Source organism: Cricetulus griseus, assembly GCF_003668045.3.
Source record: "Cricetulus griseus strain 17A/GY chromosome 1 unlocalized genomic scaffold, alternate assembly CriGri-PICRH-1.0 chr1_0, whole genome shotgun sequence".
In the NCBI taxonomy this organism is placed as follows: domain Eukaryota; kingdom Metazoa; phylum Chordata; class Mammalia; order Rodentia; family Cricetidae; genus Cricetulus; species Cricetulus griseus.
Genome location: NW_023276806.1, coordinates 9,825,943 through 9,898,031, shown reverse-complemented (window position 1 = coordinate 9,898,031; position 72,089 = coordinate 9,825,943).

The following is a 72,089-nucleotide window of genomic DNA, read 5'->3' as shown; positions in this document are numbered from 1 at the left end:
GATGTGTCTTAGTTGGTAGTATACTTTTGTAGCATGAAGAATGCCTTGGGTTCAGTCCTCCAGCATTTAATAAATCAGGGTATGGAGCACATGCCTATAAGTCCAATACTCAGGAAACAGACACAGGAGAATCAAATGTTTAAGGTCAACATTGGCTACATAGCCACTTGGAAGCCAATCTGGGCTACAGCAGACTCTGGCTTAAAAAAAATCACCATGATCAGACCATCATCATCATCACACCACACACACACACACACACACACACACACACACACACACACGCGCGCACACACGCACGCACGCACGCACGCACACAAGCACGCACGCAAGCACGCACGCACGCACCAAACCTAACGTGTAAGATATATAAAGAGATTGAAGACTTTTGGAAGGAGAAATATAACATTTATGTTAACAAATAAAATTCATGGTCTACATCTGAATTTAAGGCCTTTGGAATTATTGTCAAATTCTTTTTTTAAAAGATTTTATTTACTTATTATGTATACAACATTCTGCTTCCATGTATATCTGCACACCAGAAGAGGGCACCAGATCTCATAACGGATGGTTGTGAGCTACTATGTGGTTGCTGGGAATTGAATTCAGGACTTCTGGAAAAGCATTCAGTGCTCTTAACCTCTGAGGCATCGCTCCAGCCCCTATTGTCAAATTCTTAAAAAAAAAAAAAAAAAAAAAAAAAAAAAAAAAAAAAAAAAAAAAGAGTACAGGCTATGCCTCTTTCCTCATAAATTTTTTGTTAACATTGTAACATCTGTAAATTAGGATTTACAAGAATAGGAAGATGATGATGAATTCTCCCTGTAATTACAAGCCTGTTAGACGACAACTGTTACCTAGTTATGTTGGTATCTAATCGCCTGGCTGCATACAGTGTACCGAAAGCAGATTTCCCTTTCTGACAAGAGAATCCTAAAAGGCAGAGGAGACCACAGGGCCAGATGTTTTCACTGTGGGCAATGTACTTGAAGGTGAGTCTAAAGGGATTAGACTTCTATCTGTTGCAGCATCTTTCATCCTTTTTTTTTTATTTTTAAAACAATCTTAGTTTACATATCAATCCCAGCTCCGTCTTCCTCCCATCCTCATACTCCTTCCACACTCCTCACCCCACCCCCTCAGAGAGGGTGAGGCCTCCCACATAGAATCATCAAAGTCTGTCACATCATTTGGGGCAGGACCAAGACCCTCTCCACTGTATCTAGGTTGAGCAATGTATCACACCACAGGGAATGGGCTCCAAAAATCCAGTTCATGCACTAGGGATTATTACTGGGTCCACTGCCAGGAATCCCATAAGCCTCCCAAGCTCCCCAGCTGTCACCCACAATTGGGGTCCAGGAAGGTTCAGTAGGGGGAAGGACAGGGAGAGCAAGGAAAGAGATACCTTGATAGAGGGAGCCATTATGGGTTAATGAGAAACCTAACATCTTTCATTATTATAACTAGGACCAGACTTTTCCTCCAATGGTTTCTTAAATTTTATTATTATATTTTAAAGACTAGCTTTGTTCATAGTTCAACAAACATTTACTTCTGTGCATAATAGAAATTACTAAACGGATGGTAGTTTTATTTATCTATTTTTGGTATTGGGGTTTGAACACAGGTACCTCTTGGATGTACAACTCCAATGCTATCTGTATTTTTATTTTGAAGTATCAGTAAATTGTCCAATCTGGCCTCCAACTCACTCAGTAGCCATAGAAAGTAGCCTTGACTGTGTGATCCGCTGGCTTCCTATCTGCTCTAAAAATATTAATGTGATTTCTAAAGTTTGATGATGTTTAGTAGTTTGGACTCACTATTTGGCAAAACATATATAACTGATACAATGTTTATAGCTATTCCATTATGATATGATATGTGAAAATACAAAGCCTTTCTCCATGAGATGACTGAATGAAGAAAGTGTGTGCTTATAGGGCTTTGCCTCACATACCTGTATTCTCACTACATAGGAGGTAGAGACAGAAGGACCAGGAGTTCAAGGTCATCCTTGACTACATACTAAGCACCAGTTCAGCTTGGGCTACATGAGAACCTGTCTCAAGGAAACAAAACCAGGTGAAACTAAAGAGTGTAATGTGCTCCGACTTAACACTAGGCAATTGACAGGAAGCTGTTCAGACAGTTTGTGACATTTAGTTTTCCTTCCTGGCTGGCCACAGGGCTAGGGCATGTGTAGTTGGACTCTCAGCTTCATTTCCACTTAGGAAGAAGCCTTCTAAGTGTTTCCTTATTTACAGCAACTAGCAAATTTTCATGTGGGCAAATGAATGTGTTGGTATGGAGAACTGAGCCAGAATGATCATGATTCCATTAGAAAACATATGATCAAAGTGTACATTCCATTTTAACACACATCTGTCCATGTGAGCTGCTGCAAATTGAAGATCAAGTGTTCACGCACCAGCTCAACAAGTTAGAAAATTTGATTTGGGAATCTTTCCCAAGCTCCTTCCTTAAGTCTAAATACTGACAGGTATTTTATATGATTTTTTTTTATTCCCCTGTTTGCTGAGTTCCAAGATTTATAGGAGCTCTAATTTGAAGCATGGCAGAAATGTCACTGAGCAGACAGCAGGGGTTTCCCCAACAAAATTTTATTATAATTGTTTCCAGGCCCAAGGGCAAATTATTATGGGGAAGTATATATTTAAAAAAAATGCTTGCATTCTTTTTCCTTTTAAAACTTTGAGAGTAAATTCCATTGCTTTGGCTTGTTTCTGAGAAAGCAGATGTCCTAGTTGGTTTTCTTCTGAGCAGCCTTAGCACATGTATGTGGATTACACAGTCAGGAACAAATTCAGTTTTTCCTTAGCTACACTGAATGTGGTAGAGCACCTCAAAGAAAGTGGACATTTCACAATTCACTGTTGCTGTGATTTGTGTCCATAGAAGCCTCTTAAGGTATGTACCTGTCATATGGTACAAAATGAAAATCAAAATATAAAATGGCATGTCTGGGAAAGGATGTACATGGATAGATCTGTGTCTGATGAGAAGTGCTACTTGGGGGTTGATGGCAACTGGAATTTTCCATTGTGGTTAGAGGATGTCTGACTTTGTAAATACCTGATTGCAGGATAGCAGTATTCAAGGTCAAAAAGATTAAAAACAGATTAAATCTCTTTAAAGAAATGATCTAGCAACAATGGAGACAAGGAACCCATGGGTGAATTACCAAGGAACATTTCTAGGGGGAAATAATGAATCTAATAAAACTCAGGTGGAGACATAGCTTCTCTCTCTACCCTGAGTGCGATGACACTCTAAGGCAGAGAGAGCTGTGATGTCTCTTCTAGTCTGTCATATCTGTATATCTGTGGCTAACAGAATGTACAACAAAAGACAGGTCAACAAGAGAAAGGCTTATTTTCTCCCACCTTCCTTTCCCTTTTGTACTCCCTCCTTCCTTCTCCCTTCCCTCTCCCCCCCCCCCCATCCTGTCTCCCCCTCCCGTCCTTTCCCCACCTATTTTTGTGGTAAGGTCTTGTCAGTAACCTTCTTGGTACAGCTTCCTGAGGACTGGCACAAAAATGTATTTCATAGGTTTCATGTGGCACAAAAACCTTCAGAATTGAGGAATAAATGACAATGACAAGGCTGTATTTTAAGCTTGAGTTTAAGGAAGAATGGTGCCTTGTTCAGAACTGTGATAGCCAAAAGCTGTTATCTAATGCAATAGATTGAAATGGGAAACCTTGCAAGGCTGGTTTTTCTGGATTCTTCTGGATTCACTGTGTTTCTTCTGTGTCTTACGTGTTTCTGAAGAAAAGGCAGGGATTGGGGCAGAGGGGAAGTGCTAGAGGAATACTTCTGTAGTGTCTTTGCCTTCTAGTTGCTGTGACTCCCCTTGGGGAAGAGAGACCCTGACAAAGTCAGAGAGAGGCTGCTTTTGAGATGCTTCCAAAACCTCAGTTGAAGGATCTTCATACGCCAAGTCACAAGCCTTGTAGGTATCTTTCCCCCAGTCCCAGAAGCATGATGCCATCAAGGCCCTGTATTGTATTATTATTTGTATAAGGGGAATAATCCAGAAATCAAGGAGCAGACACCACTGATGAGGAAGGATATGAGGTTTTACTTGAGAAGTTACAGAAAAACTCATATGGGAATCTGGCAACAAACAAGTATCCATGGGAATTTTGAATACAATTTTATAAAGTAATAGGCTAATGAGTCCATGAATTATCCATAATGACATATCCATAATGACTTGCTAATTTAGAAGAGGGTGTTCTTGAACTCCTAGCCCTCCTGTCTCATCCTCCCCAGTGCTGTGATTACACCTGGACCTGCAATATACTCTGAAATATCTCTATTTTTAATTGTATTCAGTAACCGTCAGTTATTTCTACTCCTTTTAGAAAGATTTTTAAAAGTCACCGTATCCCTCACAGCTCACAACCGACTTTGCTGCAATTATAAAGTGTAGTTTGGAACGTTTAAGTTGTACTTTATAGGAAAAGAATAATGGGCTAAGGAAGGTGCTTGTTGTTCCTAGAGTACAGTTTGGCGTGGAAAGAAAAACTCTTTAACTCTTAAGGCTGCGGCTCCTTCAGCAGCTTCCAAAGACAACTTGCCTAAGAATCACCTGAGAAACTTGTTAGAAATGTGCACATTCCTGGGATCCAGGCCAGATCTATTGAGTCTGTTCCAGAGGGATTACACCCAGAACCAGTTTTACCACACACACCCTTGCAGATGCTGTGTAAGCATGGGCGACTTTGAGGGCTCCCTTCAGGAACTCTTTAGCTTATGTATTAATTCACAAGTGCTGTCCCGAAATAATAAACAGGGTTAGTTGCCTGAACGTGTGGAACAGAGAAAGGCTGATGATGCCCTGCATGGAGCTGCACTTTGTGAATTATTTTGAACAGGCTAGGCATTCAACCAAGATAAGGCTACGGCAGTAGATGAGTGCAATTTTCTCAATTACAAGACTATGAGGAATATTATTTGGATGAAAAACGTGCATCTTATCTCTCTTTCCTCATCAGAGGGCCATAATTAGCCGGACACAACTTGGAATATACAAAGGAAATTGACTATTTTGTGTATGTCATATATTCAATAATATTTATATCCTGTGAAGATAGATACTTTAAACCTAGCTACAGGGAATAGTTAGTGAGGGACAAACCCCAGTAAAACTGTAACTCTTTAACAAGGAATACAGATGTTGGGTTTGCCAACCATTAATCCTTCCCCCCTTTCCTTTAATTTTTATTAAAAATGTTTAGTGTGTGCTAAATGCTGTGTTTGTCTTTCGGGATAAACTTATTATCCTTGAAAGTGCAGAAAGTGCTGAAAGTGAAATTACTTGTATTTTAGCAAAGAGAAAAAACAAGCTGCTAATGTTCACATTTATCCGTTTATTTCATCATCCAGCCAACAGTCATTGATGACTTACTCTGTGCATAACTAAATAAGATGGGGTCTCTGGCCTTGGGAAGCTCAGCTCTTAAAGTCTTGAGAGGAGTGGAGAAACGACATGACAAAGGGCTAGAAAATGGACAAGGCCGACTTAACACGGCCTCCACTTCTCCTTTTTAGACCCTTGGCTTGAGTCTCAGCAAAGACAACATGATTAAACAGCTAAATGGGGTCCTATGGAACAGAGTTCAAGGGTTGGCTGCAGGAAGGCAGTCTTCATTGACATTTCAGGAGGAACTCAGAAGGAATCACCCCTGATTTTTATCACAGATGGTTGCCCACTCAGTTCCTGAGGTTCCGATTTGGGTCACACATTCTGGGAGTATTTGGAAGCAAAGTCATTAGCATTTGCATCTCATTCTTCCTTCGTTGAACCCAGCTGCCACAGGCTTAATAAACAAGCAGGGAGAGTTTACAGACCGTCCTTGTGATCTGTTCTGTCACTTCCGCCTCTCCTTACAGTATCTTTTGTCAGTCCTTCCACACCATTGTTCAGAAGGGTGTGTCGACATCCTGTCTCTTTATGTAATTATCTTTTTAGGACCTGGGACAGTTTTTTTTTCTACTAAACTGACTACCCTGTTAAACTGACTAACCAAGGCTGCTGTTTCAGGGGTTTAACAAAGAGATTATGCAAACAAGGGCACTGCTGACTCTCAACTAAGAAGGTCATGAGCTGAAGGTGTTTAGCAATTGTTGAAACCAGCCAGTCATTTAAAATTTTTCTGTGATACTAAATTTTTTTTTGTGTGATATCCTTCTGATAGCAGCATACAAACAGAAAAAAAATGTGAGTTAGACTCTATGTAAAGTGTATTAACCTTGTTTTTTCTGGCTAAACCACTTTATTTCTCGCTTTTTAGTACAGTTGGACAAAACGAAAAGCTCTTGTCTCCAGTGCTTGGCTGACCAGCTTTATGCTCCCTTTTCTATGAAATGTTTGCTTTTGGTTGGAGATGTGTAGTGTAGGAGAAATCATAGGTTTGCAGGTGCCCTGTGAATAGCTAGATAGGAAATGGAGATGATCAAACTTCCTTCTAGACCCTATGAGTCAAATAGGAGGGGCACCATTTTTTTTCCTTTAAAACAATGGGGAGCATGTGTCAATTTTCAAGTTTTGTATACAAATGACTGCATTCCCTGCATGAGATGCCTTCTTCAAGGCAGAGCCTGCTTCCTAGAGCGAGCCTTCTACATCACACAATAAAGCTGGAGTCTGCCATTAGACTCTGGAGCTGTTTACCGGAGCCAGAGACACTAAGGGACATTTCCTTCAAGTAAGATAATACTCTCCAAGGAGCAGCCTCCGCATTTGGTCAACCTGACTCAGTGGGAAGAGTGCCACCTATTGACTGGCCACAGAGTGACGGCACCCGGTCACCCTTCCAGCTTGCCCCCACCCCCACCCTGTTTCCCCAGGGAGCTGAGGATAATAACCTTCTGAGGTGGTCTGAAGTTCACCTAAGTGTTTTCATATCACGCCTTATAATTTGAGGCCAACACACGAATTTAAATCAGTTTTTCAAACAACCAGGCCTCTCTTCTCATTTACTAGAATGGAGGAAAAAAAATCAGTTTTATTACCTTAAAGATGCCAAACAGTGCCATTTTATTACTGTGGGAAGCTGGAAGCCATTTCCGAACTCTTTTGGCAAGTGTGCTATGTAGAGCGAGCGTCCAATTCAGCCCTTTAAGTGTCTTCTGAGAACCACCACACAGACTGTGATTTACTGTCTCCAGGACTTAAAGAGACCCTTTCTACCCTGAGACGGAGGAAGGAAAGGTGAACTGTGTTTACCAAGCATCCCAATGAGACTGGAAAGACTAGGGTAGAACTCAGAGCAGGGAGCGGGAGGTAGAGACGCTATGAGAACAAAGGTTTGGTTTTGTTTGTTTGTTTTCCCAACATTTGATTCTGACGTTGGTACAAAAGATTATGTTGAAAGTTTTTTCAAAGTCATGGAAGTTTGTGTGTATTGACAGATGGATCTTCTGGCAAACCACTGACGTGTCACACTGGTGACTGTGGCCCTTTGGCACTCCCTCCTCTCTCACTGTAGTCCAAACAGGCTTCAGCACACTTCCATAGCAAATAAAAGGTTGTAGATAAAAATATGTAAAGAGAAGCAGGCATAGCGGTGCGTGCACACCTGCGATCACAACGCTGAAATGTGGGGGCAGGAGGATTGGGAATTCAAAGCCAGCCTCTGCTACCTAGGAAGGCGCAGGTCAACCTGGGCGACTTGTGGACTTGTGAGTTTCTCTCTAGACATGCCTGCATACATACATACATGCATACATACATACATACATACACCTATACATAAACACATGTATACATGTATGCACACAACTTTCAAACAACAAAAACTTGAAAAGTAAATAGCATATATGTATAAAATCAATGGGTTGTTTATGTACATGCATATTATATATACACACACATACACAGGTGCATACTCTACACATACATACATACATACATACATACATACATACGTATATATGTATACACACATGATGTGAAGGTACCAAAGTTGTATAAGCACATATTCAATGGACTAAACACAATTGAATGAGAGTCAAAAAGACTTTTGCGTATTTCCTAATTTGCAACCAGGAGATGGAGAGACTTCAGTCAGCCTTCTTGCCATTCACTAGTAACAAACAAGGATTTCAATTTCTGTGCTCTCAGCCGACTCAGGTCTCTAGCGGCTGATTCCATGTAATCTCAAAGACACTATCATTGCTGTTAATTAAAACATGTTCACACACATGTTACTTTGAGTGGGGGTTTGGTTTGACTGGCTTTTCTCTTCATGTTGCCCATAGTCACAAGTATCAGGTCCCGGGAGTAAAAACACAGAGACAAACAGGGTATTTAACCAGACAACATAGCTATACATTTGATCAAAGAGTGTATTACACTGGGTAACTAGCCCAGTATTTGGCACACAGTGGACTCTGTTTAATTATCTGAAAAGATATCATCAAAAAAAAAAAAAAAAAGGTAAGCTGCACAATCATGAAAATAATTGTCCCAAAATCTCTTCTTGACGAAGCTGGGAGCCAGAGCCGTCAAGGAGAAAGGGTAATCTTTATTTACCTCTCTATCTTTCCGCTTTGATGATTACTGTCAAGAGCAGCTCTCTGAGTGCGATGTGGTTTCCTTCACATTGTAAACAGCTCAAAATCTTTCATGGGGCCATGCCTCTCCAACAATGGCATGTTTTCCTCTTTCTGTTTATCTCACTAAGGAAGCAACCCATCAATTAATTGTTGTGGCATTGTGGAATAAGCCTATGGCCTTGGGCACGCTAAGCAAGAAAGTGCCCTACTGCTGTGTTACATTCCTAGCCCTTAGCAGAGTATTGCGTCCATAAACTATATAATGAAGCCATCTGTAAGGGCAGCCTGTAGTTTTCACATATGTTTCTGTTAGGTGAAATTATTTTTTATGAGGATGTGGCTATTAATGAGGAAATTATCCTTTTATTTAATTTATTTTGGTCCTGCCAGGCAGGTTCTGTCATTTGGAGTAGACATAATTTACCCGGAGTTTCGTGCACTCTGTTTCTGGTCATCCAGATGAAGCATCCATCCTACAGTAGATCTACACCCAGCAGGCTTAGGATGCCGTTCTGCTTTCAGTGAGGGATTGGGTAAGGGTCACAGAGGTCAAATCCTCCAGTAGCATCTGTCAGGTCAGTGGCTCAAAGACCAGAAGGGCTCAATCCAGAGAGCACACATGGAAGGCAAACTGTTCTTTGCAGTGGTGATTAGGGAAAGTGTGTAGATGAGCTTAAAGGTTCTGATGCCTACACAAGGGAAAAGGTGCTCTCTAGGAGCAAACATAACCATCACTCTCTGAATTAGCACCAATGGCTACTCCAAAGGAACAACAGAAAACAGAATTATGTTTTCTGACAGGTTAAAATACTCGTAAAAGACATGTTTGTGTCATCCATTTCCTGTATTTTTATACCGTTTGCTTTGATATTCCCCTCTATCCATCCAGCATTGGATCAACTATCTCAACCAAAACTTATGTCATTTTATTGTTTCATCTCTTCAGAAATGTCACCTATTTGAGGTCTGTGCTTCATGGCTCTCGCACACACTATTAGCTAATGGCAGAAAGACACGGAAGTGGGAATCTCCACTCTCAAGTTGCTTAGGGCCCCATGGGACTGAGGAAGTGAGGAATGCCCGCACAGTAGAGGCGTACAGGAGATGATGACGCTCTTCACTGAAGACTGAAAAGCTTGTAAATCACACCACTGGTTCTGGAAAGTCTGTCACAAAAGTTCAATTGTAAGAGGCAAATGGTAAGAATTAGAGGGTGGTCATGAGTAAGGTCATTCAAGACACTGTATCTACTGGATGTCAAATGTCATCACTAGGGTTCATTTCTGGTGAAAAAGCGATGATTTAAAGGAACTAGCTCCTTGATGTGTGATGTGAAGTAATGATTCAGTTAGCAGTGACTTGAGGAGGTGATGATGTAATAGTTATGTGCTCTCTGTGTCTGGGGCCAGACTCTCCGGGTCTGAGTTTTGGCTCGTACTCGCTCATTCTTGAAGATAACTTGGGGTAAGTCAGTTGCCTTCTTCCGTTTCCTTTTCCCTTCTTGGAAATTTGAGAACATGGGTGAGGACTAAATGAATTTAAACATGAAAAAGTCATACATATGTGGCTCAGAAGAATATCTTAATACACATGTGATGTTTACTTTTCAATTAGAGTGAGAGACATAGGAAGTTCGTGAAGCATGTCCCTGGTGTATCAGAGAGGGTGAGAACTGCTCCGTTCGTTCAGTAGGCTGCAGACCAGGACACATAAACAAGAAGAGGGAAATGTAGGGAGAAACCCTGATTACAGGTACCGCTGACCACACCCGCTTGGACGTGGTCACAGGTAGGTAGCAGGGGTTTAAGAGCCAGAGAGCCCAGCACTCAGCTCTCTCCCTAGGCTGAGCCAACTGGGAAGCATTTCTGGGTCCGTCCTGCTCAGGTGCAAACCTGGTCACTGGTTCCCTTACATTATTTTCCCCTAATAAATTGCCGGTTATTAACCTATCTCTGACTACGCCTTGTATTCATCTATAGGGAAGCCATTAGCATAGGCCTTCACTCTGCGGCACAGCCTCCCAGGTCCAACCTGAGCTCCTTTGTGCTGCCATGGCTTCCCTGCCATGTTGACCTGAAACCTCTGAGACAGCCTAGTCAGTCTTTTCTTCCTTCAGTTACCTTCTTCAGGTGTTTGCTAGAGCCAAGGGAAGAACCACACATATATGCAGCAGCAGATTTTTTCTTGGGTTACAGTTGTATTATTGGTGAATGATTATTGAAAACAACACGATCATCTTTTGAGGGTTGTCACAAAGCTACCACAAAGTGGCGTTCACCTCAACAACCAGAGACCTCAGACTCCCTAAAACTTAAAACTTGTACAAGATGGGGGAAAATTACTGGAAATAATTCAGGAGCCTTGCACCCAAATTCAAATTTTCTTGGCTATCTTCAAATTGGGGCCCTAGAGCAAGATATCTAATGTCTGCACTTGTCTTGCAGGGTAGTACAAACAGCACCAGTATGTGTCTTATGGGCTGTTCTGAACATCAAATACAATGGGTGCATACGACTAACCTCACCCAAGGTTCTGTTCCTGTTGTTATTTTGTTTCAGTTTAAAAATTAGAAGGGGCGTGATGGAACCGACGTGATAGAACACGAACCACAGAGCGTACATTAATCATAGAGTTAATTCCCGGCAGGAGAGGGAGAGACCGAGAGAGGGGAAGAGTCAGATCAGAGAGCAAAGAGGAACAGGAAGGTAAGAGAGTGTAAGTGTTTTTAAAGGGGTCCTTTACACCGGTGTGCAGACTTAGTTCCCATGGAATCCTGGGCTGACCAGGGTACTGCCTGAGTGGGTTCTGCCAGGTAACCGGGGCAGGCCAGCATAATGCCTGAACCTTTCAGTTTCCTCATGCAAGAAACCTTTAAAAGGTGAAGAAAATGCATAATGGCTAATCTAAGCATTCTAAGAAAAATATCTTTCCCAAAATACACTCTGAAGTTTGGGAGATCACATATAAATAGTCACATCTTCGTGTGCCAGCTCTGGAAAACACTCTCGAATGTTACTGCTGACTTTGATAGCCTGCCTTGGCATGTCTGCCAGGACTTGCTCTCTGCTGCGGCTATTCATAGCACACCCTTGGATAATGCTGTAGGTGAAATGTGGATGGCTCGTCCAACTGTGCCGGATGCAGTAATAATACTGACTAAAACAGTCACCTGGAAAATGAACTAAGTCTCTAATATGCATATGATATATATCACGTATATGTTATATATATACATATATATATAGTATATGTCATTATATACAATCCCTATAGTAACCCAAAAGAAGATAGCACAATACTAATTAAGTAAAAAACATTGAACATACTAACCTATTTGCTGGATATAGATCACAAGTGCTATAAAAGATCACTGATCTCTTATTCGATAGAAATTCAAAATGAATAAAAGAAAACCTAAATTACATAAGAAAACAGATACCATACCATATCTTTTTCTGGAATTATTTTTTAATTGCAAATATTGTTTAAGTCTCAGAAGCCAGTCAGTTCAAGCCATGTATGCAGACTGGCTTTAAATAAATTCTGCAGAGTGCCATGTTGCTAACGCTGTTAAAATCCTTGGTCTCTCCAACATCTTCGCTGTTTCTTTCTGACATACCAATTACTTAATACTGTTACATCTGAAGCCAGGGTTCGTTAGTCTGCCTGAAAGAGCGCAGAGGTTCTGAGCTGGCCTAGCTTCTATTTTATTAATTTTTCCCCCTTGCCTGCAACCTGATTTCTTCTGGGTCTGACCTAATTCCTTTGATGCCTGGGGCTCTGAGGCCAGGGCTAATCTGGAGGAAAGGTGAGACAAGTGACAGAAGAACAGAGCAACACGTGGGAGCCGTGCTCTTCAAAGCTCCAGAGAGCAGTGGCAAAGCCAAGCCTGTTCTACCCTGGTTTGTTCAGAACTCGGGCACTGTTTCTCCTCTATCTTGATTCTTCACTTCTTTTAGTGAGCTAATCAACAACTTTACATCTAGGGCAAAGTGTTGTGGAGGACACGGGGTGGGGGCGGGGTAATAAATAGTAAATGCCGTCTGCTTACAGAGAAGCCTTCGGGGCTGTGGAAGCGGTCACACGGAGAAAAGGTTTGCAGGGACTTTTACAATGTTCACATGATGCTCTCACTGGCTCCTAAGCTCTGGAACGTGCTGTGATTCAGACTTTCCTAGACCTGTCCGTTTATTTATTGTGCCCCTGAGTCTGTTCCCAGGTTCCCTTTCCCTTTGGGAAGCAAAATCTTCTTACTGCTCAAATACGCCTCGGACATCTTGTAGTCATTAAAGCGCCATAGGCAGGGCCAAAGGGGCAAATTTTCCTAGTGTCTTCGCTCATCTTGATTGTGGACTGAGTCCCGAGAGTGGGGAAGTGACATTGACCCTGCCTTGCTTACAAATGTCACACTCCTTTTATGATGTGTGGAGAAGTCACGGTTATGCGTTGAAAAGGTGTGGTGGCGGCGTCCGCTCGTGGTCTGATGGATGAAGACTCACAAAGCCACATTACACCTGCTGCCATCGGCAGAGGGGCATCATGAAAGCAAGGAAGTGATCAGCCGCAGTGTGGGTTCTCAGCACAGCAGCCTGCCTCGCTTTGGGGAGATTTTCATCCCGGTATTTGTTTGGCATCCTAGCCGCGTGAACAGCCTGTCTACCCTTCGAAGACAGGATCCACTGAGTTTCGGGGGCTGCACTCTGGCCTGCCTTCTGTGTCTAATCGATGTAGCTTCCCGTTTCAGCACTAGATCAATTAATCTATGGGCTATTTAGAGTGCTATTTGGTACACACGTTGCTCTTTGTGTTTTCCCAGGGATGGTATGTTTGTGTTTATATTTCCCATTCGTGTTTGCTTCCATTTTAATAATATATGCGCCAGTGAATGGGCGCAGGGCAAGGAAACTGTTTCCTCTAAGGGAGGATGGAAGCAGGGAGGGAGGGGCTAAGAGAGGAAGAGGGGAGAGGGAGAGAAAGGAGAGAAGAGAGGAGTGGAGAGCCTTAGAACCAGACAACACAGTGTGGAAAACTAACACCTATAATTAGCTATAGCTAGAATACTGGCGTAAGTCAGTAGGCATATGCAGGGCTGTGTATTGTTTAGCACGAGTCCACAGAATCAACGTTTTTCACAGTGATGGAAAATGTTGGCAGTATGACCTAACATTGTTTCTGGAAGAACTGGAAAGGCCACCTTAAAAATGGGATGCAGAGGCAGGCGGATCTCTGTGAGTTCCAGGCCAGCCTGGTCTACAGAGCGAGTTCCAGGACAGGCTCCAAAGCAACACAGAGAAACCCTGTCTCAAAAAAAAACAAAAAAAAAAAAAAAAAAAAAAAAAAAACCAAAACCAAAACCAAAACCAAAACCTCCCTCCCAAAAAACCCAACAATACAACAACAACAACAACAAAACCCAAACCCCCCTTGTTCTCTGTGTCATCTCCTTTTCGATACAAAGAAATAGGATTTATTAGAGTGAGTGTGTGCAGCTTTATGGCCTTGCCCGCTCCCCCCATAGACTAAGGAGTGCCACCTTCAATGCAGAGCCCAGCCCATGTCTTCCAGTGTTCCTTTGGCAGGGATAACTGAAACCATCCCACAGTTAGTAGTTTACACTCCTTAGCTTTGAGATCCATTACAGCTCCTAGTTGGGCAGGTAAAAGATTCATTTGTGTCTGTAAGCATGCACGCCCTTGGGGGCGGTTGTATTTTATGCACAGGTGAACCAGGGTCTCTTAGCAGCAAACCTATGAAGTTGACATTTTTATGCCTCTCATTTTTTTTCTTTTAATATTTTCTTTTAAGCAGAAATCTAAGCACAAGAACAGCCAATTCCCAATATTAAGCTGTTTGTTGAATTCATCTTCTGGTTTATGTTATAATTTGTGTGGTTCATAAACAAATATTAGGTACAAACTTAATGTGAATATACGTACATTTATTTTCCTAAGACAGCAACATTTTTATTACTAAGTACAGTAAAGAAATAATTTATTTCTATCTTATTAATATAACCACCCATTCATAAAGGACTCCAATTATACTAAAATAGGAAGACTTTTTTTTTTTTTTTAAATGAGCATGGTCTGCTTATAGAACATCCAGAAGAGATTGTTTCTATTCTTGCTGTGTTTTTTTTTTTTTCAAAATTATGAGACTCATTCTATAGAATGGCTCTACATAAGCTTTGCTCTGCAAAATTCCCCTGCACACAATTTTATTTTTACAGAATTCTGATGAGCTGCGTGTGGTGCTGTGGAATTCTTCAAGCGAGCTAGACCTAATGCTTATGATAATGATCACAGCAATTACAAACACAATAGATGCCCATTGCCTCTGATGAGTTTTGAATCCCCTAAGAAAAGAGGGCTGGGTCCCTTTCTTCCTGACAGTTCTGATGTCACAGCCTCATTGCTGATAACTAATAGGCAAAAATGCAAGGAGGCAGTGCTACGAAGCCACAGGGAGATGAAAGTGAAATTGCTCTTCCTTCCTCTTGCTCTGCTAACCCCTTTCTCAGATGATCTTGGCAGTTTTACCTTTCCACCTCACTCTCCCCCCATCACGGATAGCAAAGCCAGCCCCCCTCCCCCCACTCCTCTCTCCCGCTGTCTCATTACATTTTCTTATGTGCATACCATCAAGTCCTCTTGGACACATAATAAGATTTGTGCCAGACTATGTTTCTTGGCTTTAATGGTTAGTTAGCTTTCCAGAATACACACGCAGCTTTATACATGTTTTTATTACTGACATCATGAGAACGCATCGCCCCTATGTTTACAGTCGGGTGTTCACCCTTAAATAAAAGCCAGGAGACCCAGTTGTTTAAGGGGATCTTTGCAAAGCAGAATAAGAACGGCTGTTATCTGCTCGAACTATTTCATTTGCTTTCAGGACCTGCATGGTAATGGTGGCGTGTAGCAGTGGGCAGTCTCCTGTGCTCATTATCCACCAAACATCACAGCCTCCTTCAGGTCAGAATTGGGACTCCGTCCCAGAGGTCCACTTCTAACAGGTGCTGGTGTTTGGGGGTGGCAGACGAGGGAGCATAAAACACCTATGCTTGCTCCCCACTGACCTCTGGATTCGGGAGGCTGGATTGCATTGGCAGGGTGGGTTTGAGAGCAAAGCCAGGTCTTTTCTGAAATCTCACTCAGCAGGAACACATTGAACGTATGCCCTTTCCAAACAAATGAACAATGGCGTGGTCCTTAGTAACCAAAGCCTGGCTAAACCAAGTGCAGATGGGAGGGAACAATGGACTTTTCCCCATAAAGATTTCTAGAGAGAAGGGGAAATGTCCATCACTCTCCTTCAAGACACAGTGGTCCAGAAAGGATCTCAAACCAAATTTAACCCAAACACAAATAACAAACAAAAAAATTTAAACCTCATTATTGTTAGGATCCAGCCCAGAGAGAGGGCTGATGACACTTGCTGCCAGTCAACACTCCGACACCCCAAACTGTTTCTGAGAATTCAGTGACATCTGCTGGAGACCTACCTGCAAGCTTAAATTAGCTTGAATACCCCAAGTCTTCTTCTCGTATAACAGATGTTGCTGATATGGGAGCAGAGTATTGCTTTGCCCCAAGTCAGTGGCTTTGACGTATCTGTAGCATCTACTATTGAGAGTAGAGCTCATCCCTGACAGAAACGCTGTTTGTTATCTTTAATTAGTACACACACACACAGAGAGAGAGAGAGAGAGAGAGAGAGAGAGAGAGAGGAAAGGGAGGAGGGAGGGGAGGGAGGGAGGGAGGGAGGGGGAGGGAGCTTAGTAAAATCAACCCCACTTCTCCCTCAAGACTACAAGGCATTATGTTGCCTTATAGTTCAGGCATGACTGGGAGATGCTGAGATGCTACTAATATCTTGTAAGTCTTAAAACAATGTTAAACCCAAATCGTATTTGGAAGGTTGGAGATTCTTTTGTGAAGCCCTCAAGGCAGAGGGTATATGACTTCCACTGATAAAAGACCCCAGTGATCTGAAGACTACTGGAGCCCAGCACTTCTTCCCTTCATAAGGAACATTCTTTTTCCTTGTTCTCAGTGAAGAACCATCAACAGCATAGATTGACAAGTGAGTGGCTGAAGATTTTAAAAGGTTCTTCCCAAACTTTTGCAAGATAATTAGAGTCCAGATGGGAAATTTTTCTACTAATAGATTAAATATGTGTGAAACCTCAGATTAATATAAATATCTTTTTTTCAGGAGGACGACAATATTACAGTTTTTTTCATAAGGAGATAATGTTTTATTGGATTTTGAGAGGAAATGAAATAAAACCATTAAATATAAGAAGAATTCACACATACTAGAATCTAGAGTCCACAATGACTTTCTGGGGAAGGAAAAGAGATTATCCAATTGATTTTTAAAACACTTGTTGGAAAAATTGCAAGATTTCTTATGGAAACAGGTTGTACTATTTTGGAAATGTGATATTTTGTTTTATACACATGAAACAGTATATTCCAGTACTCATGTAGTGAGCCTCTCTTTTGAGAACCCTTGTCCACTCCAGGATATGTTCAAATGTCCTTTTCTCCAGTCCTTTTCTCTCTTAATGCCTGATACTGAAGTCTATATTTAAACTGTCTTAAACTCCAACTTTGCTTCATGAAAAAGTACTCCAAGAACTCCCTGAGTATGTGGAAAAACAACCAATTCTAAATCAACACAGAATCTTTGGCAAATGCTGAAGACTTCATTATTCCAATTTCCTGGTGGTGTTGAGTAAGTGATAATATCTTACTGAAATTCACTTCCAATGAGAAACTGTAGCACATCATGTTCCCCCTTACAGAGTGGGCATTCCTCAGAAAATACTTGCATATGCCCAAGGCTTGCTGTGGAGCCACCCTAATATTCAAAGCCGTTTATTCACCTCATCGTGCAAACTCAGGCACCAGGGTCTATGTGGAGAAGACAGTTTGGGATTACTTCAAGTGGTGGAAACTCAGGGGTCCTGGGTTATTCTCTTAGAATGCCAACAAAGGCTTTTAGAATCTTGGTGCAAGCCACATTTACATTCAATTTCGACACTACCAAAAGCTGTAAGCATTGTAAAGTCATCCTGATTTGTGTATTTTTCAAACTTAAACTAAAAACAAAAACAAAGTAAATAAGCAAAGGAATAACCACCACTTATTTCCTTGTTCAAAGGAATAAGTGAGACTAAAAGAGGGGTGATGAGATAAGACAGGACATGCTGGGGAGTAGCACTTGTTTTGGTGGGAAAGTAAGAGATGGAGGGACTTCTCTGTAGAGAAGAGCGTGTGGCCTGGTGGGGAAATCTTCCAGGGAGCAGGTTCTGGGTTTGACCTGATTCTATCCCTTGCAGTTGTGTGATCTTGGTTGGAAAGCTTAAGCATCTCTGCACTTCATCTCCTCATGAACAAAATGTAGCTTAAAAATGTTGTAAGAAAGTTGGGAATGACGGTGCTCTCCGGTAACCCCAGAATGCAGGATGGAGAGATAGGAAGATGAAGCGTTCAAAGCCATCCTCGAGAGCTACTGAGTTTGAGGCCAGATGGACTACATGGGATCCCATCTCAAAGACACAACAACAACAACAACAACAACAACAACAAAAACTCATAAAAATATCTGCACAAAAGTTCTTGGAAGATTGTCTGGGACATAGAAATCTCTGTTATCAAAGATCTCATAAGAATTTTCGAAGATGGGAAACAGTTTCAGGTTAAAGCAAAGGTGGTCGAAGCCACAGAGTTGATACAGGTTGTCTAGGATTCAGGAGCTTGTCAATGGTAGCATGAGGCTGACACTTTGTATATCTGATGCCAGGATCACAGCTTCATTGTGCTCTAGAATATTTTCACAGGGCGTAAGGTCTGGATCCATGATCACTTAAGACCCCGGTAAGAGGGCTGGTAAATGGTTCAGTGACTAAATGTACTTGCTTTCAAGCCTGACTAGCTGAGTTCTATCCTCAGTGACCCACAGGGTAGAGAGAATCAACACACACAAGCTGTCCTCTAGTCTCTATATGCATATTAGAGCACACACAGACACAGACACACACACACACAGACCCACACACAGACCCACACACAGACACAGACACACACACACAGACACACACACACACACAGACACACAGGCGCACAGGCACACACACACACACACACACACACACACACAGACACACAGACACACACACACACACACAGACACACAGACACAGACACACACACAGACACACACAGACACACACACACAGGCGCACAGGCACACACACACACACACACACACACACACACACACACACACACACAGTAAATATATGGGGAAAAACATGGAGGAAGCTAATATGATCTGATAAACATCAAAGATGTTGGTTTTATTCTCTCTTACTGTCACTGATGGAAAAAGAGGTAGGTGAAGACAAAATGCAGAAACATGTAAATCACAGAAATACAACTGTGTATACTTGGCCCCCCAGCAGTAGTTCTGATTTTTAAACTAATTTTACTTTCCCATAAGTACCTAGCTATTCACTTCCCAATAATATCAGGTTTGATATGGGAACTCAGAGGTATCATCATTAAATGAAAAAAAATTGTTATGCAAATTCCCATAAAATTTTAATTGTTTCTATTCTGAGCTTCATCACTTGATACAAGGTCAACTCATCAAGGACACCTCCCTCTTTCCCTCTGAGTGGATCAGAACTGTTATGCAGCTTCGCTCTCCCGTGACTCAGCCTTCACCTGTTGCAGCTTCCAGTGTGTGTGTTTTAAAAGAATCCTTCAAAAGTGGAAAACTCGTATCTGGAAGCATCACGAGGAGAAGACACGAGTGTTTATTCCCCCCTTTAGCTCTGGCAACTCAGATGGCGCTAAGCACATCATGGATACCTGCTCGACTGATGTATGCCAGGCGTGAGTGTGGCTTATCAAAAGGAAGGCTGTGAGATGGCTTGAGAGTAAAGGCGCTTGCCAGCTATCCCAGTGACCTGGAACTCACAAGGCAGAAGGAAAGGGACAACTTCCTCAAAATGTCCTCTGTTCTCCAGAGGTGCACAACCCCTCTCCCAGGAGTAAACAAATGGAGTTCCAAAAGGTAAAGCAGCATTGCCACCAAGAACGTAGTAGGTGGGACTCTTGGAAAACCGAAACGAGTGTTGGGCCTAAAGGGAAACTGGCAGTGATGATCGTCACTTTAAATAGAGACCGTGCATGTACATGGATTGTCCAGAACCGCCAAAAAAACAATGCTGTGTGGACGACGCTGTGTGGCGTCACTCCAGAACAGGACACAGGGTTCAAGGGGGACTTTTCTTTTTACTGATTTATTTCCTCAGTCTGTTTTACAGTTGGAGTAGAATACCTTTCTGTAATTTCATTAGAACCACCTGGCCATGGTTTGAACCTATAAGGCAGAGCAATGGTTACCAGAAGGGTGGGTGGCAGCAGTAACATCAGCTTTCCCTGGTGGATGTTCAAGTCTGTGTCATGGAAGGGTCAGCACTCTGACCCTTGGGAGCAGGTGCCCGTGTGACCCTTGGGAGCAGATGCCCATGTGCAAGTCATCAAGGAAGCACTCTCTCCACTGAGCTCTGCAGAGAAGCTTCTGTACCCAGCAGGTGAAATAACATCACAGGGAGCAGGGAGGCAGAGAGCCACAGTCCCTCCTGACCTCTATTTCCCAAAGACACCGTGTTGTCTGTTTCCATATATGGTACATGCACTGGGAAAAGTGCAGGACTGAGAAAAACTGTGACGTTCTCAGCGGATACCCACCCTAGTTTAAGAGGATAGTTGTCTTGGCATTTAATCAAGGGCATTTAGACAGGATACACTAGTATTTGAGAAAGAAGAAAGAAGAAGCCTGATTTGGCTGTTCGGAAAGAATGTGTGCCACTTACTAAATCTGCCCTTGCTAACTCAGACTAGTTTGAGATCATTTAATCCTTTATTGAAGACCCTACTACATTATTTCTTCTCTATGGCTGAATAGGTGCATTTGTAGGTCGGGGTTGTTTCTAAGGTTTTAAACATAACATTTGTGTTTCTTCTATTTTAAACATAAAGGTTCAAAACAGAGTACAATTATTTGAGTTGTAGTTCCCTAAACAGACAATCCCTTATTACGTAGTGAGTTCAAACAGGTCGTTGAAGATGGGATTGCATAATTACTTCATGGGTCACCATGTATTTCTTGAAGTTGATGTGTAGGGAGACACTGTAGCCCCGCCTCCTAGTAGCCCAGACAGGTGTGCCGGGACACTCCTGTGAGGGTGTGGTGAGGGGAAGTCTAAGGTTCTTAAGGGACACGCACACGTGGAGAGTCCCTTCTCCCTTCTCCTCTCTCTGGCCTGGCTGCCTTGCTGCCCCTGGCACGCTCTGGCTTGCGCTTGGCTGGTGTTTATCAATAAAGAAATCTTAGCCTTACGGACTATGGATCGATCTCTTCATTGATGAATACAAATTTCAATGAAGTACAACCACATTTAGAAGGTACATGACAATGGTACCCATACAGGAGATATTCAGAGTATGTATTAATTGGTTGATTGTGATGCATTTATTTCATGGTATGAGTATCGTGTGTGTTGCCTTTATGCAGATATTTAATACAGCTGGGACTGTTTAAACATTGCTTTCTGAGAATTTCTGGTTTTCCTAAAACTAAGATTGCCAATAGAATCTTCATAATGAAATCTGCTTGTGTGTAGTAGAGATTAACGTTTTCTTTCTTCCTCTTTTGCCTTTGCAGTGTTTGGTAGCAGTGCAAAGGGAGAGATAGGCGGCTGGGATCTCTTAAGTGTCTGGAAACATCAACAATGTTGGAGTTTACACTGCTGAGTGCAGATATTATCAGGAAAACAACAAAAAATGTGTGAAAACAGGAGAGGAGAAGGCAATTTGACTCAACAGCTATTCCTCTGGTTGGAACACACACTATTATAGCTGTTCTTTTCCAGAGGAACACTACTCATCCACAAGATGGAGCAGAAGAGGACAGTTGGTTTGGCCAAGGCTTTTGCTTTTGTAGCTTGAAGACATAGGCACAGTCTATACCAGATGACTGACTTTCAGAAACATGCATTTCTGTCCCTCTCTCTCTCTCTCTCTCTCTCTCTTTCTCTCTCTCTCTCTCTCTCAAGCCTTTTATATATTATATTTAAAAAGAGAGGCAGAACTAATCATGAAAAATGTTTGGCACAGCCTTTCCCCGGGGTTCCAAGTTGACAGAAAACTCACATCTCCTGATGCTTCTTGGGCATGGTCTCTAATACTCTGCTCCCAGCAGCGAGGCTGGTCCACATCCTCCATTGCTAATTCATAGCCAGCTTATCGGGCGGACATCGGTTAATCCAAGTGTGGTGTTGGCGGATGTGGGATTAGACTTACAGGAATCTAATACAGACAAGTCTTTCTTTTCTTTTCTTTTTTTTAACATCTTTGGGGGGCTATTTATCAACCCACTTAGCTTCTTTGTTAGTATTAGCTTTTTCCTGCAGCAAAGTTCAGTAGAAACTGGTTAACATAGATGAGGCTTCATGTCCTGTCCATAAAGACCCCAAGGAAGCAAAAGTTACTTAGGAAGGCAGGTGCAAAACCGAAATATCACAAGTATGCTCAAAACCTTCTTTTGAAAGCAGACTTTGTTTATCTAGACAGGAGGGGGCTCCTTAAGGCTAGAAAAAAGTTTCTTTTGGGGGGGGCTTGAGGGGTGGGGAGGGAAAGAGGCATGCAGTCAATGCTCTATGCGTAGTTTTAGGCTTATGATTGTGCTCATGTTGGGACTTTATAATGCAATCTATCAATTATAAAACATGGGATTAGGTAGGCCTGGGTTCACATCTTGATTATTTTTAGATTTTGTATGTTTATTTGTGTGTGTGTGTGTGTGTGTGTGTGTGCCCATGAGGATATAGGTGCCTCAGGAGGCCAGAAGAAGGCGCCTCACCTCTTGGAGCTACAGGTGGTTGTGAACCACCTGGCATGGGTGTTGGGAGCTCAGGTCCTCTATAAAAACAGTATGAGCTCTTAGGCACTTAATCATTCTTCCAGCCTCCATTCTGATTCTCTAGTTGAAGGTTTAGTGATTTTTGTGAGTTGCTTTTTTTTTCTCAGGCTTCATGCTTCTCAATCATAAACTAAGGGGTGATGATCACTATAGAAACAAAGGAAGATTATCTACATAAAATAAGTAGTCTTGTAAGTCAAGTATTTACTACAGTGTAAGGATTTAATGACAGCAGTGAATGTTTTTGCATTTTCTACACACTCCAAGGCTTCCAGGAATGTAATAAAATACTTGTTCTTGGATATCTTCTGTGCTACTTATACTTTGGGGACTTGACACAAACTACAGTCATCTGGGAAGAGGGAACCTCAATTGAGGAGCTGCTTCTATCAGACTGGACTGTGACATGTCTATGGGCATTTTCTTAATTAATGATTGACATGAGAGGACCCAGCCCACTCTGGGTGGTGCCATCCCCTGGCAGGGCCTGGGCCAAATAAGTAAAGCAGATGAACCATCCATGGGAAGCAAACCAATAAGCAGTGTCCCTCCATGGGCTCTGCTTCAGTTCCTGCCTCCAGGACCCTGCCCTGACTTTTCTGGGTGAGAGGCTATAGCCTAAGGTGAGATAAACTCTTTCCTCCCCAAATTGCTTTTGGTGTTTTATTACAGCAATAGCAAACCAAACCAGGATAGCCTGCATGCTTGCTTTCTTGAAAGGTACCTACTTTCTCATGGGAGAAAACAGTGCCTAGTGTGTCAATAGATTGGAGAGTGAAATGTTAGTAGGAAAACCATCACATGTCTGTGCAGGGACTGCAGATGACCTCCTGCAAGCATGCAGCTCAGCTGTACACCAAGGGTGCATGAAGATGCATGAAGGGGCAGAGGATTCGTGAGAGGTCTGAGTATGAAGACCCTCTTCCTGTTGTAGCAGGAAAATGAGTGAGGCACAGCTAGAAGTCATGGCAAGGCCCAGTAAAAATGATCCCCATCTGCTAAACTTCTTGACGGTTTTCATTCTGTGAGAAAATTCTAGAGAGTGATTACACACATGGGAGACAGCAGCAGCTCTGGCTTCTCATGGTCTGTGTGAGCATCGGAGAAGACTGTCACGGGGCAGATCTTCCAAGGAAGCACTCGCCTCCCTTTTTCCTTCTGTTTAGTTATTATTGCTTTTTACATTTATTCATTTATTGATATAAGGTCTCAATTACTCCAGGCTAGACTTGAATTCACCATGTATTAGAGAAAAATTTGAACTCGTGGTCTTCCTGCTTTCATGTCCTGAGAGCTGGGATTTCCGGCATATATCATTACACTGGTATGCATCTATGATGCTGAGGTTTGAACCTGGAGCTTTGCACATGCTAGGCAAACATTCTACCAGTCCTTGGGCTTCAAACCCAACCTTTTATTCCTTGCTCTCTTTCTGGTTTTGACATGCCACAGCTACAAGAGCTATATACACATGGCCACATCTGACTCCTATGTCAACCACCCTGAGCACTGTAAGTGCTCATGAAGTGATCTTAATGCGTCAGTGAATCGGAGTTGGTGAGTTCCAGACAAGGGCATTCATTTATCTCCTTTGTTAACAAACCTGATTGCCTTTTGTACTTCAAAATGTCTTATACTAAGCTGGAGCTCAAAATAAATTTCTAAGTCAGTAGCTACCCGGTGATTTTTAGCACAAGGGTCTCCTTTAAATGTCTAAACTCTTCATGAGTGTTTGTACTTGAATTATCCTGTGATTGCAAAAGTATAGAACCCAGCAGGTAGTAAGACAGCTCCCACATATATTTGAAACTGGTCTTATAAATGGTGTTGTGGCTGAATCCATATAACAGCAAAACAATTGAAGACTGGATATGAAAACAAGTGTCCATCTATTAGTGAATTTGTTAAGGAAATTATGCTACATTCATGTGGTGTGTGTGTGTGTGTGTGTGTGTGTGTGTGTGTGTGTGTGTGTGTGTGTACACGTATATACAATGTTATGACTTACAGGACTAAATACCATGGTAGGTAAATGTTCACCGATGCAGAGAAACATTTAAGGATGAACTAGAGAGCATGTCAAATTACAGCCTGGGATATATAGTAGATTTTCCACTGTATATGAAAACCACACTAATCTGCTTGAGTTGGCATAGAAAGGCTTTGGAAGAATATAGTAAATTGGAATGACTCTGCTAGGTGCGGTGCCTTTTTGCTCTACCTTGTTAACTATTATAATATTCGAACTGTCTTATGATGAAGGCATATTTATACTTCAAGGATTAGAATTGCACATCCACATAAAAATGACATCTCTCATGAGTGTATGAAAATGCCCACCTTCGTCCCCTGTTATGACCAACACTTTCTGTCAGAGGGAAAAGTTTGACACACAGCCTTAGTGGAGATTTCTGCAGATTCCCAAAATTTCATTGGGCACTGAATTGGAACTCAAATTGACAGTTTTCCTAACTAATTGACCAGCTAGTGGCTTTTTAGGTGTTTTCTGGTGGCATCATTTCACCTTTCTGCTCATGAATATTATAGGAAGGTTCAAGTTAGAATGGAGAGCCCACAGCTGCAGTGGTTTTTCACAATGTAGGCTCAGAACTCTCCTTCTTCCTGGTGTGGGAAAGTCTAAAGTATAGATAAGGGAATGGTGACATCCATGAGTCTTTCATAGGAAGCCCCATGTGAAACCACCACTTTACCTGTGTCACCAGGTCATCCGGTTAGGAGACTTAGTGATGTTCCCTTAGGCTACACACTTGAAGTTAGAGTTCAGACTAGCCACTGTGCAACTGTAGGTATGCCGTTCTTTCTAGGGATGGTGGCTCCACAGTACAAGAAGGTCAGGATTATGTCCTGCTCGTATCTATGACAACACCCAGCCAGTTTCTAACAGGTTGCCTTCCAGGGGAAGGATCATCAACAGAGGGCCAGTGAACTAGTTTAATCGTTGAGATGACTTTCCAAGACCCTTCAGCAGATAAATGAATCATGGAGTGCAATTCTGATGCCCCGGTCCTGAGCCACGCCTCATCCAATTCTCCCTTAAGTTATTCTTTATTTAAGTCTTGATACATGCAGTTGACTTGACATCCATTTCTTCCTAAGTTGTTTGTAGTTTTAATTTTCTTTAAGTTTAATAAACACAGCAAGCTATTTTTTAACATCTCATTATTTATTCTTCATCTGTTTATCTCTCTGGGTTCATGCTCATCTGGTTTGTTTGCTCAAAAATAACTTAAAATTACTTTGAATGCTTCCCCTTTTGGGTATGTTTCCTTGACTAAAATTGTCTCTGTATTAGAAGAAAGTATTTTATTGTTCCCAAGGTCTTTCATTGCAGTAAGGTCACACTATTGAATGTTTTGTGGTTCAATAAGGTTATTTATTCAGATGATCCCTCTTGCTAAAAACAGCTAAGAGTTCTGTATTAAATAAGCTGCCTTAAAAGGATCTGAGATGACAAGAGTGTAAGACATTTAGGACAACACTGAAGAAAAATGGAGATTCAGAGAAGGAAAGCCTTTGTCCTAGGGATATTTTTTATCTTGACAGCTTGGGATTACAGATGCACATGGTCTTTTCAGAGCATCAGGTGTGAGACTTGCAGCAGGACATGCATTCTACATGGAGCCAGCAGGAACTGTGTGAAGCATTCTATCCTGTGCTTCCATGGGGGACAATTCAATCTCTGGTCTGCTTGGACTGCTAGGACAAAATGCCACAGACTTAAAAAAAAATGAAAGAAAGGAGGAAAGGAAGGAAGGAAGGATGGAGGAAGGAAGAAGAAAAGGAAACAACAATAGCAAAAACTCTAACAAACAGAAAGCATTTTCTTTCAGTTCAGTCAACACATTGACAAGGGAATGCTCTTGGACTTTGTTTACAAAAATATTAATGTTGTCCCTGAGGGCTCTACCCTATGGATCTAATCACCTTCAGGATCATCTAATCTCTACACTTGGTGTTATAATTTTAACACAGGAAGGCATAGACATAAACCTTTGTGCTTAGTGATTTAGTATACCAAATAACCAGAAAGACAAGGATAGACAAAGAAACTGGTCAACACTGCTGTGGCTTGGCAGCCCATACTCAGGGTTCTTTAGTCTATGAACCTGGTCTGATGTGATCGATGCATGGCAATTAGTAGCAATAGATACATGGCAGAATCATATGTGTGCTCTCTGGGGAAGGCCCCTTAGGTCTAGGCCTCAAGGAATTCTCATAGATAAACTTAAAGGAAACCAGATACTACATTTGAGGATCAGGAGAACATCACTCAGAAGGAACAGATCAACTGATTTTAGATGTTGGGATTACCAGTCAAAGGGACTGAAAATATTTTAAACACAATCAAGGAGTTAAAACACAAGTTTGTAAACAGCCTTGCAAAATTTTAGAAAAGATAACTTCAGGAACCCAAATTAAAATCCAATGTATCAACTTAATAGGGTATCAACACTAAGGATGATAGGTCAGTAAAATTATTCAGAAGTTACTTCAGAAGTTGCTTCAGAGAAGTTACCTAAAGTAGAAGTGAAGACATTGAGCACAGTCGAGAGCCCTAGACAGGGCCAGAGAGGACTAGGTACTGCATAGTTTGGAAAGGACTGAGATTTTTTTTTTTCTCACTTGACACAAGACATTAATTCATAGACTCAAGCAACCACGTCTATATTCAGGCAGGATAGACAGAAGACAAGCTCCACACATCTCTGTGAAACTGTAGGTCAAAGTTCTTGGTGCACAGGGCCTAGCAATGGGTTAATAAGTAGAGAAAGTGAACTCATTGCTAATTAACACAGACGGTCCTAAGGTCAGTCTGCCTCGTTCAATCATGCGACTTAGACAGATTATTCTACTGTCTAGCTTTCAGTCTCTTTAGCAACAGGATGGTAATACTCTTTACCTCCGACGATCCCTCACAGCACAGGGGGTTTAGTACATGTGCACATCGCTTTAGATGGAAAATGCATAATGAAAGTCATTTGCCTTGATTGTTAATGTAGAAAACAAAAGCACATTTGAATAATTTTATACTTATTCTTAAATTTTCTCTCCTTTTTTTGTAAGTTTATTTCTGAAGCAGGAACACTTTGGTGATATAGTCTGTTCCTTTATGGATTTAAATTACTTTCTTTTATTTATGATGCTGGGGATCAGACCTAGGGTCTTGAAAATGCTCACCATATGCTGAACCCCTGACTTAAACCCTTGCCCTTGATCCCTCATTGTTTCAGAGAAATGCTGGTAAATAAAATAATCTGGGCACTTGACACTGACTTGAGATTGCAGTAATGACAGTGATTCGTAGTGGCTGATACTGACTTTGTGACTTCAAATGCATTACCATCCACTATTCCATGACCGGCCTTACCAATGCTACCTACAAGCTTGTGAAGAATGTGAAACTTTCTAAAGGATCTCAGATCCCAAGTCATCCTAGGTGACCTTAATTCTGAAGAGAAAGATCAACTTCTAGAGAGTTAAGAATATGAGAGACCAGTCAAGATCAGCTACAGTCAGGTATTAGGTGCCATGCTGTCTAAGGGATCCACTGTCCTTCATTCCACTTTTTTTTTTTTTTTTTTTTTGAAGCAGGGTTTCTCTGTGTATCCCTGGTTGTCCTGGAACTCACTCTATAGACCAGGCTGGCCTTGAACTCACAGACATCTGACTGCCTCTGCCTCCCTGGTGTTGTGATTAAAGGTATGTGCTGCCACCACCCAGTTTCCTTCCTCTTTCTCCTCCCTCTCTCTCTCTCTTCCTCCCTCCCTCCCTCCCTCCCTCCCTCCCTCCCTTTTGTGTGTATGCATGCATGTGACTACATAACCGTGTGTGAGAAAAGCACATCTGTACATGCAGGCAGGCATGCAAAGGGCAGAGGATGCTCTTTGTTGTCAAGTTTTGTCGCTTTCTGATTTATTTCCTCAAGACAGTGATTCTCCTGCCTCCTCCCCAGAGAGTGGGGCTACAGATGCTGGTAGCCTCTTATGAGTTCTACCTCTTATGAGGCATTTGAACTCAGGCCCTCACGTTTGTGCCTTGAGTACTGAACTGGCTGTGCCATCTCCCCAGTGCCCCAAGTGCTCCTCAAGGTAACATGAAAACACTGTTCTCAAGTGCACTCACTGGTAACAACTAGTGTGTGTGTGTGTGTGTGTGTGTGTGTGTGTGTGTGTGTAGCATTGGGGAAATTACTATGGTTTAGTGATATAAGTACCCATATTTAACTATGAATATTGACATGGTCATGATATTTATTTGACACTGATGAGATACATCAAATTGGTTCAAAGCTGTTTTAAGCTTGGCATGTCCATGCCACATGAGGTCCTCAGTTATATATCTTTTTATAAGGCATGATCACAGGAAGCATGTGGTCCCAGCACAATGACACCTGCCTCTGGCTGCTATAGAGGGAAGAGCAGTAAAGGTATATGGGTCTGGTCTTGGTTATGTGTATATTATTATGTAACCAACAAATGGAGGAGAAAAAAGAGACCTTGAGCCAATATGCACACACACACACACACACACACACACACACACACACACACACACACACACACACACAGGAGAGGATGGAGGCTAGCAAATAACAGCTGCTTGACTAGACTTACCACACACTGGCCTGTGGGTCATCTCGGGAACCAAGACCCCCTCAGCTGAGCTGAGTGAGTGATTTCCTGCTGTGTAAATCCCTAGCTTGGTTCTCTTAGGGCCTTGCAAAAGAAACTGTCTGTTTCTTTTCATTTAGACAGATAGACAGTCATGTAGGGGGCCGTTTCCTGCATTATCCATTACAATAATGGTGCCTGAAGACACCAAGATGTAAATTACTTCACAGGCGCTGGGTAATCTCCATTCCTTTGATCTCTGCCTATCCCGTGGCTCATTTGGCCTGAGGAGCTGAAGCCATTCATAGGGTAACATGTCCCAGGCGGCTGGCCAGCCTTTATTAGGGATGGGTTTTCTTGGTTCAGAGTCTCTGCTCTGGTAAGCATGCATTAAAGCTTGTCTGCAGAAGGATCCGAGTGTCCTGCGTGTATTTCTTGCTGGCGAGAAAATACAGCGTGCGCGGGACATATGGTGCCGAAACCCGGGAACATATGAACATCTCTGGCACTGCGGAGACCCCTCTAACGGGGCGGATTCAGAACTGCAGGGTGGTAAATTCGGAGAGGTATGTTTTTTCTGGACTTTGGCTTGGGAATGTTGCTATTTTGGGAGGTTAATATAGAGGCTTCTATGCTTTTACTAGGAGCTATTTTGACTTTTCTCACTGTTGTAGCAATCTTAAAGAAGTCCAGAATTACATATCAGAAACCGAATGTAGTGAGAGATGGGGCGCGCCTAACAATAAAATATAAGAAAAAAGGACCTCCCGGGATGTCTACTGACAAGGGAGTGTATAAGAAAAAAGGACCTCCCGGGATGTCTAGTGACAAGGGAGTGAATAATTTGTTAAGAGAAACAGCAACAAATAAGAAAAAAGGACCTCCTGGGATGTCTAATGACAAGGGAGTGAATAATTTGTTAGATAATTCTGTAAATAAGTTTAAAGCTTTAAATCTTGATAGCTCTGATGACTCTGAAAGCTCAAGAGATAAAGTTTTAGAGGAAACAGCTCAGCTAGATGACTCAAAACCTAGCCTCTGCCCTACAATGAAACTAGAGGCCTTGGAGCTGAGCAGCTCAGACTCTGAGATTTCAGACTCTAACAAGGAAACAGAGCTAGAGGAGGAGACAGCACGATACCACCCCGATAGATATTGGCTGCCAAAAGCGAAAGCAAATATGAGGCCATCGCCTATTAATCCAGCGGGTGTGCTTCTATCAGCACCCCCATTATTTGGTACCGACTCCTTTTTACCATCAGAGGAGCGGAGAAAATTACAGATGGCTTTCCCAGTCTTTGATAGGGGAAAAGGCCATGCCTGCTATTCAACACTTCTTAAAGGCCTGGAATGCCTGGGGCTTTAAAGCCTCATAAACATTGACGCTCGGGCCAAGCGTCTCACCTCAAAACCTAAAAGGCCAAAAGAAAATGGTAAAATGGAAAGATATCTTAACTGATCTTTGGAGAGGCCCGGATCCTATTCTCATAAGATCCAGGGGAGCTATTATGTTTTTTCCACAGGATGAAGAAAATCCTCTGTGGATCCCAGAAAGACTCACCCGAAGAGCCTCTTCGGACCTTCAAAAGTCGGAACTCCACCCTCTCCCCGGGAGTTGAGAGCCGCTATTGTTATCCAGATTAACTCCTGTCCTTGCTGGAGAGAAAGGGGTGGGGGTGGGATTGTTTGATGCAGCCGTTTGCAGATTGCTGTTACTTTTGGCTGGTCTATGAGAAAGGGGTGGGGGTGGAATTGTTTGATGCAGCCGTTTGCGGATTGGTGTTACTCCTCTGGCTGGTCTGTAAGCTCGAGGGCTCAAACAAAGAGAGATCGCCCAGGCGCTTCCACTGATATTTGGCTAACAATGCTTAAGCAATAGGCCGCCGGCCAGACAGCTCTTGCACACCCGGAGCCTAGGCTCATTGCACAGGGTAGAGTGTCTAGTTTGGGCAGCCCATGAGGGATGCTGAGCAAAGGCATCGCACAGAGTTGCCTAATATGCAGGCTTCTCTGAGAGGTACGTTGACCTGCATAAGGGTTACCTGCCCCGAGCCTCCCTTTCCCAGAAAAACGGCAGAGGACAGGTCGAGAGTACTTCGGGTCAAGCTAACAGCCTGATGGCGACTCTTGTACACAGTCTTAATGTTTGATTTGGGAAGGTTCAACCTCTGCCTCTATCCCTCAACATATGGGTGACCTATTTGCTTGTAAAAATATAAAGCCTTTTCATTAATTAATAAAAAAAGGGGGATATGTAGGGGGCCGTTTCCTGCATTATCCATTACAATAATGGTGCCTGAAGACACCAAGATGTAAATTACTTCACAGGCGCTGGGTAATCTCCATTCCTTTGATCTCTGCCTATCCCGTGGCTCATTTGGCCTGAGGAGCTGAAGCCATTCATAGGGTAACATGTCCCAGGCGGCTGGCCAGCCTTTATTAGGGATGGGTTTTCTTGGTTCAGAGTCTCTGCTCTGGTAAGCATGCATTAAAGCTTGTCTGCAGAAGGATCCGAGTGTCCTGCGTGTATTTCTTGCTGGCGAGAAAATACAGCGTGCGCGGGACACAGTCAGACATGTTATTAGATTATCTTGGACTCTGACCTTGTTCTCATTTTTCTTTTTACAGTAAATAATAGGTGGGGCTTTGTTGTTGTTGTTTGTTTGCTTCTTTAGCTCTTTAGGAAAAATTGATAGGACAAAAAAGATAGTTTTTTAAATCTACTCTGAAAAGAATAAAGGAAGATATGATAAGATAAAAAGGTAGATTATTGAATCTACTCTTAAAAAGCTACTACTAGTTTTAAATATTTTACATTGGATTGGATTTTTATGTATTGTATACAAATGCTGTATATTGATACAAAGAGAAAGGAAATTCAAGTTAGTGACATTGACTCCTAATAGGTTGGGCTATTTAAACAGAAAACAAATTAAAATTATTCAGCTGCCATTTCTTTTAATCTTCTTGTAATTAGCCACAAGTTCCTAGAGGACATTAGACAATTATAGAAATATATGGAGCTATGTGGTCTCCGACTTCCAGCAATACTCATTTTCCTTGTTTTTGAAGACAGCTCAATTTCTGTGGCCGTTGTTTTGGGGCCACTCCCCCTTTGCTCCAGTCTATAGCACTGAGCAGCAACACATAATCTTAACAGCAGACGTGTGTCACTTTCCCTCCAAGGAGTCATCTTGTACAGATCCTGTGACACTTCTGTAGTTGTAATTTGAGTTTGCAATGAAATATGGCACAAGCTTCACTATCAGCACCGTAACTTGTTTTCAGATTTGTGTCCTTAATTGTCACCAAAACTTTATCTATGCTCAGGGAAGCTATTCCAGTTTCCTGAAGTAATATCTCAAAACCTGTTACTTATTACTCTTCTCCTGGACAAGTGCTAAAAGCCTTATGTGTCGGGCAGTATTTTTGCATATTTTATCTAAGTCAACTGGTTGTGCTTATTGTTTGTGGTAAGTGACATCATCCGCCCTTGTCCTTCAATTTCATTTAGTTGACATCGGCCATAAATTGTGAGCACATCGAATGCGCTTGACCTTTCATGTTGTGTGACTGTAGTACCAGGAGTGTCTGCCCAGACTCCAGCCCTGCAGCCTTTGGATTGTACTTTGAATTTGAAAAGTACAGCCAATATTTAAAGTATATTTCTGTGCTAGAGTCATACTCACACAGCTTTATGATTTTCCAATATCCACCCAAACCCCCAAAGCTGTACCTCACTAAGGAAAATAGTGGGTTTTAAATAAATTTATAGGATCATCACTTTTCTATGGCCACAATAATAAAAGAATATGTGGAAATGGTATTGATGAAATTTAAACATTCTCTTCAGGTTTACCAGAGAACAAAGGAATGGGAACACCGCCACGTTTTATAAATTTATCAAAGACTGCCAGACTACAGCCAGCACGGGTAGAACTGACCTCACCGTGGTGTACTGGGGACCAGGTGGAGGCTGTGATGTTAAGTGGGGAGGAAGATACGGCTTCTTCTCCTAATCACTAATCTGTTAAGAAGGAAACCATACTGAGAGTGTGTCCTGAAACCTACTGCAATTAAAGGGAGTAGACACACTTGATAACTCGGCACCCTTGACTAAACACCTTAAAGAGTCGTCTTTGGAAGTCACTGTTCTTCAGATGCCATGTTGCTGTGTGTTGTCTGCTGGCAGAGACCTGAAAGCTTCAGAGGACACACCAGGAAACCTCCCTTAAAGCATAGAGCACGCACAACAGTGAGCACAGCTAAAACTCATACCCAGAAGTCCTGTCTGTTGGGAACTGTCCTCCTTGACTTGAAAAAGAAAAGCACCCAGCAATAAGGAAAAGCACAGAGTAAAATAAACATTTTTCTTTCTTTTTCTCCAGACCATTTTCTTCCTGCTGTCTTACCCAGCCAGGTCACAAGTTTTCAGAATTTTTTTCTTGTATCTTTTGATAAATTTCTATATTTCTCCAAACTATGCAAGAGTTTCAGTATTGCTATTTATTTTTAATTTATTATTACTATGTGCATACGTTATGCATGCATGTATGAATATGGGTACATTTGAGCCACGTGCATGTATGGAGGCCAGAGGGAAACTTCTGGGGGTCAGTTCTCTTCTTTCACTTTGGCATCCAGGTGTCAAAGTCAGGTGGTACAAAGGAAGCATCTTTTGTCTCTGGAGCCATCTTGCTGGCCTTCAGCTGACACATACATGTTTTCCCATGTGGCAGTCTCATAGATCTTCCTTATTGTAATGAACCACGTGATTGCTATTGTCATACCGTGCCTTATTTCAATCTGCTTCCAACTGACAGGCGTTTGGATAATGTCTGAGAACTTTCTTGGGTGACAGGCCCAAAATGTGCATTTTAACAAACATCTTTGTACATTTGTGTGAGAATTTCCAGAGAAAGGGATTTCTCGAAATGAAAACACTGAGTGCAGCTTTCCTTTTGATAGCTATTATTAAACTCCCCTCCCCAAATGTACCAATTGCTTTTCTGCCAGTAGAAGGGGAAACAAGCTGCTTTCCTGACCTTGGTCGAAATTGGGTTGTACAAAAGCTTTACAGTTTTTGGTTATGTATCATATATCAAGCTTCTTTTAATTTGCATTTTTTAATTATTAGAGAAGCTGAGCGTTTATACCAAACTCCCTTCCAGAAGACTCTGTTGCGTTAAATAAACAAGAACATATGATGACCTATGAAGGCTCAAATATCTATCTATATACACAAACAATTTTTCTCCTTCTCCCTCCCTCCCTCTTTTCTTTCTCACCCTTCCCTCCTCCTCCCTCCATCCTTCATAGAACACATGGCATGAAAACCGTTTAAAGTTACTTTTCAGCTGTCCACATAGACACTGATATGAGGTGAATACTACATGTTTTAGGGTAGTTATTTTAGCAGGGCTGATTGAGGTCAATCCTTTTGAAACACAACCAGAATGTTTAAAGGGACATAGAGGAGTCAAGCTGCTAATCTAATTTCTAAGTTCTAGATGAAGACCTTCCTTCTACATGGCCAGGCATTTTTTTCAGTGTCGTTCAACAAGAACCACTCCAGTGGTGGGTGGCAAGAAACAGTGGATGAAAGAGAATAACAGTACAGGAAGGATGGCTCTTGCTTCCTTGAACATCCCCAAAGCCTACAGCAGTGCCCAGCTTCTGTATGTATCCAACACAAACGGGCTGAGTGGACCCATGGATGCCCTTGAACGCTGAACATGCAGTTAAACAATTAGTATGCTACTTTCCTTATTGGAATTATACTAGAGACTCCCATTGACAAACGTAAAACATTCTGGAATGTTAGTAAGGATCCCCCTGAAAACCCTGGTGTTTTTAAATTGCCAATTAACAAGGTATTCATGACCCACTGATAAAGATCTTTCCTATACTCTTTTACTATCACTAAGGTAAGATCTTGTATCAGTTACAGTCATCCAATTGTCTTTTCCTTTTTCACTGTTTACTTTTAGAAGATGTTCCTTTCAGACAATGGAACAGGATCTTTGAACCTAATGAATTTATGATCAAATGTTTTCTTAGGTTATATTCTTTACCTTCTCCACAACACCAGTATTCTATAACTTTCATTCAATATTAAAATCAATGTAAAAGTTGCATTTTTAAAAAGTAAATACCCTAACAGACATGATGGTGCATACCTGTGGTCCCAGCACTAAGGAGGTAGAGTTGAGAGTAACAATACCAGTGGGAAACCAACCTGGCCTATATAGGGAGGTCTGGACTGTCCAGGGCTACATAGAAAGGCTCTGTGTCTGGACCATAAGAAAAAAGGAAAATAACACAGACATTGTCAGGAAGCTGAACATTGCCAATTTTTAACCCAGGCAAGAATGGGTTACTAGACTGCAAAATGCAAGTAATTGCTTAGCTTTTAAGAGCTCCCCCAATGGGTGTGATTCCATAATTAGTGGACACTCACACTGTGATTATTTTAAACTCAAATAACAGGAGTAGTCTGGATAATAGATAATAAGATATTGAAAAATCCTACATGTTCAACCTCAATGTTTTTTTGTTTTTGTTTAAACACTTTTAGGAAAGAGGAAAATATGCATTATAGCTATGCAGGTTGGTGTGATTAGTGTGAGAGCTGAGGGATTGCTAGTTGTTGGTGGACAGCAGCCCCATTGCACTAGGAAGTAGCAGAATAATGATTACAGACATGCCATGCTATGCCAAAGCTTATTTAGAGCACTGAAGCACAGAAGGGTTCAGTCAGGCTTCCTATTGAAAGCAAATCTACAAGATTAGTTCATGCCAACAATTAGTGAGATATTGAAACACAAATTACAGGGGAACATATAAATCACTCTGGAGCTAACAGTCATGACTAAGGAATGTCGAGACCTGGCTCAACACAGCCAGCCCAGGAAGAGTATTTTTTTTTTTTTTTTTTTGAATACAGGTTTTGAGTTTGATGGAGTAAGGGTTTAAGGAAGAATTGATGCAAAAGTATGATTACATTCTTGGGTTGTAAGTTCAATATTGGAGCTTATTCATTGCAAAGAAAGCATGGTGTCATCAATTCTATTCGTAGAAAGAACAAACCGGAGTATTAGAAGGAAATGATACATCCCTGTCTAAAGGGGCTGGATATTAAAGCTTTCTATGGTAACCGTTTATGATCTAAAGTGAATAGAAGACAAGTCCTTGACTATGTCTTCAGTTTAACCGACAGTCAGATTGTGTGAGCATATGTGGGTGTATGAATGTGCTATCATGTGTACATGTACATAGACTTGTGTGAGTGCAGGTATTATGACTGTGCCACTGTGCACATGTGGCAGATGACAGTGTTGGGTGTCTTTCATGTCTCTCACCACCTTCTACCTTGTTTGGGACTGTATTTCCTTGTTGGCTGCTGCAAATGTCAGGCTAGCTGCCTTGTGTGATTCCAAAGTTCTAGAGACTCTCCTGTTTCTGTCTCACAACTTCTCATGGGATCACTGGGACTAGAGATGTGTGGAGATGCAAACTTAGGGCCTCATACATCTATGGTGAGCAGTTTGCTCACAGGGCATTCCCTCTCGACCCCCAACAGTAAGCTTTCTGTTATTGGCGAAAAACAGTAATAACATACAGGTCCCCATTACCATGGTTAATTTTAACTCATTTGAAGATTTCCGATGGATCAGCGGTGTGAAAGCAAACACAAGAAATACATATGAGTCAAAGTTAATTTTCAGAACTTTATGTGATATAAAAGACTGTTAATATGACCTAAAATATAATTATACTTCATTTAAAGCTAGAAATAGAATTAACTTCGTAAGTCCCGTTCATGATATCATAAAAATACTAGCAACTCAGGAATAATCTTAGAAACAAATTTCTAAATAAGATATAAAGAAGATTATGAATGCTGATGCAGTTCTTATGTAACACATGAAGAATTAAAAACCCTTCCTGAGATCTATAACTCACAACAGAGCATGACTGTGAGCGATGAGTGGATTCAATTTATATTTCATGCATTTCCCACGTGTATTTACATGTTTCAGGTTGTTAAAATAAAATGGGAGTTTGGGGGGAAATTTAAAGCTCCCTTTCCCCCTAGTGTTTACTTAGGAAGAATAAGCAAGCCAGATTTTCAAGGTAAATTTGAAACAAACACTGTCAGCATTACCAAGAAACACATTGTAAACTTACACTATGTAAATCCATAGTTTGGGTGTAGAAGTAGTCACTGAATGGAAAGGAATGAATAGTTCAGGAATTGATGTTATTATTTATAAAAACTTCCTGTGTGTTAACGTCACTGTAAGTCAATAGAACAGTGAGGCGGATGCCGTGAGAAACCGTGTTTGATAAATGGTTAGCAGCTTGGAAGGTTTCTGTGACCCCCACCTCACACATATTCCAAAATTAGTTTCAGGTGGGCTCCCATGCCAAGGTGACAAAACCCAGACTATTATTAAACAAGAGAAAGCACAAGTAAATGCCTGGATTCTTTTATTAGAGGAGTACAAAGTCACAAATGATTGAAAGGCAACTGCAAATGGCTCAAGCCTGAGTAATTTAGTTTGGGTTCCTGGAACCCACATAACAGCCAGGAATAAGGATGTCACCTTTGACCACAGTGCTGGGAAGGCAGAGGCAGGAAGATTCGGGATGGATGACTGGAGAGCTCTGGGTTTAGTGAAAGCCTGCCTCAAGACTGGAAGTGACTGAGGGAGACACCATCTTTTACCCGTGCTCCCCCCCACCACACACATAGGGGTGTGGAGAATTGCATTTACAAAGATAGGCTTGTTATTTAAAGAAGAATATCTCATTCTATATTTGATAAAAAAGTTAATAACGTTGCTTTTAAATACAGAGCCAAACTCATTTCTAAGTACTAGGACAGAGGGAGAAACCAATCTGCAGAAGAAAAAATAAAACTGGGAAACAAGGGTGAGAGTATGTTCAGTTCATTAGTGGTCAATGAAACAAAAATTAAACTTAACCTGGAAAAAAATAGATTGTAGTTAAGGCTTCTTAAAACAACTGCCTATTTGTGTATTAGGGAGAATGTGAGGTGCAGTTAGAAGAGCCATTCCACCCCCACCCCACCCCACCCCCCCCCCCCCGCCACCCCTCACCCCCTAGCCACCCTGGGAAGGCAGGAGAACCTGTTTTACTGGTCCTGATTGAAGACAGGAAGTTTTCTTTACAGGATGCATTCCCTCCCAGCCCAAGAAGAAGGGAAACTTAGAGGGAGAAGAGATTGTCAAATAAAATATAAATACTATTTTTTAAAAATCAAATTGAAGGAGAAATGCCAGTAAACAGCAACCAGTAATATTAATGCACAATATAACATTCGTTTTCAATGACCACACAAGCAAAAACTAAGATAAGGAAGCAGAATATCTGCTAACAGGAGTGGTGGTGTCAATTTAAGTTTTGCTACCAAGGGCATCTTTTATACTATGTGTTATTGGATAATAACTATCAATTGAAATTGGCTAAAAGATTAAAGAGTACTTTTCAACCACTTAATACACAGTGTTTACTGAATACTGCATGCTTGCCGTTAGGGAGCACACTTGACGTGGATTTTCTAATTTATTTGTTACAATGTATTGTATGTGAACTAAGTCTTATTTTTACAAAAGTGGACATTTAATGTTCAAGAGGTTAATAGGCTCATAAATATCACCTTAATAGTAAACAAGGGAACTGTGATTCATGATTTACACAAGGGTGAAGTATGCATATAACGTGAAACAGTGTTCTGTGCTATTGACATTTTTTAATCATGTTTCTAGTCTTCTTCTTCTCCTTCTCCTGCTCCTCCTCTTCCTCCATCTTCTTCCTGTTCTTCTTGTTTTTGTTTTGTTTATCTATAGGGCTTCTCTGTGTAGCCCTGGCTGTCCTGGAACTCACTCTGTAACCAGTATGCCTCTAACTTGGCCTGCCTTTGCCTCCAGAGTGCTGGGATTAAAGGTGTGTACCACCACTGCCTGACTCTTAATCCTGTTTCTAAAAACTGCATAAATAACCAGTGAAACATGGAAGTTCTTGGAGATGTGTGTTGTGGGAAGCTAATTTTTCCCTCCCTGTGATGCTTTGGTTAATCAGGACACACCGTGTTTTAAGCATGGTGTTTTTTTTATGTTCTGTGTTTTAAATTTTTTACTTCTAATTATGTGCACATGAGTGAAGGCGTATGAGCATATAACTGAAGGTGCCTTCAGGGGCAGTAAGAGGGCCTAAGATGCCCACAGCTGGAATCACAGACAGTTGTGAGCTTCCATGTGGGTGCCGAGAGCTGAATTCTGGTCCTCTGTGAAAGCAGTAAGCACTCATAACTACTAAGCCATCTGTTTAGCACCAAGCTCTTAAACAAATAAAAACAATGCAAAGCAGCTCGCACACAAAGCATGTTCCACAAAGTGGAAGTCTAAAAGTGAGCCTTGTGGGGTCCCTCTTGCCATCTCTTGCAAAAGTAGTATCATTCTTTAGAACTGCAAAGTTCTTCCCATATAAACCCCAGAATAGTGTCTTTCCTATCTTCTTCCTTTGAGCCCCCAGGTCCCAATTGAAAAGCCTGCCAGTTCTAAAGTGGATAAGAACTGAAGGGTGGCGAGGGCGATGATGACCATGAACGAGATCTTGAAGGCGCCTTTCGATGAAACTTCACTTCCGTGGCAGGCATTGAGCTCAACCCTCTGAGGGACTCTACAGTATTACTGTTATCTTTAGTTTATGTGTTCAAGACCTGTTATTACGCTCCCCCTCGAAAATACTGTCTCTTTACCCCAGTTCGGTTGTTTCTGATGAATATAAAAATGGAGTGTGTATTTGTTGTCTTGACCTCTGTGCTCTGTTGTTAGTGTTGGATATCCCGCCAAATCTGGGGCCTTGCAGGGCTTTGGAGCAGATTCATTTTACATGATTCTTGATGAAGTATCTGGCCACAGGCGGGACTCTTCTCTTCTGACGTGGAAGAACAAAGTGGGCCCCATGCCAAAAGGAGAGACATGGAAAGGAGGGAAGTATGACAAAAATAAAGTGAGGAGCAGGGGAGGAGGGAAGGGGGTGGAGGGAGGAAATGGAGGCTTTTAAAACAAGGTTATACCATCCCACTGTGCGAAGTGAGGGGGGGTCAACCCCCAGGCACTTGTGGAGCACTGTGGTGTTTGGGCTGCCCCCATAAAACAGGCTGGAAGGAGTCCCAGAATACCAGGATACTAAGCAATGTTTCCTTGGTTGGCAGGGATCTGCTGTTCCCTTTTCAATGCCCAAGAAGTCTGAAAAGTGAAAGTTGCCCACCCCCCCAGGCTGCTGGGAAAGGCGCCTAATGGGTCCCTGGAACAGGTTAGCGAGAACCAGCATGCATATCTTTGGACTTCACAGTTTTGACTTGAACAAAGCAAGATTTTTAAAAGTTTGCTAATTGACTTGCAGAGAAAGGCTGAGGGTATCTGCATCCTTCATCTCTGTACGGGGAAGCAGGAAGGGAGCCACTGCCAGGCACAGCAAAGGCCAAGTACCAGAATGGGGGGTCGGTGTTTAGTGCCATTTTGTCGGTAATGATGCTTCAGCGTATCAAAAAGGGAATTCTTTCCTTTTATTGAACGTGGTACACACAGGACCCAACACACTTCTCTTTGTTCTAATTAACAAAATGTCAAAGGATGTATCTTGCTTTAAACATAGCATCAAGGATAAAATGAAAAAAATTAAGCATGAGTGATGAGCTAGAGCTGAGTTTATCCTCCAGGCCACAGCTAGAACAGAACCTGAATCTAGTGCAAGAATTCTCAGGGATTGGGGTGTCTAGATTTGCACTGAAACACAAGGAGTCACCCAAGACAGCATGCCTGCAAATAATATAAAATGATTGTGTTCATTGGCATGCTTAGATCATGCCACTTAAGTAATAGACACACTTGAAGAACTTTCCAACATGTTTATAGGTAATAATATCTTTTTTTATTAATGAAAATAATGATTATTTTTGTAGCACTGGGGGTTCAATACTAATGTGTTATTTTTGTCCGCATAAATAATTATTTCATTTTGCTTTAAAATTTTTTCATACATGTGTGCATATGTGTGGTTGTGTATACCGGTTTGTGGAGGAGTGCTTTCTGAAGCCAGATGAGGATATCAGAGCCTCTGGAACTAGAGTTTAGGTGGTTGTGACTCTGTGTTGTAAAGTCTAGGCACTGAACTCAGATCTTCCAGAGGAGCAGCAAGCCAGCGCTTACCATTTAGTAAACACCTGACGTCTTTTCATTTTGAGCTGTAATAATCCCTCCTCCATGAAGAGTTTTTGACTCCTGGAACCACAACAATGATGTACAAGTTGCTACCATCTCACTCCATCTATTAAGACAGACATCAAACAAGTCCACTCACAGGCTTGTCTATCCCTGCATTGGCTGCAAGCCTCTTGAGAATAAAGACAGTTCCACAATCTAGTCTGGAAATTTAGCACTCCATTTACAACAGAAGTCTGTGTGGAATATTCCTTTACTCTGTGAGAATATAGGTTGCTGTGATTGGTTTAATAAAAAGCCGACTGGTCAATAGCTGGACAGGGTAAGATTAGGAGGGAGAGCCAAAGTCAGAATGCTGGGAGGAAGAAAGGCAGAGTCAGAGGAGTTGCTAGCCAGACAGGCAGGAAACAGGAGGCGCAAGGGGAAAGAGTGGTAACACGGCATGGGAGAATACAGATGAATATAAATGGGCTATTTTAAGTGATGAGTTAGCAAGTAATAAGCCTGAGCCATTGGCTGAGCATTTATGATTAATATTGAATCTCCGTGTCGATTATTTGTGAATTGCCAGGAGGGAAAGAAAGACCCTCTACAAGTCCGTGAATTTGCTTCCTGAGGAGCCCAAGAACAGGAGTGATGCCATTGAATCCCACCCCGGTTTTCATCCAACCAACTCTCCAATGAGAGGTGACTCGAAAAACAAACGCTCAGCCTATCCATGCTGCTGTAATGTAAGACTTGAGGCTGGGAACTTTCTCAGGAACATGCGTGCATTTAGCTAACAGTTTTGGGCATTCAAGGGAACAAAGGCAGCACATGGGCTGCTCACTCGGACCTCTTGATGGGTGGTACCACTGTGGTCGGAGCGTGGAAGAGAAGGAGACTTCTCATGTTGAGTTGTGAATGTGGAATGTAGGCATTAGCTAGGCTAGGTTCACGCCTTTATAGAAACCTTTTCTTGAGAATACCTCACTCTATGAGGCCAGTGTCAGTCATTTGGGGGGCAGCTGCTTGAACCCCCTACAGACCGCATAATAGGGGCCCATTAGTCACTTAACATGGCCACACTGGACACCCGACTCCTGATGTAGGAGGCTTTGCATGGGCCGCACTTAATTCATATTCTAGCCATAGTGGAGACAGGCATATATTTAGCCATAGCAGAGACGGGCAAAACATGGCTCATCACTGTAAATGGGGTTCTAATTGGCTGGGCCTCAGTCTGGCCCTGAGAAAGCTGCCAGCTGCTGCTGTACACTTGCTCAGTCAAGCAGGATGCACCTGACTCCCTGCTCTTCTGCCCCACGTTGGGCACCAAAACGTAAATGGAGTTCCAATGGGTCTAAATAATAAAAACCCAGAGTCAGATATAGAGGAAAATGCTGAGATCAGAGAGAAGAAGGAGCAAGCCACAGCCACCTTTAATTCATTAGCTTCCCAGTGGAAAAGAGAGTGAGTTCCTGTTTCTTCCTGCTTATATCCTCTTTCCGCCCAGCCATCTCACTTCCTGTTTGTCTGTACAGACCTACAGACCTCTATTGTTAGCTAGTGGCCGGCTCCATCCTCTGATCCTCAGACAGGCTTTCTTTGTAGAAGCAAAATATCACCACACATCACACCTTCAGTGATCTTCTAGGCTAGGACTGATGAAATGGCATTAATTCCTTATAAGGTGCCTACAATAGCTGTGTTTGATTTATAATGCATTACCATGATCATGCACAGTCCTGATGGATGTGTGGACCACAGTGACCAGTCAAGTGGTGTGCAGCCTAGGCTGGATAATTGCTACTATAGTGGGGACCCTTACGTTTGACTTAGCTTGTGAAAATCTCCCAAGATTATCTGGGATGGCTTGTCTCAGCCCTTATGTTGGTCTTCTGGCAATTTCTTCTTTGTATTTTATAGGCTTAAATATTTTCAGTTAATCCACTCTGTTATGTCTTAGTGTTTGGAGTCAACAGCTGTCTCAAGGATTGGGCACACATATCATGATGTCTGCTTGTATGCAAAACTAAGGGATACGTTGTCATGAATGCTAGTGAAACATATGTAACCATCATAAGTGCATTAATATCAATATATGTATCTAAAGATGATCAAAGCATGTCAGGAGCCAGCCCTGGTCAGATATAAAAGTCTCCTTTACAAGAGGCCTGGCGACTTCCATGCTAAACCGCCTCTTAGGTTAGTGTTCTAGATAACCACAGGAAAGTTCCGGACACCTGCTCAGGCCTGAGGGCATTTAACACCCATACCTCCCCCCTCTCTTACTTCCTCCTTTCTCTTTAAAAACTCCTTGATTATAATCAATAAATTAGACCTTGACAAGGACACTGCTTGGTCTTGCTCTTTCTTTCTCACCCATTTATTTTCAGGCTTAGTCCTCCTCGCACCCACGAATTACCAGAACCACGAGGGCCGGGGCAAAGGCATACTGTTGATTCCTGTTGAATGTATTTGACTATCAACCTTTCGTATACAAGGTGTCATTGACTCTCTGGTTTATATATTTAATTTTTTGTACATCTAACAGATTTTCCCAATATCAAACAATTTTAAATATCATTGTTGTTTCAGTTTACTGCTTTAGATTGCCTTGATAGTGCCAGGTTCAAAGTGTGTCATTACAATCACTTACTTTTAGCTAGGTGGTGGTGGTGTACACCCTTAATCTCAGTATTTGGGAGGCAGGTGGATCTCTGTGAGTTTGAGGCCAGGCTTGTCTACAGAGTGAGTTCCAGGACATCCAGGGCTGTACAGAGATACCCTATCTCCAAAACAAACAAAAAAAAAGAAAGAAAGAAAAAGAAAAATCACTTTTTCCTCCCACTTTTGAGTCATTGGCAGTCTTGTGACCTAGTCTCCATGTCATCACCTAAACTCTTTGTAACAGGCTTTTTCTGTATCTCATTAGTGTGGACCTTGAGTGGAAAATGGGTGCTTTTAGAAACTCTACCGACAGAACAATGATAAGATCTCAAGAAACCTGAGCCAGCCTCTTCTCCCCTGGCTCAGTGAAAAAAGCACCTACAGTGCTAACAGAAACTGTGATCCCAGGACTTAAAAGTCTATTTCAAAGCTGGACTGGGATGCATGCCTTTAATCCCAGCACTCAAGAAGCAGAGGCATGTGGATCTCTTTGAATTCAAAGCCAGTCTTGTCTACAGAGCGATTTCCAGGACAGCCAGAGCTACACAGAGAAACCCTGTCTCAAAAAATCAAAACCAAAACCAAAACTACAACAAGTCCAAAACAATAACAACAAAAGTCTATGTAAATGCCGGGCAGGCATGGTGGTCTCCTGTAATCCATGAATCTGGGAGACATAGCCAAGGGCTCTGTTGGGCAAGTTGGCTAGCAAGATTAGTTAACTTGAAATGGTGATCATTGGGTTTATGAAAGACCCACCTTCCATAAGCAAAGTGGAGAGCAATCAAGGAAGAAACTGACTTCAATTTTGGGCCTCTAAATGTGCACAAAATCATGCTTATGCCCCTGCACACACATGTGTACTCTTCAAACATATTAAAGTAAAAACAAGTATTTACACTTAATACTGAGGTGCCAAGCATATATGACACCACTGGGAATTCTCTTAGAGGCTTGTGTCAGTGTCTTCATCTGGATCAGCAGTTCTCAATCTGTGGGTTACAACTCCTTTGACAAACTTCTACCTACAAGAACATTTACATGATGATTCAGAACAGTAGCAAGGTTAAGTCATGAAGTATCAACAAAAATAATTTTATTGTTGTAGTCATCACCACATGAGAAACTGTGTTGAAGGATCTCAATATTAGGAATGTTGAGAACCACTGCTCAAGATCCTCAAGGATGAATTTTGTGGATTCCTAACTTATGTTTCTTAATGTTGTGTTAGAGAAGTGAGCTCGTTCTGTGGTCTCAGACCTCTGCTCTTGCAGTTTGATATCCTTTGTAAGTTACAAGACAGCCTTTGATCAGGTGGAGCCAGTAAATGGGATTCTGCCCATTGTTGCCCCATTCCTTGGGTGTCAGGGCACACCTTATTAGTAAGCTTCTTTGAGTGTTGCCAAATAGAGGACTCTTGTTTGCCTGTCATTGTCGGGATCAAACTGAAGTATTGTTTGACTTCCCCAGTCATCTCTCACTTTGCTTTTGTTTCCAAGCTCACCTGCATTTTCCAAAGGCCCCCATTAGGAGAAGTGGAATCAGGAGTTAAGAATAGTTAAGAACAATTCACCCATTTCTTCAGTGTTTTCATCATTTATCAAGCGCTTTCCAGAGGTTTGTAAAGAGGTAGCTCGAGTTACTGCCATCTAAGCATCCACGTAGGACTGGGTACCATGGTGGCTCTCACAATTTAGTGTTCCAATTAGCTGAATCAGCATCACCATGGCACTCATTAGCAAGGCGAACTTGATCACCACTTCCAGGTGTGGTGGATTCTAAACTCTTGCAACAGTATTTAAGATGGCCCTTCCTCTTGGGTAATCCTCATGATGCACATTAAAATATGAGAATCATTAGAATTTTACACATACTCAAATAAATAACTAGGTTTCCTTTATACTGTATCTGTTGTCAACATGGCTTTAGAGAACAGAGGACTGACTAAGCAAAACAATATCTCACAAATCCCCATGCCTAAGTCATTGTTTATAAATAGACAGTAATGCTTGGTTTTAAGGGCTTCCTGTACAGGTAGACAAAATTAGAGTCTTTCCAACAGCCTTTGACTTGAAAACAGAAAGCAATGGTTTGTACTAAACCAATAGAAAATGAGTAATCTCAAAAGCCAACTCAGAAGTTTGTGTGGTGGCATGAACCTCTAATCCCAGCACTTAGGAAGTGGAACAGGGAGGACCAAGAATTCAAGGCCAGTCTCAGCTACAGGGAAAATTTGAGGCCGCCTCAAGATACATGAAACCATGACTAAAAAAAATAACCAGAATAAAATAAAGAAAATTAGTTATCCTGAAATATTTTTGGGATGAGATAGAATAACAAAGAACTAATGAACTAATTAATTATTCAGAAAGCTATAAACAAAGAAGGTCAGTATCCTATCAAGTAACACCTTGAAACTTATTCAAAGTAAATTGTAGTTAGTACATCCAGTAACATAGGAACTTTCCATGTAATGCTGGCACTGCTGCATTGAGGCAGACATCTGCCAAGAACCAGTGTCAAACTTGGCTGCGTTGGTATTTCTCCCTGGCATCTGCCTCTCTACCCTCTTACAAAAGATAGGACCCTCTGACATTGCCCAGTGCCTTTTTGCCTAAGAAGGAACGTGGCTGTTGGGTGTTACCATGTACCAACCTTCTTTCAACTATTTATGAAGACTTTTGTTCAAGTTTCCCCCATCTTTCTGCTCTATCGGTGAAGCTTGGCTGCAGTGCCTGCCGGCAAAGTGCTCTGCCATGGAGCTACAAAGTTTCTAGAGTTTGTAAGGTTCTGCTGACAACGCAGATGCCCCCACCCCTCTTCCAGGAACAACGGATAGCCTGCATTCTTCACACAAGGGTGTGGGATGGAGGCATCAGTTGTTTTCTTGTCACCCTTTTCCTCTGCCTCCAGTTGAGCACCTGCTTTCTCTGTATCCATTGCCCATCCATGATTGTTTGAATCTGAGCATACTAGGTTTTCTGACCTTTTCTCTATTCCCAGCAGCTAACATGATTCTCCAGAGATGATTAGTTCAACTGGTAATCAGTGAAAAGTGAATGAATGTTTGATGGCATGGATTTGGTAAGTTGTGATGAAGTACTTGGTTCATCTAGGTCAAAGCCACGGTGATTTTTTTTTTTTATGGCCTTTGTATTTCCTAGTAAGCAATTAGTACAGGAACTATGACAGGTGGTTGGAAGCTAAACGTTTACAATGGGTTTTTTCGTATTTCTTACAAATGGTACAATGCATCATTTATTAAGAACAAGGATGTTACTTTCCAAATAGCAGTGCCAGGCTAAGCGTCTTGTGATTACCCTTTTAGATTCACAGCGGCAAGGGCTTGCAGAGATGAAATATCATCTATGTGTAATATTTTTAGTGGAAAATACCAGCCTTGGGATCTCATATTTGATGTCTCAGCTGTCTCCTCTTTATTGACATGTTTCCCTCCATATTCCCTCTCTCCCTGACTACGGACTATCTTCCTCCAACGTCTGTTTATTTCTCTGCCTTGTGTCACTTCAATCTAACTTGTCTGTGAAAATGGAAACAGAAAAAAAAGGTAGTTCAGTTTGTGCAGAACCGTGAGTTTTATCTGCTGTTTAACAGACACAAAAAGGGGAGATGGTTGGTTCTGGTTTCTTGATCTCTTAGAATGTTTCTGAAGTTGAATGGGAGCCTAAAAGATGCCTCTTTCTCCAATCAAGTCCTGATATTAATGAACTACAGAAAATGAGAACTTATTCCACTTTTCAGTAACATCTGCCTCACTTGGGTACACATGGCCTAAATGGATAGATTTTTAAAAGCATTTTATTAGCATACTGAAAATTCCCATTAAACGCTAGAGAAGTCACTACGTTATACTCTGTATTGAAAACTGCCCTTCTTGAGACTTCAAAGGATGGGCCTAATACATTTTTCTCATCTATAACATCTACGATTCTATTACACTTAGCATAACTTAGTTCTTTTGGTAACTCCAAAATTAAAATTTATTACATAAAAGTGAAGTTTCTTGAAAGCACAAGAGGTAAAATCACATTTAATGACAGAAGAAATGATCTTAAGTGATATAGCTCATTCCTAGAAAGGACTCAGGTCAATCAGGGATTCAAGAACAAGTTGCCTTACCCATTACCTTGGGAAAAGGAATTTTACCTATCTTCAGATCTTAACACCTCAATTTTTTAAAGGAATTTTACCTATCTTCAGATCTTAACACCTCAATTTTTTATTTTAAGAGGGGCATCTTAAGAGAAACATGCAAGAAGCATCTTTCAGATGTCTATGTTTAATTGTAAAAGGACTGTTGCGATTATGACAATTTTCATGTAGAAACAATAGCACTTATTTCTGTTTCTCCACAAGCACAATGTGGTCCTAACAAATCCCCTTGTTTATAACTTGGATCTCTGAAAAAGCAGACAAAAGCATTAGATTGAATGAGGATTGTTTTCTGTTCACAACAAGTGTTGTGCTATTTGTTGAAAGGAGAGACAAATAGAGAAAGAAAGAAGCCCTCAAGCAATGACCTAATAGTTCTGGATTCTATGAAGTTTTATATCTTTTCCTTAAAGTTCTGGACCAATGCCAAAGCTCAGTTTCTCCTGTGCCAGTTGTAGCCATGAAAAAGAGGTAAAAAATCAATTAAAGTTAAATATTCTCGAAGAGCTGCTAAATGTATGGAAACAGTATTAAGTTAAAGCCTTTTTTTGTTTCCTTTGGCAGTTCTCCTCCAAATTGTGTCCAAACCACTTTGTTTCGCCATGCTATAAAGGAAGCTGTGTGTTTTCTTTCCTTGGCAGGTGAAGGTACCACTCACACAGAAGGGAATTTTTTTTTTCCCTTAGGGTGTGGGGGTGATGCAGAAACTGGCTGACTGATGACATCACCCTGTAAGACAAGCTGGCTTCACTGGCTTCAAGAATCAGTATTAGTTGCAGCCAGTTTTCTCCCTCTCCAAACACTTAGTGACCATGAAAAATATGAATAAATAAAAATGCCTAATCCCAAACTAGGTGGTGGTGGTACACGCCTTTAATCCCAGCACTCCAGAGGCAGAGACAGGTGGATCTCTGTGAGTTTGAGGCCAGCCTGGTCTACTGAGAGAGTTCCAGGACAGCCTCCAAATTTGCAGAGAAACCCTGTCTCGGAAAAACAGCCCCCCCCCCTAAAAAAAAAAAAAACAACAAAAACAAAAAGCCTAATCGTGGTACTAGATATAGCCTGGTGTTTCCTGTAATACATAGAGGGCTTCATGTAAATCAGTGATCCAAGTGAAGGGTGCTGGATCTTGTGTGTTCTTCAGACACAACTTCTCTAAGCCATAGTGGTCTTTCCACTGAGCCCCGGCCCCATGTTTGTGGGAAGTGCAAATAGATTTAATTCAGTGTTTCTTTGTATAGGGGGAAGAAGCGTGATGGCTGTTCTTGGTTGTTAACTTGACTACATCTGGAATGAACTGTAATACAGAAATGGAGGGCACAGTTGTGATGTGGCTCTAGAGGCGAGACGAAGACATGTGCTTTTGACCGGGACTTTGAGACTGGAAGACACAGCCTCTCGTCTGGGACACACCTTCTGCTGGAAGGACACTGGAAGCAGGAAAGGGGCATGTTCTTTCTTTGCCTGCTTGCCCTCGCCTTACACAGCATCCATTTTCTTTACTGGTGCTGGAGTATACTTCTTTATTCCGGCAGATACAGAAGACCAGCTGAGACACCCAGACTGAGCATCTCCTGGACTCTTGCTACCAGTGTAGGACACCGCCTATAATTCATTACAATGAATTCTCAAAGTTCCATGACTCTAGAGTACCCTGACTATTACACATGGCATTTCAAATGAGCCAATCACTATAGAATAAGGTCATCCATTCAGTTGAGACAAGATTATTTTAGAAGCAGAACAGCCCTGTATAGGGGTCAGAAGCAGATTATATCTGAGTGCTTTCTGCAAAAATCTTTTAACTCTAATAAATAAAACAACTCCATAAGTGGTACATTTTGACATGTAGCCACTAGTGTCAGTTGAGTGTGTGGGAATATGTACACACACACACACACATATCACACTCACATGATTTTTAATAAGATTTTGATGAAAGAATGACCTGCAGTATACCAGCCTATCTAGGTACTAGCTGTCAATCATCAAAATTAATAAGATGCAGCATATTGTAATATTTACTGAAAGAAACACATTACTGATAATACTAATGTCAAAACACCAACTGTATCTAACCTATGATTAAATAAATTAGAATCAATACTATTCTGATTATAAACACTTGCATGTCTTCAGTGATTTAACTTTTTTCAATAGAAAATGCATTATGAATTAAAAATAAAATTTCTAGATTTATACCTTACTTTATTTTATGTGTATGAGTGTTTTGCCTGCATGTATGTGTGTGTACCATGTGCATGTGGTATCAACAAGGCCAGAAGGAAGAACTGGATACTGGAACTGGAGTCACAGATGGTTGTGAGTTGCCATGTGGGCACTGGGAATTGAACTTGGGTCCTCTGGAAGAACAGCCAGTGTTCTCTCTCCCTCCTTCTTTCCCTCCCTCCCTCTCTCTCTCTCTCTCTCTCTCTCTCTCTCTCTCTCTCTCTCTGTTTACAATAATTAAGGGCCTGTGAGGATGAGTGAGGTCAACAGGAAATTTATTGTGTGTGTAGTATATCCAGAAGGGTCATTCTGTAACCAGTCAACTGTGGGTCATAAGTCAGAAGACAGCTGATAGAATTGAAGTTTCTGAAGCTTTAAGCATTCAGAGTGATTAAGATCATGTGAGGGAAATCTGAGCTTAACTGGTAGAAGACAAGAGTCAAATGACTGAAGAAATAGTAGAAAGAAAGACACTCTCCTTTTCCATTTTTAATGGTGAGATGATTTTCTTGTCTCTCAGGTTGGCCTCAAACTCCCTGAACAGCAACAAATAATTCCAAGTTTCTGGTTCCTCCAGTAGGCTTTGTGTCTGCTGACACCAATGCTCTAACAGCTCATCATGAAAGAGACATATTTTTAACCTCTCTCTCTCTCTCTCTCTCTCTCTCTCTCTCTCTCTCTCTCTCTCTCTCTCTCTCTGTCGGTCTCTCTTCTTTATAGTAGGCACATGACTACAATGGCTCACATGTAAAGTCAGAAGATACCCTTCAGGAGTAATTTCTCTCCTACGACGTGGGTTCAGGAACGAAACAAGTGATTGGACACAAGTGACTATACCTGCTGAACCATCTCCCTGGTCCCAAGAATAGGACTTGATATGATAGCATCCAACACCTGTGAAGCTTCCACTACTGAATGGAAATTAAACAACTAAAACTCATTAGAACATTTAAGAAGATACATAAGGTAGACCTGTAAATATTGAAGCATTTCATGTTGAAATTTCAAAGGAAGATGACCTGAGTCCATAGATTGAGGATATATTTTGGGTTACAGCAAGATAATTTTATTTTAAGTTAAATACCATCTTCTTGGAATTTACTGACAAGTTGAAAAGTGTAGGCAATAGTATACTAGAAAACTAGATGGGCAACCCAGAATGTATATAAACAAACTCTGTGTTCAATTTTATACCCTTTAATTTTTAAATGTTATTTTCTACTATTCTTGTCTCTGGAGACAGAGTTTTGTAGGATTTCCAGCATGTTCCTAGAAAGATTTGTGTATTATACAACTTCTTTGGATAAAAGAGGTTTTAAGAGGGATTTTACCTAGGCAAACTGGATTTGCCGCATGTTTCTTTCTCCCTATGAGCCCTATGCAGAAGAGTTAACTAGTGAAGGGATTCTGGAAATGCACAGGGCCCATTACATCAGAAATGAGTAGGGTTCTTGCTACCCTACCGCCCCCAGCCCCAGACTCCACATTGCATCACTGGAGTGGCCAATCTAACTGTTCTTCAAAGGCAGGGAACAGGAAACTCAGGATGACAGGCAGAGGCAGACACTCAAGGTTTCCATGGTGATTATTATTTATTTGGGATTAGGAGATCATGCATCCCAGACTGGACTTGAACTTGCTATCCAGGTGAGGGTGAGTTGAACTCCTAAGTGGCCTGACTCAGTGTCTGGAGTGCTGGGACTGGGGGGCTGCACCAGCACACCTGGTTTATATGGCACTGGTGACAGAACACAAAGCTTCATCCATGCTAGGTGAGAACTCTATCAGCTGAGCTACTCCTCCGCCCACTCGTGGATATTCTAGTGAGAAAGATATGAGAAGATTTGCTGAGAATCCAAGACTGTCTCTGGTCTTTCCTTTATTGAAAGAAAGAGAAGAAAATTCAGCAGAACAGTAGAGAATTAAAAGAAAGATTATTTAGGAAGTCCATGAAGAGTCCCAGATTCTTTTAAATACGTCTATACTACTGGACACATTCAGTCATTAAAACAACCCTTTAAGGTCTTTTCCCCATCTTGCAATGATAAGATCAAGGTTAGTGTTGGAAGTCAAATGGCTAGGCAGTTATATCATTAGAGTCACACAAGCAATGTCAATAGCTTTGTTTACAACCCATAGATCTCAACTACAACTAAGCAAGTGCTAAAATGGAGTGGGGGAGTGATCTGTGTCTGTCATTTAGGCCACGCTGTGAAGTCTTGTGGCTCTTCAAAATACATCTCCACTATTCCTTCCCTGCTAATATCACTAGATAATTTAATGCCATGAACGAATGCCTTTCTGTCCAGAACTGAAGTCTTTCACTACTTTTGACTCAGGAAAAAGGAAAATGAAACTATTTGATTTCCTTAGTCTTGATAAAAGCAAACTTAATAGTAGAAAGGGCAGGCATCTCGTGTTAGATCTAACTCTAGGATGCATGTGGGGTGTTCAGTAGAGACGATGGAAGTATGCGTGAAAGATTACAAGGACTATGTATTTCATTTGGTGACTTTCCCATTCAACAGTTCTTCATTTGCTTTTGACACTGGCCACTGTGACATACTCTCCAAGCCATCATTTCTTCTTCTAGACTGTGATTTGAAGCCTCTCCTCTGGCTGGATCTTGTTTGACTGACTTCATGAAAACGGACTTTGATTAAGACTTCAGAGCCCTCTTTGTGACACATCCCAGCAGGAAAGCCTGGCCACTGTTGGCTCAATGTCTGTTCCTGAGCTCCCACCTCAGGGAGATCATGGGTCAGACAATGAGGAAATAAGTACATTGCCCATCTGATTATTCCAATACAATTTCAGATTTAAAATATTAATTATCAATATTCTACTTTTCCTGACTCCTCCAAAATGCTATGGATTTTAAAGATTTCTGATCACTGTAAGGGCGCCGCTTAGGTCTGTTCCTTCCACAGATACTCCTCACTTTTTGCAGTCATGTAGACAATAAATAATGCATTAAAAAAAAAACCTTTTGAGTGACCAAAGCATTAAAAACAAACAAGCAAACTGTATCTCTCCTATGGATGGTTTTGTTGCCTGGAGATGAAGTTCAGCGGTGGACTGCACTTGGTGAATTCTATCGTCTGGCTCAGTCCTTAGCATCAGCAGCAGCGGGAGGTAATGCTTGGGTTTAGTCTACAGCTCCACAGTACAGCACTTGCCTAGCACAAGAGTGTCCCTGGGTCAAATTGTAAGTATTAACAAATAATTTAAAAGACTTAACCCTCTTTTTTTTAAAGAGAAAGAGAGAGAGAGAGAGAGAGAGAGAGAGAGAGAGAGAGAGAGAGAGAGAAATCAAATTCTCTACACTTAATTTTTAATGTTTCTATTATGTCCTATTTATTTACAGGGGAGGTGCAGGGTGTACTATGTGGAGGTTAGGACATCTGTAGGAGCTGGTTTTCTCCTTCTGCCCTGTGGGTTCCTGAGATTGGATTTAGATGGAGGCAAGCAGTTCTGCAAACTCAGACTTCTCGCTGTCCCTGATTGCTCCTTACTCAATCTATGTCACGAAAAACTATCAATTTTTATGCTCCTCAGCCATGCATTACTACTCATAATTAGCCTTAGCAGATCTAAGGATTAAAGAATTGAACTTGGGATATGGAAATATGTCAAAATATAAGTAGTGGGCTATGACTCAACCTTAAACCAAAGAGTGTAAGATGCTGCACTATGACTAGATATTACAAACACTTTCTTGCTCAAAATTTCATCTCTCTTTTTGGTCATTTTTCTTCAAGTCTGATATATATATATATATATGTATATATATATATATACATATATATATATATTGTGTGTGTGTGTGTGTGTGTGTGTGTGTGTGTAGGGAAAGAATGTGAGTGAAGACATAGCAGAGACAGCACTGGGAAATAACTTGGACCATAGATGTTAATGAATTTAGAAACCATTTCCTTCTTTAAAAAATCAGTATTTCATAAGTGTCAAATGTCCTTAGAAACAGCATTTGCAATTTTATTTTCCTGTAAACAAAATCTTTTCATTTAAAATGAAAGAGAGAGAGAGAGAGAGAGAGAGAGAGAGAGAGAGAGAGCAGCAATGTAGCCCATATTACCAGAGGCATCTGCCTAATGCAATGGTGTAAGTGTACAGACATCCATTGTTAGATCATTGTTTTCTAAATGAAGCACACAGGAGTAGAAATTTGAGTCTGCCCAATGGGTACTTCAAAAAAAAAATCACTCAACCAGGAAAGTAAAAAAGTTTCTTCTCTGTTTGGAGAAATAAATTAGGCACAACTATTATGTTGTTGCTACATGGAAGTAACATTTTTCAATGAATACTTTCATTAGTAGCGTATTGGGTAACGCTTTTCATTTATTTGACCAAATTTTTCAATTGTACAAGTATAAGGAACACATAACTCTAAATTCTCCACTGTCCACTCTTAAATGAGCATTCTGCCCATTTGGAGTTCCTGTATTCCCACAGAGTGTGAATCTGATTGTACAAGAACAAGGATTTTAGAATATTGTCAAAGTTTATAGAAAAGTTGTTATGTAGGCATCTCTAGAGAAAGAATTATTCAGCTGGATTACCATAGGATTGACTCATTAATAGCCTAATTTAAATAATGGCGAAGTTACCCTTTAACTTGCTTGATTGTAGCAAAGGCATTATTGAAATATCACAGAAAGTGTTTTTTTTTTTTTTTCAAGATGAAATCAAAGTTTCCTGACTTGATCTTCATAGCAACCAGGACTACTGCAAACTGGTAAATTCCAAGCCTTCTTACTGTAATGTATTTTTATGCTAATTGCATCCAAATACGAAAATGATTTAAGATACTGCTTTTGCCTAATATATATATATATATCTCAAGTGTACAAATGCAGGCAGTGGTATAGAAGTGTTGGTTCATGGAATGAGACTTGGGTTTGGTGAAGACAACAAATGGTGTGCATGCATCTCCTAAAAGGAAGTGTGCGGGAAGATTCCCACAGGCTTGCCAACCCCAAATCTGAACAGGGTTACAATTATGAAAAGCAGCAAACAGCCTGCATTTTTAAGATGCTGGGATTGGTTAAAGAAATTGTTTTTGGACCCCTGGAAGGATTATTCATTGAGTGAGCAAAGATTTAAAAGACACAGCCGTGGTCTGTGCTGATCACGGCTGCATTCACTAAACATGAGTGGGGAAGTGTATATTGTATGTTCTGAAAGTAATTTTGAATGTCCAATGTTTTACATATAAAGTTTCAGGTCTCCACTTCTTGTGGAGAACTTAGTGTACCCATAGAAAGGCATGTGATCCCCTTTTATGACAAACTTTGTTGCATTTCTGATGGTAAGCTTTCTCATAGTTTCAAAAAAGCAGAAGGAAAGCTATAACATCAACACTAAAATGATTAAAAAACAAAACGGGCATGACAGAGTATGCCTGTAATCCCAACACTGGGGAGACAGAGGTTAGAGGAACATGAGTTCATGGCAAGCCCAGGCTCCGGGCTAAGACCAAAACAAACAAGCCAAGAAACAAACAGAACAGAAAATAATGGAAAAATTCTTTGGGAGGAACAAATTTAACTAGCTCTTACTTTTAAAAGTGCTCTCATATGACACTCATGGGGAGAGGACACAAGGTGATGTAATAAAAATACTAGCCTCAAAACCCTTCCAAACGTTAAATGTCAGGGCCAGACTCCCATGGTGTTTCAGTGTAGAAATTCTTAATGAAAGCAGAGGCCTCACAGCAAAGGCCCCCAGAGACAGCACAATGCACCCAGTGCTTGTGCTTTGGAGATGTCTCCATCATTACAAAGTAGATGTCTACTAATACTTAAAAAACGTGCTCGAGGAAACAGCGTAGGGGACCATGGTCATTACAGGAATGGAAAGTATTATGTATTTTCCAGGGAATTCATCTCTGAAAGAAAAAAATATGCCTAAACTAGACCTGTGATTCAGTCTGGGGACAATCTGAGAAAAAAGTCTAAGGACAAATGTGATCTACAGAAGGTGGTGGCTTAGTTGTTTTCCTTTGGGAAGTTTTTTTTTTTTTTTTAATTGAACTGTACTCATTTTATTGTATGTATACATATAATAAAAACTAAATAATTGTTTGTTATATAGAAAAGCAGGGAGAAATATAGTACCTATCCCTTTAGGATACCTAGAGGAAATTCCCAATGAATTATCTGTTGATGAAGTGGAAAATTAGACTCAGGGGAGAGATTGTTCATTTTTCCCCACTAAGAAATTAGATTTTAACCCCATCCATCTATTCATTCATTCATTCACCTATTCACTCATATACTTACTGAGTGACTCTAATAAAGGACTCATTTTTTTTTTTATTAAAGTTCTCCATAACACTGTCCCTGTACTTAAGGAGAATTTACCTAAGAACTGTTCCAAGGCCTTGGCTACCCTTCTCAGAATGGGGAAAGCCTTTGGGCAAAGTCTTTGCAGGACTGGCCAGTTCTAAAAGCGCTGAAGTTAAACCTGAGAACAATAGGAGTCACCTTTTGTCAGCAAGAGTATAGCCCAAATCCAAACCACGTACTTTTGAGTGTTCCTAGAGACAATGTCTCCCAGAAACACATCAGAGCATCCCAAATAGCATTACAGTATCACACTCAGCACTCTCCAAAATGGCAGTTTAGAGACTGCAATCAATGGACATTGGTCAGTGGGAATAACACACTGACAGAACACAGCCTCATCTAATGAATGACATTCAACAGAAGAAACATGTATTTGAGCTGCTTTTGTGTTTGCTGTCCTTTTTGTTTTATATAAGGCAAAAGGGACAATAAGACAATGCAACTAACATTTCCCAACAGTACAAAATCAAGGCTTTCTTTGTCTCTTTCTTTTATCATCTCCAATTCTCTGTTATCTACAGATTTATTGCTCAATTCCCCCACATAGTTGCTAGGAGAAAGAGAGACTTTCTCCTGTATGTATTAAACTTTTGGGAAATTCTTGATGTAATGTTTTTGTCTTTCCACTATTTCTAGTTTGAAGAGAAGATACAGAAGATCAGGATGTCAACTTGCTTTTCTTTGGACACACTGGCTATGTGTTGCGGTCTTCCTCCCTCCTTCCCTTCTTTTCTTCCTTCTCTTTAGTCAATATTTATACAAAGTGCTCACATGCTGGGAATGCAGGCTAAAACCAGATATCATTGTTGGTCTCTCTCATGCAATATATGTTTATCTGAAATAGCACATTTAGAACAACACAGAGAATAAAAGTAAATAAAATTATTAAGTGTGGTTCCAATGAACAGGATACTCCATTGTGTATATTTGGGAAAGACCTCTTTGACTGACTGATCATAAAACTGAGGGATGGATGACAGACAAGAAGACAGGCAAGCAAAGGGATGGGAGCACCAAGTTCCAAGCAGAGAAACTAGCAGTTCAAAGACTTGCTTGATTTGTACAAAGAATAGTTAATGTCTAGGCTGAGTGAAGGCCTTAGCACAAAAGAGAAGTTTTGCTAGATCATAACTTACAGAGAACCAGGTAAAGAGTAGCTCATGTAGAGTCTTGGTGGCTTGCCACACGCCCAGCTTTTACTTAAACAAGGTATCATTTGATAGCTTTAAATAGAACAATGCAGTTAGTTTGCCTTAAAACTATTACAAGACAGTCACCCACTCGAGCTGTTGTGGGGAGAATGGACTATTGTCTATTACAGTAAGTTGGGCAGCTGTGAAGGTGGTTTCTAGATAAAATTTGAAGGCAGAGCTATAAGGCTTAGTCAGTGGGACAGATGTGAGAAGATTTGATGGGAAAGAATGCAGGAGTATTTGTAAGTTTTTGGTTTTAAGTAGATGGTTCTTTCTCTCAGTAGGTGTGGAAGACTTGTGAAAACCAGGTCAGGGTTAAATGAGTTCATGCAGGTGAATGTAACATTTTTCTCTTGGGCATATCAGATTTGAGATGCTTGTTAGATGTGCAGGTAGAGACAACAGGGTGCAGTTTATACATAGTGCAGGAGCCCAGGGAAAATCATGCTAATAACAACATGTTGACTAGGAACATGAAGTAAATATGGACTGTTTTTTTTTTTTTTTTGTAATGTGCTGACTTTGCATTTCTTATGGTGTAGTGTTGCCTATCTTGCCATTTACTATACGAGGTGGTGGCTTGCTTTGCTGAATGCAGGTCCCCAAAGAGGAACTGGAATGATAGACTGCATGCTGCTTGCTTTCTCTATGGACAGAAGCTACTTTTGTGTGTGTGTGTGTGTGTGTGTGTGTGTGTGTGTGTGTGTGTGTGTGTGTGTGTGTGTGTTTTGTTTTGTTTTATTGGTCTGTGTCTAGTTGAGCACTTCCCAATGGAGGTGCAGATCAATTCCCCAGGAATGAAGTAATCACATGTTGTTATCACAGTATTGAAGTCAGTATTGTAGCCTCCATATGGTTCTTCTTGGTCCTAGAAGTCCATATTTTCAGGCATGATGTGACTTATGTTTGTGTATGTCATGGCATCAGTGGTGGCAAAGACAAAGACAGGTTCACAGGGTCATCCACATCCGTCTGAGGAATTTCCTCAACCTCTTAGGAACCTGGATTCCAGTAGAATCAGAATGTCTGGCTTCAGTGCAGAAGAGAATTTTAGGACTGGTTTGTATGAAGCAAAGTTGAAATTTTCCTTAGAATAGAAAAGACAGCACTCATGGAAGAATGGAGCACAGTGAGGAGCACCGGTGTCGGCTTCTCAAAAGGAGAGTTACTGTCCAGCAGTAGGATCATGGAGGCTTTTGAAATTACACTGCCCATTGGGTTTCTTAGAGATGCTCTCTTCCACGGTTGCTCCCCTTTTAAATACCTGAGAGTCGAGGTAGATCTGGGGTGCATTGGAGAGATCACATTTTGAGTGGATAAAGCCAGGAGCCACTAGGGCTGCACAAGGTGGCTAGGATATGGCTTCTCCATGTGAAAGGAATTTCTGGTGAGAATCCTAAGCAATCGCAGATGTATAGCTGGAAGGGAGAAGGGCTTTAAGGAAATGTTTCTAATTGTGCTGGAATTCTTGATTTTCATCAGGCAAGAGGGTTCAACCAGACTCTGGGGTAAAGATCTCCTCTCCTTCATGTCCCCATATTTTTCTATGTCTTCTTGTCCTGTTTCAATGCTTCCTCAAGAAGATCTTGGGTCTATTCATTAGCTTAAAGGTATTCTGATTTCCCTCCCCTCATTTTTCTTTAAAAAATATATGTATATGTACACGTACATACGTATATAAATGCCAAGATTTGAAAAACATATGCATACACATATATTTTCCTGTTTACATAGTGTATGTGGTGGGGGGAAAAGATATGGTGACATGTGTCATGATATGTATGTGGAGGCCAGGGAACAACTCTGTTGAGTTAATTCTTCAACCTTGTCATGATTTCTGGAGATCACATTTGTCACCAGGTTGTGTTGCAAGTACCTTTCCATGCTGAGCCATCTCTTTCGGCCTCTCTTCCTCTAGTGAACTCTTTATTCCTTTTCCAGACTTGAGCTCACAGAATAATGCAGGGTCCATTCCAGGTCTCTCTAGCACTCCCCTGCCACCTGGTGATCCTCTGTAGGCAAGTGTCCACACAGGCCTTTGATTGATGACTATCCTGCTTTCCATTGTAACATATGTTGCTCCATTGAGCCTACCGAATCGTCCAGATAGGAAATATCCTCACAATTTCAGAATGACAAAAAACATGGAATCTTTAAAAGGTGAGATGGAAAACAAGACATATGACGCAAACAAAGTTGTTTTACTCAGGTTGACTCCAATAGCATCAGTAGAAATTAAACTATCAACGCCATGTGCATTTATACAGCTGCGTCTTGAAGAAATGGAAGACAGATGGGCAGTGTCTCCACAGCTCCCACATCTGCATTTGACCTGGGGTGAGTCAGGGACCCAGACTGAATTTAATAGGGAGAAAATGTAGGATAGCATGTGCTCTGGGAAAACCAGGATTCTCGGCCCCGAGCACACGGGGCACAAAGTAGCTTCTTAGACTAGCTCATCAAGGCATATTCAGTTCCAGGGAGCAAGGTCACTGCTTCCCTCCTGCACCCTCCATATGATGTGGGAAAAATATTCTCCTGCCTGCTTATGAAAAACCCATCTTCTCCCGACTCACCTCAAAAACAACGCACATCCTTGTACACATCAAAAACCAAAAGCCTACCATTTCCATGAATTACTTCTGGGATATATTTGAGACTATGTTGACAATGGAATTAAAGGGTCTATTAAAAGTCATCCCCGTGGAAAAGGTAATACCAATAAGGTCCCTGTACTCTAGCATGTAGGATGGCTTACAGGGGCGGCATTGCTACTTTTGCCGGTTGCTCTTCTGCTTTGTTCTCTGTTATTAGCCACATTCCTGTAACTCTGTAATGTTTAGCAAGCACATTCCCTTAGCTGATAGTTCACAGGAGCTGTGTGGATATTTATATCCTCATTTTGGAAATGAATGAATTAAAGCTTAAGGACTTTAAATAACTTCAGAGGCACAATAGGTTAGTGGAAAGGTCACACGTGTTGGAATCAGGAGTTCCGGCTTTGTGTATAGATGCTAGTAGGTATTGAGTACAAGACCTTTGGTAACTTACTTATTAACCCCAGTCTCTCATGCCCTCTTTCTCTTCACCCTACCCATCCTTTTTTTCCTTTTTTTATTTCTCCTGAAATTGATGGTGGTACAAGTGACCTCAGGTCATTGTTAGGAAGAGAAAATGACAAGATACATCTGAAAATTTAAGTAAACATCTAATATGTGCTAAGATGCTTTAAAAGCAAATCCAGTTGTTTTTTTTTTTCTTTTTTAAAAGGCATCATGTTACATAACAATGCGGATGAGTAAACATGGAGCCAGATCCCAAAGTTTTGTTAGAAACTTTGAAAGATATGGGTATTAAAATCTGAAGACTGGCCAGGCAGTGGTGCACGCCTTTAATCCCAGCACTCAGGAGGCAGAGATAGGCTAATCTCTGTGAGTCTGAGGCCAGCCTGGTCTACATGATGAGTTCCAGGACAAGCTCCAAAGCTACAGAGAAACCCTGTCTTGAAAGACACCACAAACCCCCTGAAGATAGCATGCCTAAGTCAGTAGACTGAGGGCTGACTACGGAGAGGAAGCTAGAATTAAATGTGGCTGGGAGGAGACTGACCTGGGTGATACCAGCTGTAACATGTATCTAAAACATAAGGAGAGACAGCTTGATTGCAGAATATTCTTTCTTTGTCTCTGGGCAAATCTCCTGAGAGAGAGGGTGAGACAAAGCTGAGGCACCCCATGTGGCAGTGTGCCTGCCTAGGCAGGGGAGAGGCTTTCCAGGAAGACTGGTGACCTCTTCTCGGATGTGTGGACAGACAAGCTCCAAGTACCTCCTACCTCAGATGAAAGAAAATCTGTGACTCTTAGGGCCTTAAAAGGGAACCCTAATGCTCCCCTGAAGACAGACAGAAGCACCCCTCTGAGAAGATGTTTTGAGGACACCCTAGAGGGAAACCCAGATTCCTTACCAATAGTGTGAGTTCCCTCCTGCTCCTTCTTTGCAGGCTTGGGAGATTGGGGACTAGGGAGTGTGGAATCTAGGGAACTCAAAAGTGCACATGAGGGAAGTGTATTACTAAGCTGATCTCTCTGACCCTTCATTTCTTTTTTATTTAATCTTTCTAATTTCTGGAAATCTCCTCTATAAAAAATTAATAGAACACTTAGTAATTGGCCAAGGTCAAAGAGTAATCAGAGGAGACACAAGCTGAACTAGCAAAACATCCTTTGTTTCCATTGATCCACAGGATTTTTAAATATAACTTGGAAACCACACATAGGTATGCATACATACCTATGAAAACCACACATATGTATTCGTATTCATGCATACCCTATGCAAGAGCTAACATCTTACAAACTATAATCTAAACCTCAATGAGATTTCAGGCCGAGTTTAGTGGTGAATTTAGTGGTTTTTCCCCCATCATTCTTGTTGGGGATGATTCCATTCCCCTTACTTGATTCTGAGTCTAATTAAGATATATAAAACCTACTGTAGACAGTAGTGATGAGAGTGAGAGGGAAACATTCCAGGTTCCCCCTGTGCTGCAATCTCAGATCCTTTGATTTCTACCTACTGGCCAGTCATTACTCAATAGCATAATTTCATGTTAATTGGAAGGCATTTCCTTGGGGCTCCTGATGCAAACCACATTCGCAGTCTCCTCAGGACAGAATGCAAGCAGGAGGGGAACCACATGCTGGTGGCAGAGAGACAAGCTTTTCCTCAGTTTTGCACAAGATAAGGACATTAAGCAGCTGTCTGTATTAAAGGAATAGATGAGGAACATGGGTCTAATTGGGGCTTATCGAGATAGTGACAAAGTCAGGGTGGAGATGGGGGGACAGTCACCATTCATGTATTGACCATAGATGACAAAACAGGCCCTTAACTTGGCGATGGTGGTGCACGCCTTTAATCCCAGCACTCAGGAGGCCGAGGCAGGAGGATCTCTGTGAGTTTGAGGCCAGCCTGGTCTACAAAGGTACACAGAGAAACCCTGTCTCGAAAAACCAAAACCAACCAAGCAAATAAACAAAACCAAAAAAAAAAAAAAAAAAAAAAAAAAAACCCAAATCAAAAACAAAGAGTCTCTTGCTGCCCATAGAACCCCTGCAGGAATTTGGAAGCTGCTGTGTGTGTGTAGGCTACAAAGGTCCTGGTGAACCTGCTTCTCATCAGCTCTATTCTTCCCAGACAGGGTTCTGCCCGATGGTGTCGGTAGTGTTTCCTGAACTGCTTGTACTGCCTGCTCCAAAGTCAGCTGACATCTTGCTCCCTTCTCGGGACAAGTGTGCCTCTTTATTTTTATCTCTCTCAACTAAGCACCTGAAGTATTTTATAATTTACTTTTTGTGCCATTAATCCTCACTAGTCTATAGATTAAAAGCAATATGCATGAGTGTGTACATCCATGTAGCTGTAAATATTTGAAACGGAAAGCTGTATGCCAAGATTGCGCCAAATATAACTAGAACTTGGAATGTTTAAGACATGAAAGCTGTGAAAATTGGGATTTATTAAAGCATAGGAAAAGCTTGTGCCGGTAAGTAGCAAAGAGCTTTTCAGAGAAAGTCACGGGATGCCAGGTGCATGTATATATTTTAGAGTTGTTTTTCATAAAGTCTATTTTTTTTTACAACCTTTGGAAACCTTCTGGAAAATGAGAAGAGAACATTTTAATACTTTGATACAGTCGTGGGGTAAGTGCCATCTAATACTCTGATTTTAACCAGTTAATCAGAAGACAGTTCCCACGAGCCATGTGAGAACTGGCATGAGGTATGTAGAACACACCTTTACCTTTGCAGAGCTTGCTGCAGGATCTAAGAGCTTGGGAGGTACAAAACAGGGTGCAACAAAGCCCAGGAGGGGACGGGCCAATGGAGGAAGATGCGATATACAGAGGGATGGGAGATGTACTAGTTTTAAATGAGATTGGGAAGCCATTTTTAATGCCAGGGAGGTAAATGGTTTTGTCTCTCCATTGGTGTCTCTCTGCTCCGGTTGTGTTGTGACAGGTATGACAAACAGTCACTGTACAACAAGATACAAAGGTCCTTTCGTTTGAAGTGCAAATTGGCAGACATAGCTTACAGCAGTTGGCAGTTGACAATCTAGGGCGAGATGCACAATCTGTTTCATCACTAAACACTTCAGTGACTTTGGGTAAGTTCTCTTTTATTTTTTTCTTGATGCAAGTCTTATTTGTCCCAAACTGGCCTTGAACTCACCATGTAACCAGGAATGTTTTGAACATCCCCTGTACAGTTGACACTGAAGTGCTAGGATTACACATTCTGCCAACAGAGCCCTTATCTCAGCTCCCACTTGGGAGACTCCTTAAGCTCTTCTAGGATGCAGCACCCTTTCTGTTAAGTTCAGTGTCGCTTTTGTTTTTCTACAGGGTGATTAGAAAGGCGGAAATTAAATAATGTATATGAGATATTCGTATGGTGACTAATTAGAGTAATTCTCCAACGAATTAGAGCCCAAACCATGTTCTTCAATCCGTGTTGACTTATCTCCCATGTTGCTTATCAGCTCTGCACTTTCCCCACCTTGACTCTTTTGTGGGAAGACGCTATTCCTCAAGGTGCCTCTGGATGTTAACCTTAGTGTCATCCTATAGTTTTTCTTCATAATGTTGTTGTTGGTGTTTTGTTTTGTTTTGAGATACAGTTTCTCTATGTAGCCCCGTCTGTCCTGGAGCTTGCTCTGTAGACTGGGCTAATCTCAGCCTCACAGAGATCTGCATGCCTCCCCTTTCCTCCCCCGTCGGTGCCGGGATTAAAGGCATGTGCCACCCCTGCCTGGCTACATGTTTCTTTTCTAACTCGTCCGTTCTCCTTTTGTCTTACTTCTTTGTAATTTCAAACACTGAAGTCCCACACTGGCCTGAAAATTCTTCCTTGTGGGTGTGGTGAAGCCTGTGGAGGGGTCTCTTTGCTAACTCTGGTGTATGCTAAATTCCAAACATGGAAACTGAGACTGTAGCACCAGAACCTTCCATGCTGTTCCCCACTTGCCCTTGGTTCAGATAACATGCAAATTAGGGTGAGACATTTATTGGAAGATTTTGAAAACTTCAAAGACTTGCCAGGAAATGTAGAGTGTAAGACCCCACCCATCCTGAACTGTTCATCTCATCAGGGAAGGCTCTGTCATTGTCCTTTCTTCACTGGCAGAACAGTGCTATGGGTTCTTCTGAAATCCTAAGATTAACAAGGGTTCAAATACTGGCAAGCAAAGGAACAAGGTTCATAACACCAAGTGACTAGGTTCTTGGAATAATGTCTTGAGTGATGCTCCCACCCCAAATCTGTCTGCTCTCCCACATTTCCTGAGATTGTCTTGTTTATCCAGTGTGGGATTCATCAGAACGCACAGAAGAAGGAAACCGGAAAACTGTAAGCTGTTTTGTACATTATTTCAGTCTGTCTAAACTCAGGTTTTCAAAGCTAGAGTGTAAGCTGGTGGCACCAAGATGTTTTTTAAACCCACTGGATAGGGTTGCTTGCATTTTACTGGGGGGGGGGGGGCGTGTTCGGGTTCTGTCATTCTAAATGATGTACCAAAGGTCCATAAATTGGATGATTTGAAAAACCCAAATTTCGGCGTGACCCATCAGACATATGCTCTTAAGTTGGGACTTTATCCACTGGGTATTTAAGGTAGCATAACCTCTCCTAGGTCACACGTAACATGAGCAGTTTCCTTCTCAGGCTCAGTTCAGCTACAGGAGGTGTCAGAGCTGTTGATAGCTTGATAGAATATTGCTTCCTCCCATAAGGCCCTGGGGCAGGGTGGTACTTTTCTATAATCTCAGTACCTGGGAGAGGTGGAGGCAGTTCAAGGTTGTCCTTGGTGACATAGGGAGTTCCAGGACAGCCCGGACTACAGGATACTTTGTCTGTCACAAAATAAAACAAAACAGAAGTTCAGTTTGGTATGGAAGCCCATGAGGGTGAATCAGAATGAACTGAAACCGGCAAGACCCCATCAGTTCTGGCCATGACTCTTCTGGGTTCCTTCTATTGAGATTGTCTCTCTGAGGTGGAAACTGCACAAGCTTCCACTTGTAGGGCCTGTGCTGCGTTTCCGAGCCACTCTTTGGCTTCTGTGTTTGGCTACCTGCCACTGAAGTGAATGGCTTTCAAATGGCTTCAAAAGTGAAATGGCACTTTTGTATAATTTTAGAACAAGAGAGCCACTCTTAATCGTTTTAAAACTGACTCAGACACACGTCAGTTATTTGAAGGGGTTTACAACTTTGTCACCTACGTAGTCATTCAGGTCCTTGCAAAGCAAGTGCCTCCAGGAGCAGGACTATATATATCTGCCACAAGAGTAGGCACTAAAACATTATTTAATTTGAACTTGATGCTGAGCAGTCACCCCTCCCTCTGGGAGTGAAACCTTCTTGCACACACTTCCTAGGTTGTCATGTTGGTCAGACATATGTGCAAAAGACATAATTTTGCACAATTAGTCTGAAATGATTTTTTTCCCTCTATGTGCATTTGCAGAGGACCTGTGCATGAGGTTGGCTTTTCCTAGCTGGACTTTGCAATTCCAGACTGCTGTTTTCTCATGGGACTTTGCAATTTTTTGTCAAGTGTCACCCTATATACACACAGAATATTCCAGCCTTGAGTGGCTTCTTCCCTCATCTGGGGAGTGAGTCTAATTCTGTACTTATCATGTTTTCAAATAAGACTATACTTTTCATGCTTGGGGTAGTGTGGGGTAAGACATTTTAGTCTTTGTGAATTGTGGAAGCTACCAGAAATTTAAAAACCACATTTAGTAAAATAGAAAAGGGTGGGGGGGTACAACTCTCACAGAAATAAATAGAAAACATCTGGACTGACAACTTCTATAAGTTCCAGACTTCTGCAGCTTTAAGGGCCAAGTGTTAAAAGCCTGGAAGTCAAGATGTGCAATAGAAATGCTAAGTGGCAAGAAAAGGCTTATGGGAACACTGTCAAATAATTTAGGGTCAAATTTTGACCAAGTATTAAGTTGTCATAATCTGGCAATAAATATCTTCCAGATTTTAGCATTTTTATCTCTGTAAATTTTTAGCTAGTTATGGGAATAAATATAAACATGTAATAGATATTGCTTGCTTAGAACCATCCCTTTGAGTTGTAAGAAAAATGGACATGTATTTTTCCTTCTGGATCAAAGGTGCATGATTTAAAAAATCCATGCAATTGATGTATAATTAATAAATAAATGGTTCTAAGACCCCATCACACTCAAGTGACAAATTGTCTAATGAAAGCAAAAGTCCACTCACGAACAAGATCAGCCTCTACTGTGAAGCATAGTGCTGTTCCATTGTGACCAGGCTACTTAAGCTCTTTGATGGATGGTACATTTTGCTTTCTTTATACTTTTAGGCAACCTGACTCCCAAATTCTGCTAGTGGGGACTAAACTGGTCCACGGTTATAAGAGACATTCCATTTTCCAGTTTTTCTTCTCATATCACTTCAACTCCATTCCATTGAATTCTTCCAAACTGCCACCAAATAATTTTGGATACTTGCTATTGAATCTTAGAATATCGATCCTAATGTTGATATACAATACAGAACTCTTTGCAAATACTCATTTGAATGAACCTCAGACTGCAGTATAGATTTATGTTTGATATGGATGGAGAAAAGGGGAAATACCAGAGAGCAACAACTGGAGAATGAGTGTCTAAAACTTGTTTGAAGAAAGCAAGGGTTCTCCATACCCCCACCTGTGTGTACATGGGGGTGGGAGCTCCCGTGACAAAGTGCCTGGTTGGAGATCAGATTCCCCTACCTTGTAATAAGCATTAGAAATGTTCACTCCCAGAGTGCACATAGAGAAATAGATACCTCTGCAGACTGATCTGATGTGACAAATTGGCTGTTCCTATGTTCCTTTTGTATCCGTTACTAGCCTAGCTGACGACCGAATGTTGGGAGAATTTACTGAACCCAATAAGCAAATGCTGGTGCATGGGTGTGTACACCAACACTGCTAGAAAAACAGATTTTTCCGTGATATCTCTTGTTTAGATTTGTTGGGGGATTGGCGGAAGGCACTGGGTGGGGCTAGCTAAGGGAGAAGCTCTTAAAGTTTGGAATTCAGAGCACTAACACCATCTCTGCATCCCTTTCATCCTTGTCCTCACTCACTCTTCGGGTCCTGCTTTTCCTTCTCAGTTTACCCTTTGTGCTGAGGTTTCCTGGTTCCCAGATTAAGACCAAATGAAAACAAACAAGAAAGCTTATACAACAAGGCAACATGAGTACAAAGATCAGCTGTGGAACTGAACACCACATAAACAAAGACATTCCCTGATAAGGATGGTCACCCATCTTTCAGCCCTTAATAGCACCTGGCAACAAGCAGACACCTCTCCAGTGGCTGTGGAATGAAGCCTGTGGAGGAGCCTGGAGCCATGATTCCCCCACAGTTAATGACTTTGCTTGCATTGATTGAAGCCTAACCCTAGCTCTTGGGAGGCGATTTTGCTTGGATGTGATGATTCTTTCCGAAGCGATCAATAGTTATGAATATACAGCCATAAAACTTCTTCAACGAAGAAAGAAAATATGGTTTAAAGTGTAATCAAAAATCAGCGTGACCGTTTGAATCTCTCATGTATGGCAGAGTGTTCCATTGGTGCAGCAAGAGGTCACAGTTATATACTGTCTCTTAAACAGCAAATGCATAATGGCTTTTGCTACTTCGAGCAAATTCATAAATCAATGAAGCATGCAGATGCATAACTTTAATTATGATTTCTGCTCAGATGGTTGGTTTATATAATGTAATTGTCTACTATTTCCTATTACTACACTGGAAATGCTTGGTAGGGACATCTCATATTTCATACAGTCTCATTAAAAAAAAAGACACTGTGTGTGTGTGTGTGTGTGTGTGTGTGTGTGTGTGTACATGGAGGTCAGAGGATACCTTGTGGGAGTTGGTTCTTTCTTCCTACAATGCAAGTTCTCTCCCATTAAGCCATCTGATTGTCCTTGTTCGCAGTTTAAGAAGACTTTTATTTTTAAATGACAGCAAGGAAGAACAATCCTTGAGACGTGCCCTTCACTGTGATGCCTTTCTTTGTTGTTGTTACTCTCATTGTTATTTTATATATGGGCTGCTTTCTTTTCCTCTGTTTTAGGGAAATTCTGAAATCTGGTTCTCAGAATCAAGAGCCTTGTGCTTCTGGTAGTTAGGTTTAGGGAAATTGCACAGAGGCTTTAATCCATTTGTCTTTGAGCACCCTCTATCCACTCCCACCTCTAGATCCTAAAGCACTAACTGAACCTTTTGGGTCTAGGAATTGGAACGGCTGTGAAGAGGAGGGACCACTTTTGTGAAGTCCCAATCTGCATAGAACCAAGGCTCACTTCAGTCTCAATGCTTGGCCTTGATCTTGAAGCATCAAGGGCAGTGGAACTAAACCAGGGGCTGTGCATGCTGTGTGGTACAGGAGAAGTAAGTCTCCCAGGTCACAGGTTTGAGAATACTCTTTGTAGACCAGATCCTTCACATGGTCATCCTTGTCCTGTTTCTTCATAGCTTAAGGTATTAACCTACATGGATGCTACAATAAATTATTTATAAATACATATATATGCAGCAATGTAGACTAATTCTTATATTAGTCTATACTTTACCAGCTCCTTTGAATAAACTATAAAAATAAATAACCCCTTAAAAATAACATTTTATATCAAAATTAGCTAAAACTAAAACAATTAATTTTATCATTTTTGAGAAAATTTTACATGCCAGTGTTATCATATTTAATGACAAAATGAATACAAAGATTATGTAGCTATTTTGTACAAATCCAGGGAAAGGGGAAAATGTTAGCAATACATGATCTGAACAGTGAATTCAGACAGGAAACTTCAAAAGCAACTGTCCATGTAGAACAATTGCCTTCTGATTTTTGAGACTATAAAGGCTATATTTGTTGGTATTTATTTTGAGTAGTTCTAGCTTTCCTTATTTGAAACAGATGCAGAGCTCTTCTTAGTTAAAATTTTAGTTCATCCTAAGGTTCATGAGGGATATTTGTTATCTAATTAACATATGTAAATACTGGCAGATACATACTATACAGCAAATGCAAAACGTATTTCATAAATCCATTGAACATTAAATTTTAAAAAAGATTTATTTATTATGTATACAGTATTCTGCCTGCATGTATCCCTGGAGGCCAGAAGAGGTCACCAGATCTCATTGCAGATGGTTATGAGCCACCATGTGATTGCTGGGAATTGAACTCAGGGCCTCTGGAAAAGCAGCCAGTGTTCTTAACCTCTGAGCCATCTTCCCATCCTTTCAATGTTAATTTTTAATAATTAACTGTGAGTAATGGACAAAATCCCATTGTGAGTCATTTGATAATTTTTGATTCTCAATATGGCCAACAGTTTCTTTCTCTTCCTTCAGCCTCCACAGGCCGACACAATGGGAGTATGTATAGAATACAATAACTCATAGTTCATGAGTCATTGCCATCAACATTCTCCAATTACTTATTCCATTTTCCTTTGTAATATAGTGGCAATCTACACCAATCATCCCACAGTAGCTTATTAACATTCACTGGTAGGTTTTTGGGTTTTTTTGTTGTTGTTGTTATTTTGTTTGTCTTTTGGCTCGTTAAACAACAATAAAAGACTCTTTGCTTTTGTATGGGAATGGGTCTCTTGGTGATTTGGGGGGTTCAGATTTGGGCATAACAAACTAAATATCTTTTATTTAAGCTACCTAGTCTTAAGTGTTTTATTATTATTCCCTAAGCTAAACGTGAGGAAATTACAATTCTGAATTTTGTTACTCTTTCACAAATCTGTACATTTTCTTACTCCACATACATTAATAGATACCACACATGATTCGTTGTTACAAATAGATCATTATATAACAGCTATAAGCATATATTTACTAATTTCCTGCCACATGAATTAAAAATTCTATTAGAGGTGGCATACGACTTTATTGTCAGATCTTGAGAGGCAGAGCAGGTGGGTTTCTGTAAGTTCCAGGCCAGTCTGGTCTGGGTAGAGTTCTTGGCCAGCTAGGGCTACTTAATGAGATTTTGTCTAAAAAAATTATTTGAGGAAAATAATTATCTGCATAATTTTGTTTTGTTGGGATGCCTAGAGACATTTCTAAACTAAAACAAGGAACAATTTGGTAGAGAAAGATGTGATAAAAAGCCAACCACCACAGGGCAAGCATTGAGCTAAAGGGCAGATTTCACGACTTACTGTCTGTCTATCATGGGGCACTTGACTTCATTTGTGAGTTTTGATATGTTCATCTACAAGGAAGAAGGCAGTGGTGCAGACCTCACAGGTGACTACATAGATGAACTAAGATGCGAAGAGAACAGTGATACAGACCTCATAGGTGACTGACTATAGAAATGAACTAAGATGCTAAGTGTGATCAGAACCTCCACTAAGAATGTGACGTTACTTAACAGAAAGGAGACATCTACTCACAAAGACTTTTTTTTAAACATCACTGAAACATTTCACCAAAACAAAATCAAATTACTTACATTTGTATATATATTATCACATAGAATCTTTTCCCAGCTACCATTTGTGGTAAAATAGTAGACTGGTCTGTGAATAAAAATAAAATAAAAAAAAAAACCCATCATCAACAACAACAACAAAGCACATACCTTGATATCATTTGGTAGCATGCTAAATTCAAACAAAGCAAATATATATTTCTAAAATCATGAAAGAAAACAAATGGAAAAATGATTAGAGTTACTGTGATAAAATTTGAGTGGAGATTAAGTTTTACTCCATCAGTTCCAATTGCATTAACAACTCAAGTTCTTCAATATTTGTCTTAATGTTCTTGTTTCTTTACCTTTTTAGTTTTTAGACTTAGTCTCACACAGTAGGCTAGCTTTATCATCTTTCTGTCTGGGATTGCAGGTCTGCCA